General features: G+C 34.8%; 9 protein-coding genes across 20 annotated transcripts in view; 3 read left to right on the top strand and 6 right to left on the bottom strand.

The window, feature by feature from the left end:
- LOC140887018 (syntaxin-132-like) overlaps positions 1-2,193 on the bottom strand; it is a 14,036-nt gene extending 11,843 nt beyond the window's left edge. For both annotated transcript variants that reach the window (XM_073294015.1, XM_073294014.1), the window contains exons 1-3: positions 1,997-2,193; positions 503-613; positions 280-336 (exon numbers count right to left, since the gene is read on the bottom strand). In XM_073294015.1, coding sequence (XP_073150116.1) covers positions 280-336; positions 503-613; positions 1,997-2,014 — 186 coding nt within the window. In that variant the 5' untranslated portion in view covers positions 2,015-2,193. The remainder of the gene's footprint in view (positions 1-279; positions 337-502; positions 614-1,996) is intronic.
- A 10,698-nt stretch (positions 2,194-12,891) lies between these two features.
- LOC140891573 (uncharacterized) lies at positions 12,892-16,151 on the bottom strand. 5 transcript variants are annotated; one of them, XM_073300131.1, is made up of 9 exons: positions 15,987-16,151; positions 15,702-15,831; positions 15,579-15,611; positions 15,056-15,143; positions 14,834-14,963; positions 14,449-14,742; positions 14,040-14,141; positions 13,384-13,950; positions 12,892-13,308 (listed from the first exon to the last, which is right to left on the bottom strand). In XM_073300131.1, the coding sequence occupies exons 4-8, from the start codon at positions 15,124-15,126 to the stop codon at positions 13,384-13,386; spliced, it is 1,164 nt and encodes a 387-aa protein (XP_073156232.1). In that variant the 5' UTR covers positions 15,127-15,143; positions 15,579-15,611; positions 15,702-15,831; positions 15,987-16,151; the 3' UTR covers positions 12,892-13,308. The 5 variants fall into 5 exon arrangements, with proteins under 5 accessions (XP_073156232.1, XP_073156235.1, XP_073156233.1 ...); XM_073300134.1 differs by having other exon boundaries at positions 14,449-14,739; XM_073300132.1 differs by having other exon boundaries at positions 15,585-15,611.
- A 940-nt stretch (positions 16,152-17,091) lies between these two features.
- On the bottom strand, positions 17,092-20,660 carry LOC140888114 (uncharacterized). Its single transcript, XM_073295798.1, has 3 exons — positions 18,091-20,660; positions 17,894-17,999; positions 17,092-17,802 (listed from the first exon to the last, which is right to left on the bottom strand). The coding sequence occupies exons 1-3, from the start codon at positions 20,658-20,660 to the stop codon at positions 17,092-17,094; spliced, it is 3,387 nt and encodes a 1,128-aa protein (XP_073151899.1).
- A 3,280-nt stretch (positions 20,661-23,940) lies between these two features.
- On the top strand, positions 23,941-26,092 carry LOC140886903 (uncharacterized). Of its 3 annotated transcripts, none has more exons than XM_073293814.1 (2): positions 23,941-24,085; positions 24,473-26,092. In XM_073293814.1, the coding sequence occupies exon 2, from the start codon at positions 24,528-24,530 to the stop codon at positions 25,965-25,967; it is 1,440 nt and encodes a 479-aa protein (XP_073149915.1). In that variant the 5' UTR covers positions 23,941-24,085; positions 24,473-24,527; the 3' UTR covers positions 25,968-26,092. The 3 variants fall into 3 exon arrangements, with proteins under 3 accessions (XP_073149915.1, XP_073149914.1, XP_073149912.1); XM_073293813.1 differs by having other exon boundaries at positions 24,004-24,112; XM_073293811.1 differs by having other exon boundaries at positions 24,021-24,163.
- Positions 26,093-26,650: 558 nt separating this feature from the next.
- LOC140887824 (multiple C2 domain and transmembrane region protein 16) lies at positions 26,651-30,159 on the bottom strand. Its single transcript, XM_073295328.1, has one exon. The coding sequence runs from the start codon at positions 29,827-29,829 to the stop codon at positions 26,818-26,820; it is 3,012 nt and encodes a 1,003-aa protein (XP_073151429.1). The 5' UTR covers positions 29,830-30,159; the 3' UTR covers positions 26,651-26,817.
- Positions 30,160-36,109: 5,950 nt separating this feature from the next.
- Positions 36,110-43,183, bottom strand: LOC140886928 (uncharacterized). Of its 3 annotated transcripts, XM_073293855.1 has the most exons (11): positions 42,909-43,182; positions 41,697-42,018; positions 40,999-41,176; positions 40,696-40,924; positions 40,046-40,185; positions 39,501-39,790; positions 39,190-39,402; positions 38,580-39,098; positions 37,490-38,161; positions 36,643-37,158; positions 36,110-36,443 (listed from the first exon to the last, which is right to left on the bottom strand). In XM_073293855.1, exons 2-11 carry the CDS (start codon positions 41,958-41,960, stop codon positions 36,222-36,224), a joined length of 3,243 nt encoding a protein of 1,080 aa, XP_073149956.1. In that variant the 5' UTR covers positions 41,961-42,018; positions 42,909-43,182; the 3' UTR covers positions 36,110-36,221. The 3 variants fall into 3 exon arrangements, with proteins under 3 accessions (XP_073149956.1, XP_073149957.1, XP_073149958.1); XM_073293856.1 differs by lacking the exons at positions 41,697-42,018; positions 42,909-43,182 and adding an exon at positions 41,353-41,549; XM_073293857.1 differs by lacking the exon at positions 36,110-36,443 and having other exon boundaries at positions 37,058-37,225; positions 42,909-43,183.
- A 13,140-nt stretch (positions 43,184-56,323) lies between these two features.
- On the top strand, positions 56,324-58,341 carry LOC140892828 (uncharacterized). 2 transcript variants are annotated; one of them, XM_073301838.1, is made up of 4 exons: positions 56,324-56,993; positions 57,257-57,475; positions 57,580-57,669; positions 58,118-58,341. In XM_073301838.1, the coding sequence occupies exons 1-4, from the start codon at positions 56,550-56,552 to the stop codon at positions 58,220-58,222; spliced, it is 858 nt and encodes a 285-aa protein (XP_073157939.1). In that variant the 5' UTR covers positions 56,324-56,549; the 3' UTR covers positions 58,223-58,341. The 2 variants fall into 2 exon arrangements, with proteins under 2 accessions (XP_073157939.1, XP_073157938.1); XM_073301837.1 differs by having other exon boundaries at positions 58,096-58,341.
- A 384-nt stretch (positions 58,342-58,725) lies between these two features.
- On the top strand, positions 58,726-60,038 carry LOC140893349 (uncharacterized). The gene is made up of 2 exons (XM_073302406.1): positions 58,726-58,860; positions 59,394-60,038. Exons 1-2 carry the CDS (start codon positions 58,755-58,757, stop codon positions 59,879-59,881), a joined length of 594 nt encoding a protein of 197 aa, XP_073158507.1. The 5' UTR covers positions 58,726-58,754; the 3' UTR covers positions 59,882-60,038.
- A 408-nt stretch (positions 60,039-60,446) lies between these two features.
- On the bottom strand, positions 60,447-65,296 carry LOC140886168 (5-methyltetrahydropteroyltriglutamate--homocysteine methyltransferase). 2 transcript variants are annotated; one of them, XM_073292671.1, is made up of 13 exons: positions 65,159-65,254; positions 64,578-64,792; positions 63,756-64,109; positions 63,579-63,666; positions 63,260-63,387; positions 62,783-63,174; positions 62,540-62,703; positions 62,265-62,345; positions 62,014-62,180; positions 61,826-61,931; positions 61,464-61,714; positions 61,180-61,381; positions 60,447-61,096 (listed from the first exon to the last, which is right to left on the bottom strand). In XM_073292671.1, the coding sequence occupies exons 2-13, from the start codon at positions 64,637-64,639 to the stop codon at positions 60,728-60,730; spliced, it is 2,364 nt and encodes a 787-aa protein (XP_073148772.1). In that variant the 5' UTR covers positions 64,640-64,792; positions 65,159-65,254; the 3' UTR covers positions 60,447-60,727. The 2 variants fall into 2 exon arrangements, with proteins under 2 accessions (XP_073148772.1, XP_073148773.1); XM_073292672.1 differs by lacking the exon at positions 64,578-64,792 and having other exon boundaries at positions 65,159-65,296.
- Positions 65,297-70,415: the final 5,119 nt, after the last annotated feature.

Here is a 70,415-nt window from a genome sequence, read left to right as displayed (position 1 = left end):
TATAAGCTTCTTTTGTATTGATGTCCCTCATTCAATTGTCGGATCAGTATACCGGGATAATTCCAGATTAAAAGTATAGAGCTCACCTAAAAGGACAGTACAATCAGAAATCATGTCAAGTCCAAAACAGTGCAACACTGGGCAAGCCCATATTATGGCACAAGAAATTCTATAGAGTTGTTGTAGATAAGAAAGAGTTAGCTTTAGTAAGGTATTTTATCCATACTCGTAAACCTTTGGACTCAAAAAGAAGGGAGGCAGAAACGGACTACTACAAACCTGAAGCTTTCTCAATAGGGTATTGAGCTTTTCATATTGCTTTTCAATATCCTGAACCTAGAAATACAAAATCAAAGACAAATAAAGTTTTTTTTTTTTTAAAAAAAAGATAAGCAAATAATTCCATATGATTTAGGGTATTTGGAATTGGAAATAAGAAAGGAGCCGAAAAGGTCCTTTTTGGGATCACTGTGGAGCGGTAATTATTCTAAATCATAGCCACCTGCTTAAAGAAATTTTCCAAGCCTAATTCCTCTGAATTATTTGGTCTCTGCATCCCCATTTCAATATCAGAGTTTCTATTATTTTGATCCTGAGGGATCACGAAGGAGTCCTGCAAAAAGTGCACAAGAACGGAAAAGGTCATACATGAACTTGTAAACAGCACTGTTGAATAAACAACTATTGGAGGGAAAACGTGTAACTCAGATATGTTTAAAATTATCAGCGAAGAAACTAATGGCTAAGTCCACTCACTTTTACAGTTGTTAAGAGCTAAAAATGAGAATCTCATAATAGTAATACAAAATCTAAACTAGAAATAGTAGATTAAGATAAAAACTTAAAAATTGTTTCTTTTCTCAACCAAGAAGCATAAATCATACCTACAAACTGGGGCATCAAAAAAGTTACCGGTCAGAATGAAACCATAACTCAGATACTAAACATAATATTAAGTTTTCACCGTGTAGCTGAAGACAAGCATGACGCATTACACAAAATTTCTCTACCAATAAATTGGAAGTCCAGATGCAAGATGCAAAATGGAGTTCCATGATATCGTTCATATGATAAGTTTCAAGCATAGTTCCAGAAAAGTCTGTCTAGGAGTAGCTCGATACCCTCTTGGTTTTTTAGTGTAAAATATAACAAAAAGATTCCCTAACTTAATATAATCTACTTTGAATGCTTATGGAATCACAAACCCTGTTAAATTCACAAGAAATTCGTTTCAGTTAAGCCACGTGATTCTTAAATAAATGATAACATAGGTTTCGTGCAAACTATATGGTACATCAGCAAGTACAAAGCGGCAAATCGAGATGCACCCAACCAAATAAAAAGTTCAAGGACTGAAATTATATGAAAATATAAGATACTTCATGAGCATTCTATGGCATATCAACAAGTTTAACTGACAGACCAGTAAATTTCATGTGTCAAGATCAATGTGAAGGCCTAAAGTACCCAAAAACAAAAAGAAGATAATAAAATAATAACAACAATAATAAATGCAAGCGCCTTCCTCATCTTTTACCAAAAACATTCAGTTAAGGAGCTCATTCCCATAAAGAAACATGAACTCGAGTCCAATAAAGACGATCCTATCCAAAGTTTCCAACTTTGAGACATGACACACCCCTCCTCGAACAGAAAAATAGGCATCCGATCCAAAATTAACAGAATTGACAACGTTTTGAAGATCTGTTCTCTACTTCATTAATTCGACCACACTCAACTAATAGAAAGTTCATAAAAACGAGTCAAACTAAAATGAAAGCAATCTACGTCCCAATTCTTCTCACAAGCAATTTCTCCAGTCCAGATAAATAACGATCAAAATCGCCGCGTAAAGGGTTTTTATAAAACCAAAAAAAATATATTTTTTCATTCCATTCCCAGCTGATAAACGCTACATTTCCACGCTAGACTTCAAAATCAGAAAAATTATGCACCAGATCAAGATTTAATCGATCAAAATAAGGCGGAAACTCACTGACAAAAGGTCGTTCATCTTCAGTAGTCGAAGAAACGAGAGAAGAATTGTTATATCAAGGGATCTTCTTCTCCCCTGGGAAAAAGGCTCCTCTCAGTCTAGTGTTTATGCGTTTTGTGAAATAAATTTTTTTTATAAAAAATAAAAATTTAAAAACAGCTCAGAGAGAGAGAGAGAGAGGTGGGGGAGCGTGAAGGCAGGTCTTTTCTTCCCAAATCCATTCTGTCAAATAATAATTTGAAGTAAAAAAAATAAGAATAATAATTGTTTTTTTCTCAATATAAAAACAATTAATTTTCTTTCAAACAAATAATAATAATAATTAATTTTAGAAAGAAAAATAATAACTGTATTGTCAATTTACTATTTAAAACTGAGATATTAGGTATGCAAAAAATTGATTCTACCAGCCTAATTAATTGGCCTACATTGGATCAGTAGTTTGACTTGAGTATTTTTGAAATATCGATTATTTCATGAATAGGATGGATAGATTGATTTGTTTGCATAAATCTACTAGAGAATGAATTTCGAATCACACTCGTCACAAGTGCATTTGAAATCTACAACACCTATTGGTAATATTACATGACTTGATATGAAGTGAATTCGATATTCCATTCAATTGTGTTTATTCAAGCAATTCGATGCATCTGAAATCGATGCTTTGAAATATGTTTTTTTTTTTTTTTTCAATTCATTAATCCAAGCACAAATCTTAGTTTGTTATGTAATGTTGAAAAATACGGATATGTTGAAAACAACTTTCTTTACTTTAAAAAGTTTAATTCAACAAGTTTAAATGCATAAAATTATATACAGATATACAACTACCTTTTAGGCTACGTTTGAAACGGTATATTGATACGATGTATTTCAATTGTTTGAATATAAGTGGATCTCGAATCAACTATAAATTAAGATACATAATTTCAGCAATTGTGGATTTCAAATATATTGATGATGAATATCATTTCAAATTAATCCCAAAAACTAGCTCAAAGGGAGAAGGTTGTTCAAGTCTATACATGAAACTCACTGCTTACATGAACTATATCGAAATTCCAAACAATATGGAATATCTCAACACACCCTCTTACGTCTAGCTAGGAATGGATATTTAGAGCGTGAAGTAATTAACAACTGTTCCAAGTATGAGCAGTCAAACACATAACGATGGATCTGAGTCGATAGCATGTCAAAAATTATAAATTTGAATCTAACTCAACATCAAAAACTAGCTCAATAAAAATTACCCAAACTGGCAGGAACACCAACAGCCAATATGGGACATCTTTTTAATACTACGCCTCTCAAATTAAATGCATCGATCCGTACCAAAGATGTGAATTTGTTTATAAGTGAAGCCAACAAATTTAGTAGTGCGCTATAGAATTGAGGATGATTTAAGTTGGGCATTTACAAAAACAGAGTGTGGGGACATGGGTTTGGGTGCATGTGGGGTTGGCTTTTATTTATTATTATTTTCTTGTTAGTATCTTCTTCTTATTATTATTGAATTTATTGTATTTGTTAAAAATATATTATTATAATTATGTTGAATATTGAATATTGAATGTTGAATGTTGAATATTGAGTTGTAAAATGTGGAAAATTAATGTGTAATGATGTAGATGATGATGTATTAATTTTTGGACTAATCTCAAATGTGGATCTATAAATAGGTCTTCATTTGTGATGAAAAATACAATTGAGTTGAGAGAAAAATATTATAAAGTGTAGATTTGATATATTTTGAGTTTTGAAGTATTTACTTTTTACCGTAAATTTTTACTTTTTCACAACACGTTATCGGCACGATCGCTCGAAGGTTCTCTATATTTTCCGACGCTCCAAAATACAAGAAAAAGTCAAAAATATTCAACAAGTAAGAATTTTTATTTTACTGTTTATATATTTTTATTGTGTATATATTAATATATAATATCATGTTATGAAAAAAATAGTTTTTTTCAAAACTTGTTATAAATCCTGGGAGGATGTTAAGACGACATCCCACACTCCCGGTAAGGGATACGACAAGTATAAAAGCCTCTAAGGTTTTTAAACAATAACGTGATATATATTTATTATGTATATATATTAACTGTATCAATATATAATTTCATGTTATTATATAAAAGGTTGTCTATGACACTGACCTTATAATAACGTGATATGATATAAATTATTGTGTATTTATATACTAACCATATTCGTATAATCTCATGTTATTATATAAAAGGTTGTCTACGACACCGATCTTATAATAATGTGATATGATATACTATACCTGACTTTATACTAACTATATTGGTATAATTTCACAATATTATATAAAAGGTTGTCTACGACACCAATATAATAATGTGATATGATATACTTAATTATTTAATTATGATTATCATTATATGCATTGCATCATTATCACAAATTTTATTCAACACATACTCAATTTTTTCCTTACCCCCAACGGTCACAAAACGACTAGTTTTTTGCCTATAAATATGTTCACTCAAACTCATTTTCAATCACACCAAAATTCATTCTTTTTCTCAAAATATTTTCTCGATTTTTCGAAGATGAAGATGATGGCATTTATAAGGCTATTTTTCATAACGGCTATGATCATCATGCTCACGAGTCTTGTACTCACCAGCGATTTTCCACCGCACACATTTTATCTATTTTTAAACATACTTGTACTCGTCGTTTATCCATTATTTTGTATTGTCATATTAATGAAAATTAACTAATAAAATGCATTGTTATTTTTCTAGTACCATCATGTCAAATTTGGCAAAACTTAAATTCGTTGCTCTCGATATCACTAGAAAAGAACAACGAATTGTTAATAATAAATCATCAATCCCGACCCACTGGATCAACGACATTTCCTGAAGCAAATGTCGTAATGAAAAATGAAAACCAAAATCAAAGGCATAAACAAGATTTTGGTCGTGGTCGAGGAAGTGGATGTGGTCATGAACGTGGATGTAAAAATGATCGCGATCGTGGTTACGACCATGGATATGAAAATAATCGAGATAGTTACTTCAATAACTAATCTCAAAAGAACGTCACGAACCACTCAAAAGGGCAGCATGAAAATATGAGTGAAAATAAAAATCATTCAAAAAGATATGAGAGTGCTTATTATAAATGTGGCACTCCAAGAAATTGGTCATGTACCCCTGAGCACTTATGTAAGCTCTTTAAAGTATCGATAAAGGGGAAAGAAAAAGAGACCAATTTTGTTGAAATCAGTAACCATTTAAGTGGTTCAACTTATTTCAATGCTGCCGATTTTTTCAAATGATTTCGAGAACATTGATTAATATATTGGTGGGACTGAAATGTAACATGCTATATTTTTCATGCATTCTTATGAAACATGCTATATTTTGCATATATATATTATCCTTGATTTTATTTATTGCATTTTTGAAGTATGAAAAATGCTATGAGCAAAAATAAACTCATGAAAGTTTGCATACCCGATAGTGGTACAATGCACACCATTCTCCGAGATAAAATATATTTCTTGAAATTAAAACCAACAAATACAATGGTGAATACAATATCAGGTCCTGTAGACTTGATTGAAGGTTGTGGAAAAGCACATTTTTTGTTACCTAATGGTACAAATTTTTTTTATAAATGATGCTTTATATTCACCAGGATCAAAAAGAAATTTGTTGAGTTTTAATGACATATATTCTCATGGGTATGATACTGAGACGATAACTGATGAAAATCAGAAATATATGTGTCTTACCACATATAAATCAGGAAAAAAATATGTGGTTGAAAAATTATCAATGCTCCCTACTGGATTGCATTATACACATATAAGGTCAATCGAATCAAATATGGTGGTTAATATTTCTTCAATATTAACTAATTAGCATGATCGATTGGGACATCCTGGTTCAATAATGATGCGAAGAATTATTGAAAATACGCATGGTCATTCGTTGAAAGACCAGTAGATCTTTCAGAATAATAAGTTTCAATGTAAAGCATGTTCTCTTGGAAAACTTATTATAAGACCATCGCCAGCTAAAATCCAAACAAAATCACTCATATTTCTTGAACGCATTCAGGGTGATATTTGTGGGCCAATTCATCCACCATATGGACGATTTCGATATATTATGGTATTGATCGATGCTTCTAGCAGATGGTCACATGTATGTTTATTGTCAACTCGGAATGTGGCATTTGCAAGATTAATGGCTCAAATAATAAAATTACGGAATCAATTTCCCGATTATACAATCAAGAAAATAAGACTTGATAATGCTGGAGAATTTACTTCCCAAACTTTCAATGACTATTGTATGTCAATGGGAATTACTGTTGAACATCATGTTGCTCATGTTCATACACAGAATGGATTAGCTGAATCATTGATTAAACGTCTACAACTGATTGCTAGACCAATGATTATGAGAACAAAACTCCCTATTTCTATATGGGGACATGCAATTTTACATACTGCAGCATTAATTCGAATCAGACCAAGTGCATATCATAAATTCTCCCCATTGCAGCTTGCATTTGGTAAAGAACCAAATATTTCTCATTTGAGAATTTTTGGATGTACGGTGTATGTGCCTATTGCACCACCTCAACGATCAAAAATGGGTCCTCAAAGAAAAATTGGTATTTATATCGGTTATGATAGCCCATCAATCATTCGATATCTTGAGCCTCAAACAGGCGATGTGTTTACAGCACATTTTGCTGATTGTCATTTTAATGAAGAAATCTTCCCAATGTTAGGGGGAGAAAAGAAACACATCGAAAAAGAAATCACATGGTATGTACCATCATTGTTACATTTGGATCCAAGGACCAAACAATATGAGAAAGATGTACAACAAATTGTACACTTGAAAATAATTTCAAATCAAATGCCAGATGCATTTGCAGACACAAAAGGGGTAAAAAAATCATATATACACGATGTAAATGCCCCTGCTCGAATTGAAATTCCAAAGAAACAAATTGAAGACACTCATGATGTCATAAAACGCTTGAAGCGTGGAAGACCAGTCGGTTCCAAGGATAAAAATCCTCGGAAAAGAAAAGGCATAGAGAAACACGATGATCATAAAATAGAAAATGGTGTTTCAGAAGAAACACCAGATGATGAAAATGTTCTGTCAGAACCACAAACTGACGAGAATCGTGAAACCTCTATCAATTATATTAATACTGGAAAAATATGGAACCGAAAAGATATAGAAGATATTGATGAGATATTTTCTTATAATGTGGCATGTGACATCATAAATGAAAACAAGGATCATGAACCAAAATCCTTTGGTGAATGTAAAACTCGTCATGATTGGGCAAAATGGAAAGATGCCATCCAGGTTGAATTGGATTCGCTAAATAAACGCAATGTTTTTGGACCTATAGTCCTCACACCTGAAGGTGTAAAACCTGTTGGATACAAATGGATTTTTATTTGAAAGCGAAATGAGAAAAATAAAATAGTCAGATATAAAGCTAGACTTGTTGCACAAGGTTTTTCTCAAAGACCTGGAATTGATTATGAAGAAACGTATTCTCCTGTTATGGATGCAATTACGTTTCGATATTTGATTAGTTTGGCAGTCTCTGAAAATTTGGAAATGTGTCTGATGGATGTTGTTACGGCTTACTTATATGGATCACTTGATAGTGATATATATATGAAAATCCCTGAAGGATTTAAGATGCATGAAGCACAAAGTTCAAAATCCAGATAATTTTATTTTGTAAAATTGCAAAGATCATTATATGGGTTGAAGCAATCCGGCCGAATGTGGTATAATCGGCTAAGTGATCACTTGATGAAAAAGAGATATGTAAATGATCCAATATGCCCTTGTGTTTTCATCAAGAAAACAACATCCGGATGTGTAATAATTGCTGTATATGTTGATTATTTAAACATCATTGGAACGAATAAAGAAATTCAAGAAGTTATGATGTACTTGAAGGAAGAATTTGAAATGAAGGATCTTGGAAAAACCAAGTACTGTCTGGGTTTGCAAATCGAACAAAAAGAATGTGGAATTTTTGTTCATCAGGCAAATTATACAGAAAAGATCATTAAACGTTTTAATATGGATAAATCAAATCCATTAAGTACTCCAATGGTTGTAAGATCATTAAACATAGAAAAGGATCCATTCCGTCTATGTGAGGATGATGAAGTTATTCTTGGTCCAGAAGTACCATATCTAAGTGTCATTGGTGCCCTTATATATCTTGCAAATTGCACTAGACCTGATATATCTTTTGCTGTAAATTTATTGGCAAGATTCAGTTCATATCCAACAAAGAGGCACTGGAACGGAATTAAACATATATTCCGTTATCTACGAGGAACGATAGATTTGGGACTTTTGTACTCAAAAGACACCAATCAAAGTATCATTGGTTATGCTGATGCTGGGTATTTATCTGATCCACATAAGACACGTTCCCAAACCGGATATGTATTTACTCGTAGAGGCACCGCAATTTCTTGGCGTTCACAGAAACAAACACTCGTAACAACTTCATCAAATCACGCCAAGATTATTGCATTACATGAAGCAAGTCGTGAATGTGTATGGTTAAAGTCAATGACCAAACATATTCAAATATCGTGTGGATTGACAGTAGACAAGAAGCATGTGACACTATATGAAGATAATGCTGCATGTATTGCTCAAATGAAAGAAGGATACATCAAAAGTGACAGAACCAAACATATCCCCCCAAAATTTTTTGCCTACACTCAAGAGCTTGAGAAGAATAAATATATTGATATCTGTTACATTCAATCAAGTGAGAACTCATTAGATCTCTTCATAAAAGCACTTCCCATGACGATATTCAGAAAGCATATATACAACATTGGGATGCGCAATCTACGGAATATGTGAAGAATCACTCATGTTAACATGAGGGGGAGTTTATGTGGCTGCACTCTTTTTTCCTTACTATGGTTTTTATCCCACTGGGTTTTTCCTAGTAAGGTTTTTAACGAGGCAGTATAAAAACATAATGAAGAAAATCATCATATCATGATCACCATCACAAGGGGGAGTGTTAAAAATATATTATTATTATTATTATGTTGAATATTGAATATTGAATGTTGAATGTTGAATATTGAGTTGTAAAATGTAAAAAATTAGTGTGTGATGATGTAGATGATGATGTATTAATTTTTGGACTAATCTCAAATATGGATCTATAAATAGGTCTTCATTTGTGATGAAAAATACAATTGAGTTGAGAAAAAAATATTATAAAGTGTAGAATTTGATATATTTTGAGTTTTGAAGTATTTACTTTTTACCGTAAATTTTTATTTTTTCACAACAGTATTATATTTTATTGCTGTTTGAATAAATTATTAATCAACAGTGTTTCCACTCTCTGGTGGAAAGTGGAAACCATGTTGTCACGCTAGCTATCCTTGAAATTTGAATAGAGTTTTATTGTCGGATCACACTACATCGACATACCTTAATTTGTTCGAGTGATGTTTTATAATACAAGCTATGTTCCATAAATACTGTATTGAATTTGTACTGAATATTACACAACAGATGGGTCACATGGACTCATGGGATCATACTATAATACATCCATAAAATTATATTTTCAACGAGTCATTTGAGCATATCTAAATAGAATATCATCCTAATTGAAATGCATCATCAACCATTTCTTTTTATGAGATTTTGGATTGAGATGCATAAAAAATAGATTTTTGTTAAAAAAAATAAAATAAAATCTTGTTTGTGTTTTCCTGTTTGGTGTCTCCAAAAAAAATGATTGTCGATTTTTTTCACAACATTAATGATTTTGATTTTTAAGCTAGTCGAATTCGACAATGAAAACTTTTATAAGCGCGAAAATTTATATTTCTAGTCCTGATATTAAAACCTTTTCAAAATATATAGTTAAAAAATTATTATTTGTAAACTATCAAGATATCAATTGAAATATAACAGCTCCTTTTCTTATTCAAACTACTCGTTTATATGTTTAGTCTTTCTATTTTATTCGAGATTTCGCACTGTTTGCTTGGACATTTAGATATATGTTTGTCATTCTTTCCACGATCAATGAAATTTCCTTTTAAAAAAAAAGATATCAACATAAATATAGAAAAGTACCCTTTGAAAACAATAAATTTATTTTGTTTTTCTACTCAAAAGCATGGTTGTCGGCTTGTCGCCATTGGTTGATTAGCCAAGTTTTGGGGTCTTTGTGATTGGGCCAAACACATGATTGCCAGACTTTTGTTAATGTACTCAAATTGGGCCGAACCGGAGTTAATACACAACTTCGGAAAAAATCCCGGTTTAGTCCCAAATCTTTTGGGTCATTTTCGGTTTAGTCCCAAATGAATTTAATGGTCCGATTTAGTCCCAAACTTTTAGATTTTTTTCCCAATTCAGTTTTCCGTCAATTGAAGAGTTAAAATAGACGGGTAAATTTGTACGCATCTTCATATCGATATCTTTCTCCCTAATTTTCAAACTCAGTCCGCCCTAATTTTTTCTCCCCAACTCTTCTTCTTCTTCCCTGCTACCACCGAGGTCCACCGCCGGACCACCACCTACCGGCCGATCCCCTCCCAAGGTTTCTTCTTTTCTCCTTGCATTATTTTTCCCGTAAATGTTAAGAAAATATCTCTTATAGGAAGTGAATATGATGCATTGAATTTTATTTTTGACATTGTAGTGTCTTGTTTTGTTGTGCTTGCAAAGTTGTTGAGGTCGGATAGTAACTTTCTGTGTTTTTTTAAACTACTTGGACGCATCTATATTCTCTTAATTAATGGTGAGTTTTTGTTTTGTTTGGTGTAAGCTATTGTTTTTATTATTTTGTATATACGAAATAATTAGCATTGCTTGTAAATTTTTATTTAATATAGGGAAAAACATATGTTGTTTTCATTGGGCGTAAACATGGTATATATAGATCAACTTGATCAACTTGTGAAGAGACACAAGAGCAAGTGAATAATTAGTGGCACTTCCCACAGGTCATTCTATGGCAGGAACGATGCAAAAAAGGCCTTTGATGCTTATATGAAGAAACAAGTTTCAACTTAAGTTGAAAGATGCGTTATCAAATTTAGCAAACGAGAACGACAAACATGCGACGAGAGTTGAAGAGATAATGAAAGATATAAAGCAACAACTTGAAATTAGTGGTTGATGATTAAATATCCTATGTCAATATAAGATTTTATACTTTTGAAGAAGTTAATTTTATTATTGTTAAAGAGATTGAAAGATATTATTGGTCCTATTTTTTCTACTATATTATGTGGAATATACTTTGTTAAGCTAGAGTAATATATGAAGAATTTCAAGATACTTTATATTGCTGTATTATTTTTTTTTTATGAATCCCTTTAAAATATGTATGATATTTTTTTTTTCAGAATCTCAAATATGAATGTTGCTGTATTTTCTGTTCCGATTATGTATTTTATTTTTTTAGAATCTCAAATATGTATGTGGTTATATTTTCTATTTTTTTTCTCTTTTAAAAGGAATCTCGATTATGTATTTGGTCATAGAGGGTGTTCTGTTCTTTATTATTTTGTTAATCCTTCTACCAACCCCTACGTATGTATCATCCATATATAGGTGTGTGAAAAGTTTGTATATTTTATTCTTTGGAAGTGTTTAAATAATTTAGAAAAGTAAACTTTGACAATTTACAGGCCAAAATCCAAAACATGTCAACTTATATAACTAAAATCACAATTTTTACTCAAATATACACGTGATTCTTGAAGAAGTTAATTGAATTTTGAATTTAAGTACTAAATATAATAAATTTGCAATATATTTTCTATGGTGTTTACTGTTTAACTTACTTTGGTTGAGGGTAATTATGACAGATGCAAGGTTGTGGATTTTCGTGGAATTCACATGTTCCCAGCTTAAACTCATTAGACTCTCCCAAAAAACAAATCTGAGATTTTCACACATCCGAGACAAATCCTTACCATTCCATGTGGATCTAGGAACCAAAGAAAACTTATACCAAGTACACACAAATATAAAAGTAGCTTACGAAGCTCAAATTTCATATAAATCCAACCACTGGAACTACACAAAATTTTAATAGAGACCTCATATACAACTACTCCAAAATCAACAATTCTAACTCATACATCCACCAAGTGTAACCAGCCACCAAAAATTAGATATTGATAGAACTAATATCAGCATCCACCAAAATATTATATTGATAGAACACTACAAAAAATTTTTCGTTTTTGCCACGGGAAAAACCGTGGTTAAAACCGTGGCTAAAAAAATTATCCACGGTTTTAGCCACGCTTTTTCAAACCGTGTCTAAATGCGCCGTGGTTAAGATCATCCACGGTTAAAAACCGTGGTTAACTTTTAACCACGGTTTTTTTAAAAACTGTGGCTAAGTTAACCACGGTTTATTACAAATCGTGGTTAACTTTAACCACGTTTTTGTAAAAAACCGTGGTTAAATTTACCCACGTTTTTCATAAAAACCGTGGTTAAGTTTACCACGCATTTTAAAAACCGTGGCTAATTTAGCCACGGTTTTTAAAAAAACGTTGTTAAGCTTAACCACGTTTTTTATAAAACGTGGTTAAGGTTAACCACGTTTTCTATAAAAAAACGTGGTTAATTAGCCACGGTTTTTTAGTAAACCGTGGTTAAATTAGCCACGATTTTTTAAATAAACGTGGTTAAAATAGCCACGGTTTTTAAAAAAACGTGGCTAGTTTAGCCACAGGTTTTTAAATAATCATGGTAACTAGCCACATTTCCTAAAAAAATACGTGATTAAAAAACTAAAGTTTGCAATAGAACAAAATAAGATGAACCGTATACACAATACAACCGCAAAATTAACTAGATGGATAATTTACATAAAAACCAATTTCGTCATACAGATTTAGTTTACAAACCAACTATTCCGAGGCAAATACATTCAAATATCAAACAAACACTGGTAATATAACACATTCGTCGACGACTCACGATATACTACGACGCAAAATACAATGTACACCGATAATATCACAAATCCGTCGACAAACCAACTATTCCGAGGAAAATACATTCAAATATCAAACAAACACTGATAATATAACAAATTCGTCGACGACTCATGAATATACTACGACGCAAAATACGATGTACACCGATAATATCACAAATCCGTCGATGGCTCACGAATATACTACGACACAAATACGATGTTTGAACTTCAACAATCCAAGCGATAGGTACCCAACAGTCAACCTGAGAGATAAAGTACCCAAGAAAAATATTCAATGTTTGACAATTTATGTGAAAATAAGACACGAAATGACTTACCTACTCATGGTTGAGTCTCATCGTCATCGTACTCATCATTGTTTGTAGCAAGGTTTGCGTCCAACTGGAAAGATGAAGTACGTCTTTGTGATGATAATCGATGAATGGAACCCCTCTCCGTTGGTGTCCCTCTGCTTGCTGGTGAGCCCCTAAGTGCTGGTGAACCTCGACTCCCATCTCTGCTCCCTTGCGATGACCTGCGTGTATGTGTTGGGGTTCCACGACCACCATGTGATGCTCCTCGACCCTGAGGGGTATTGCCTCGCACTCCCTGGTTGCTTCGAGGGCCCTCTGGTCTGCCTCATTGGCCCTTTGCGTTGCAGCTCGTGCCTCGTCATGAAAAGCTTCGAAATTTTCTCCTCCGCCAGCAAAGCCTCTTTGACGTGGAGCCATGACCGCTGGATACATCGTATTTGCCAAGGTCGACAAGCCATACATCCTACCATTTTTCCGTCCACCGCAGATGAGCTTAAAATGTTCATTAATGTCGTTGTTTGTAGGCTCGGGATGTATAGTCCCATCCTCCAATGGAGTCATGGCCTCCAACATGTACGCTTCCATTTTTTCCTGTACAAAATAAACAAAATATGTTAGTTATTTAAAATTATATAAGTTCCTACAAAATATTTATTCAATTATAAAGTCATGACGCATACATTAAGATTTTTAGAACGCTCATCCACAAATTTCCCGTCCGACGTCCTATGCATTTGCAAAAATACCTCCCACGCATTCGGCTCGTGCTTGTTCTTCTTACGCTATAACAATACATTATATCGTATGTCATTACAATTCCAGATCAAATAAAATTGCAATGTCTATTGACTATTACATAATAAAACAAAGTTAATTATTTTCTGAAAATATTACCAGATTTGCTCTTGAAGTTTCCATACGTGATACATGTAATAGTAGATTCTCTTTGATTTTCTTCTAATAAGTATATATATTATTAAAAAACATTAGTTTACAAATGTATTGAAGTAATAATCTGTAGCGAAATGAAATAAAAAAAATACAAAGTATAAGTATCAAAGCATATTTATTACTGCAAAAGAGAAATACCATGTCGACAACATGCATTGCATAAGACTTGGATCCACCAGTATGCTTCGTTTGGCCTGTCCCAGGACCTGCAGGCTCGGAGTGCTTGTTTGCCTTGTATATTTTGGCCGTGTCCAGCCAATCTTGAGAAGCCCACACCGCTGTCCACTTGGACCACGTCTCTTCAGTGATTGTTTCAGGATGTTTCCCCTGCGAACGCCATCGGTGGATAGTCTGACGGTACAGTTCTTTAGTGTTGATGTACCAAACCCTCTTGATATCTAAGTCAATGGCTAATACCCATCTGTACCTCTTCTGATCAATAATTTAAAAAATTATTCAGTAGTTGAATGTGTAAAATATTAACAAGGCATGTTATTGTCAATTACTATGAATATATTCTTACCACGAACTCATCCCAATACCATTGTCGTTGGTCCTCTGTCACGAACTTCCAAGAGTATCCTTCCTCGCAAGTTTGTGTGTAGAATAAAGAAGTTATGTACGAAGAGACTTTATGATTTTCTGGGGCAAACCTTAAACGAGAAATATAAAATATAAACATACATTTGATATCAATCATATTTATTATGCACTGATGATTACATGATAAACATTTGAAACTTACTTATCATATTCCAACCATATGAACTCTCGTGGATCTTGGTCACTCTCGTCCTCGGAAAATGGTTTCGCCATGTGTTAATATATAATATCTACAAAGAGGCCAAATATTACTTGTAACAATAAGATATTGGATGGTTCACAAAAACATACTAACTATGAAATACAGTAGTGAAAACAAACGTTGTACCTTTAAAAATATAGTAGTGAAATACAAAAACACATCGAGTGGCACAAATATGAATATTATATAAGTAATATTTCAGAAAATAGCTTTAAAATAGCTTTAAACACCCATCAAAGTAATACAAAAACATATCGAGTGGCACAAATATGAATATTATTAAGTAATATTTCAGAAAATAGCTTTAAAATAGCTTTAAACACCCATCAAAGTAATACAAAAACACATCGAGTGGCACATATATAAAATTTCAGAAAATAGCTTTAAACACCCATCAAAGTCGAACAACCCAACTTAATAAAATCTGGAATTTCAAATTTTCAAATAATTTTTGAAAACTAACCGATACCAGCTTTAATCTGCTTCAATATAGTTCCTACAACCATGAGTAAATCAAATGTGAATCATTGGAATTAAATTTACACGAAATGTCTTAATTTTCGAAACCCTAAGTTTGAAATTATACCTCAAAAGCTTGGAAAAATTTTCCAAACGACATAAAAACCTTCCCATAGAATCGAAAGCTGTCGGAGCCGGCGAAAGGGCGGCGATACGCTGGGCTGCCAAAAACTGGTTCGAACCGGTTTAGAGGAAACCTTGCAAAATGGGTATCACATTACATAGATATATTCCACCAAAATTCCAAAACTATGCTCGTATTTGAAGATTGATCACTAGCCGAAAAATTTCGGCGATTTGAATTAACGGGAAATTTTTGAAGAAGTAAGAAAAAAGAAGATCGGGAATGCACCTGGCCGAGAATCAAAGATGACGATGAGGAATTAACTGAGGCGGATCTTTGGAGGCTGCCAAGTTGCTTTCCGCTGGATTAGGACGGCGAATCCATGGGAGCTGCTAGGTTAAAGGAGGGGAACGACGCGTGAATGGATTGGAAAGGATAGAGAAGGTCGTGGGAATGATAGAGATTAGGGCCATTAGACACGTATATGCATCTCTGTTTGTATTTATGTATTAAAAAATTATTATTAGTATTATTTTTTTGAAACAACAAAATATGTTATTATAATATCCTTATAATATCTATAATAACATATTTAATAATATATGTACTTAAAATTAATAATCGACATAATTATAAGATATTAATAATTTTTTTTTGCACATGAATTATTAATTTATTTTATATCCAACAATAAACATATTTAATAATATATTTATTTTAAATATTCACGTCGTTGAGTGCAAAAACAAACAATAACAACAATTATATTTGTTAAAATATAATTGATAATTCTTGAATTTTATTTAAAATATATATGGAACCGGTGAAGACCCCTCAGTTATATGGACAAACACAAATAAGTCTAATTAAAAAATTGAGTACACCTATTTAAGATTAATCAAAATTAAATAAACTTGTTTAATTATCTTTTATTTTAATAATGATCATTTCATCATTTTATAAATTATTCACGTCGTTCAGTGCAAGAACAAACATTAACAACAAATATATTTTTTAGAATATAATTGATAATTCATGAATTTGATTTAAAAAATATATATCCATTAACAATATTTGTTCTAGTTACATAATTATGAATATGCATTAATTAAATTATTAATTTAATAATAACTTTTGTCACCCCTAATAATTAATTTTGGTGATTTCGAGCATTTTTGTCCAACTTAATTATAATAATAATAACTTTGAGAATAATTATATAAATTAAGTACTCGACAACAATAAATAATAATAATACTAATGGTTAGATGTTAATTAATACGATAATGATTTTTTTTATGAACGACTTATTTATGAAAATAAAAAATAATAATAGTAATGGATAGATAGTAATACCACATAAACATTCACAGATTTATAAATACAACATTACTTAATCATTTTCAACGTCGAAGTTTTCTTCGCTACTTTCTTGTACATCTTCGGTTCCACTGTCTGTGCTTAACGCGTCAATTTCATCGTCGAAGTTAACAGTGGCATCGACAAGGTTTTCTGAATTCAAAAGAAATTGTGTTTCGACTTCATGAACTTGACTTTCATTATTTTGAAACGCACTTGTCGCATCGGTCTGTACATTATTTTCAGTTACAATGTCTGCAACATAAGCCCTCTGTCTCAAACCGCTTACATAAAGCCAAGCAGAAGGGGTCTTACCTGAAGTTGGGTATTGCAAGAACACGACCTGTGAAGCTTGTGTAGCGAAGACGAAGGGTTCGTTTGTGGGAAGATGTCTGGTCCGGTTCACCTCAAAAATTTTGTACTTACGGTGAACGCGCGTACCTAATCTAGGATGTGGATTGTACCAACAACATTTAAATATTACGGTTTGCTTCAACGGGAGACCAGGGTATTCCAACTCGATTATCTCTTCGATGAAGTCGTAATATTCGGTTTGAACACCATCACTTGAATGACCACGAACTTGAACACCTAAATTATCTGTAGCTTTAAACGTTGTGTCGTGAACAGTGTAGAATTTAAAACCGTTAATACAATAACCTATGTAAGTATTAACTTTTCGCATTGGAACAAGCGCTACTTGTTTAATCAGTTCTGAGACGAACTCTCCTTGTTGCTCTATAGCCTACGATGAGCATAAAATATTGTCAATATCACCTCGAAGGTGCTGAGAGTAATAAATGTTAAATATTAAATTAATTACAATTTAATCTTACTCTTATGTAAGATTTGAACCAACCGAAGTAGTTAGCCTGTATGTTGGAGTCTAAATCTTGATTACTTATCTCAGGAATCTCGGCACGTATTTGGTTCTCGTAAATGCTGTGCAGATATGAAAAGGTTGTTAGAATGAAATACTATGAATATGTATACATATCGGTAATATTGAAAATGCAAACATAACATTGCATACCTCACGTAGGACTTCAGTTCAACACAGTTCAACAAAACATATGTTGCCACAACATGATATTCCTCGTTTGACAGCAATCTAGGTCTTTTACTACCGATATGTCTACCACGTACCATAAATATTGCAAAAAGCTCTGACCCAATCTCGTTCACTATGTTTTGTTGTTGGCATCTAGTCTTTCGCTGTCTTGTTTGTATCGAGTCACCAAAGTAATGCTCGCAAAAAATGGAAGCCTCACTGACCAAATAAGCATTGCATATGGATCCCTCCACGCATGCTTTATTACGAACCGTGCTCTTCAACCTTCGTAAAAATCTTTCGAAAGGATACATCCACCTAAATTGTACTGGACCAGCAATGCGAGCTTCGTGGGGCAGATGGACGCAAAGGTGTTCCATACAATCGAAGAAACTTGGTGGAAATATCTTCTCCAACTTACAAAGAATTATCGGTATCTGCTCATGCAAGCGCATCATGTCACTCTGTTTAATATTACGAGCAGTTAGGTCTGCGAAAAATAGACTTAACTCGGTCAATGCCTCCCAAACCTCTCTGGGTAATAACTCCTTGAATGCAACGGGTATTAGTCGTTGCATGAATACGTGGCAATCATGACTCTTCATACCAAACATCCGCAATTTGTTCATGTTAACGCACCTAGACATGTTCGAGGCATAACCGTCCGAGAAACGGACATCCTTAAGCCATCTGCAAAGAACCTCCCTCGCACTACGCTCCAAAGTGTAACTAGCCTTGGGATGTCTACCTGTAGACACGTCTGGATGTAACTCAGTTCTGATACGCATTTCAACCAGATCTGCCCTTGATTTTGCATTGTCTTTCGTACGTCCGGGGACATTCATGATTGTGTTGAAAACATTGTCAAAAACATTCTTCTCGATGTGCATCACATCCAAATTATGTCTGATCAGATTAGTACGCCAATACGGTAACTCCCATAAAATACTGCGTCTTCTCCAACCACATCTTGCCAAATGACATATCTCTCTGTTTCGAATCTCTGAGTCGACATCGTATGAAGGTATAAAACCATAAGCATCTATATCATTTAGCAGCTCGGTTCCTGTTCTGATGGCGGGAGCAGGATGCAAAACAATTCTTCCTCGTACAAACATGTTTTTCTTGCGCCGTAGTCGATGATCATCGGGCAAAAACTTCCTGTGGTTGTCGAACCATGATGTCTTACCACTGTGCGCTAGTGTGAACGCTTCCGAATCAGACATGCAATAAGGGCATGCTTGTTTTCCAGCTGTGCTCCAACCGGAAAGCATCGCATACGCTGGGAAATCACTTATGGTCCACATCAATGCTGCTCTCATCGTGAAGTTAGTCTGCGAGTGTATGTCGTATGTGGCAGCACCATCGTACCAAAGTTCTTGAAGCTCGGCAATCAATGGTTGCAAGAAAACATCGAGCTTATCCTTCGGGTTACTCGGTCCAGGTGCGATCACAGAGAGGAACATGACCTCATCTTTCATACACATCCAAGGTGGCAAATTGTACGGGGTTAAAATGACGGGCCATGATGAGTATTGTTGTCCCGTTTGGCCAAATGGTTGGAACCCATCTGTTGAAAGTCCTAACCTGACATTTCGGATTTCTGCAGCGAACCACGGGTGTGTTTCATCAAAATGACGCCATGCCGGAGAATCAGATGGGTGTGTCATTGTCTCCATGTCAAAATGGTGGTCGTGATGCCATCGCATATGAGAAGCAGTCGCGGTGGATGCATATAACCGCTGGAGACGAGGAGTGATGGGAAAATAATACATCCTCTTATACGGCGTTTGTTTCTTATTATTTTGGATTCCACGCCGACGAGACAGTTTGTAACGAGGAAGACCTAGATCTTTGATAAGCTTCTTTGTCGAATAAAAACTGTCAGGCATGTGGTTATCAGCTGGACATAACTCTGACATTAACTGGACCATGTCGTTGAAGTTTCTTTCTGACATGTTGTGCTCATGTTTCATCTTCAATAACCTCGCAATGACAGACAACAAAGAGTGACCGTGTGGATTTCCATCCCAGATTTCTTTCTCTGCAGATTTTATGAGCTCGTATAATCCTTTGATGTAATTGTTGGGGCTTTCTACGTGATCGATATTGGGGTCTACATATTGCGACGGACCTTCTTCCTGATAATCTCCAGGTATTTCGTGACCAAGATTTTGATTTGTAAGGAAATACTCTTGATCATGACTATGAAAACTGTGATCTGCATGTATGTTTTCGGATTCCCAACGCCTGTTCTGAGACCGTGAAGACGACGGCACATCTGGATTGGTATTTGGAAAATTTGGACGAATATACTCTTCTCCGTGAAGATGCCAATTGTAATAGTTCGGTACAAAACCAGATCGACCTAAGTGCTCCTTCACTGTGTTTTCATCTAAGAATACTTTGTTCTGACACTTTTTGTGATTACAAGGACAACGTACTTTACCCGCTGATAAACATTCAACATGACTAAGAGCAAAGATCATGAAATCCTCTACACCATTAATATACTCGTCAGAAATATAGCCATTTTGCAATCTACGATACATTCATCCTCTATCAGTGTGATTCATATTTTCCTACAGTAAACAGAAGCAAAAATACGTAACATATTAATTAGCTTACAATTATATTTTTATAATTAATTAAATGCATCTGTCTCATACAATAATTATTACAAAAGAAATAATTATCATGATAGTCTACTACATATCTGTATTTTCACAAATAGTCTTGTTTAACAAATTATACGATATAGCTTTGATAAAATATAATATATCATGCCAAACAATATATGTTTTACAAATATAAATATAATCATATTTTTTGTTACCATAATACCAATTGAAAATCTGCCCAACTAAAATGTCATGTTCATAAGAATAATTAAATTAATTAACATAACAATAAAATAAATTAATTTTACGTCACATTTAAAACATAAATTAATTTGAAATAAAGTTTTATTACAAATATTATAACCGTCAAAATAAAATATAAAAAATTAATAATGATAACTAAAACGTAGATCGTATATTGTATAATTATCTGAACAATATTTTAAAAATGTATTTGAATATCCTTAATCAACATTAATAAAGCAATGTAAATAATAAATCTATCGATCAAGAGACAAGCCATATTCATCAAGAAAGAAATATAAAAAATATAAGATGCAAAGTTGTACTTACTTCAGCGAATTAAGAAGCCGAAAATAATTTTGTAAGTGAAGGAAAGCTAACACGGCGACGAACGATGGCTGTAGGAATTGGGTTCTACGGAATAAATTCTAAAATAAGAGAAATTGGTACTAAAAGAAAGGCCCAAACAAGAGGATTTCGGAACAACTCTCCGATCTAAACTTCGATCATCGACGGATTTTTTATTGACGGTCAAAACTGTTTTTTAGCGGTCAGAATAGGTAAAAAAAAGAAAGAATAGCGATCGGGAGAGATGAAGTGGGTGTATAAATGGTTATTTAGCCACGCTTTTTAAAACTGTGGCTACTTTAGCCACGTTTTATTAACACCGTGGCTATTTTAGCCACGCTTTATTAAAAACCGTGGCTAATTCAACCACGCTTTTTAAAACTGTGGCTATTTCAGCCACGCTTTGCCAAAAACCGTGTCTATTCTTAGCCACGCTTTTTTAAACCGTGGCTAACTTTAACCACGGTCAGAATAAAACGTGGTTAATTTTAGCCACGGTTTTAAAAAACGTGGCTATTTTGGCCACGCTTTTCAAAACCGTGGCTAAATTAGCCACGCTTTTTACAAACCGTGGTTAAATAACCACGGTTTTATAAAGTGTGGCTAAATTTAACCACGTTTTTTAAAAAACCGTGGCCCTTTAACCACGGTTTATAGAAATGCGTGGCTAAAATAGCCACGTTTTAAAAAAGCGTGGTTATTTTTGCTACGGTTTTTAAAAAAGCGTGGCTAAATGTAACAACGATTTATTTAAACCGTGGCTAAATCAAGGCTTTTTTTGTAGTGGAACAAGAATCTCAAAAGAAGATAATTCATCTACCATGCCTAACCAAAAGACGTAAATAGTTATCCTGATCATTTCATTAAAGTTCAGCAGCTGATGTTGCATCTCTAGATTCAACAGCTGATTTTTTTTATCCCTCTCAAAATCAATTCTTCATGACAGATCGTTTGGAAGAAGTAGACTGTTGTGAAGCTGATTGTTCATCTCTAGGTTGAACACCCATGGAAGATCTCAGTCGCGATACTGTTTTGAAGTTGACGCCACCTTTCACAAAAGCTGGTTTGGCAGGGACCTATATCAATACATAAAATTTTACAAAATACTTTGTGTTAAATCAATAAATAAGTTTTTCATAGCTTACATTAGTTGTCGATCGTTATGTCTTTATGCCTCTAATAATTATATCATTGGTTTCTTTTTGAAGCAGGCACATGAGACAAACATCGACATTTAACAAGAGAGGTATTTATAAACATAATTTGCGAGTCTCAATGTTTTCATCAAGAATTAATAATTATGGACTTCACTGATACATTAATATGAATTGTGCAAATAAACTTTTTACTCTTAAATTAAATTCTTCACAATTGCTGATGAAATCGAAATACTCGTACAAAAGTTCTATATCATATCAACTCTAATATACTCTTTCTTAGTTATTTGAAAAAGAAAAAAAAACAAATGACTAATCATATATAATCTGAAAGACAAAAATACTCCGTACAACATCTCGATTATATTTAATCCTATTTTGTATCAATCTATTGTTTACCATATTTCGTAAAAAAATACAAAATCTCTAATTATTTTAGCACATGATCCGGAAATGTAAGAAATGTTTTTTTTAACTGAACTAAATTTTACGGGAAAAATAATGCAACGAGAAAAGAAGAAACCTTGGGAGATCGTCCGGTAGGTGGTGGTCCGGCGATGGACCTCGGCGGTAGCAGGGAAGAAGAAGAGTTGGGGAAAAAAAAATTAGGGCGGACTGAGTTTGAAAATTGGGGAGAGAAATATCGATATGAAGATGCGTACAAATTTACCGTCTATTTTAACTCTTCAATTGACGAAAAACTGAATTGGGAAAAAAATCTAAACGTTTGGGACTAAATCGGCCCATTAAATATATTTGGGACTAAACCGAGTAGGACCCAAAAGATTTGGGACTAAACCGGGATTTTTCCCCACAACTTCATTTGATTTTTTTTTTTATATATTATTTTATTAGTATTTTCTGTAGAGAGTTGTAATCAGGCCAAAATGGATATAAATTGGGAAAATGTTGGATTTGAGTAATTCAAATGACCGGTATACATGATAATTATTATTGACATCGAATAACATAATATGAAACACATTTAAAATTAATCCAAGCAAGTAAAAAAATTGAAAATCACTGGATCTGAAAATCAATATTCTCAGATTTACCAATCAAACATAACTTTATATTTGTATGCTATTATTTATAACTAAGAAAAATTAAACCAATTCGTTTATGAGCAAAACATATAATAACTTCAATCAACATACTATTTATACCAAAAAAAACAAAACGTAACAAAACAAAAACAAAATAATACTCAATAGTCAATACAATATGGTTGCTTAGTTAAGAAGTACAGAATTCATTTCCACTGCCCCCGAATGCGATTTACTACCAGAACAATAAGTTTCAATCCATTTTACAAAAATAAAAATAAAAAAATACATAAATTATATATTAATTTCTTACCGAAGAAGTTTGAGAGCATTTAATGAAGATGAAGAAAAAGGTGGGAGGTAGAGAGATAAACTTCATTTTCCATTTGATTCACCGACATAGCGAAGGCTTAGACACGGGGCCCACGCATTACACCATGCCGCGTCCCTACGTGTGGGTTTGTTTCTCTCACACGGATACATAATCCCAGCCCAAACGCTATAAAATGCCACCCAAATCCCATGGATTTCTCGTATCGATTCATCTGTGTTGCTTCGAGGGGTGCGAGATTCTTTTGTTTTCATCTGAGTATGCTGGTTTATGGTGTTTTCTTTTCTCTTTCGGCTTGTTTGAATATGGGTTGGCTTCAAATCCGTGCCTTTGTTTTCAGTTTTTTTTTTGTTTTTTTAGGATTGTTTGATTTATGTTACGTGGTGTTCTTGGGCATTCAGGCATCGTATAATTGGGTGGCTCTGGTGGGGATTTTTGTTTTCTCTGTGGGTTTAATTGAGACATTATTTGATTTTGGTGATTGATGCTTGAGCTGGTTTATCTTGATTAATGTTCTTGCACATATATATGGTCGATAGTTTTTTTTTTTTTTTTGTTTTGAAAAAATATATATAATTGGATTTGATTTTGATCGTGGAGTTATTCCCTATTTCTTAGGTAATTGGAATACAACGTTAGCGGCAAACATTAGTTGCTGGACAGAAGGATTGCGATGGATCATAAATCCGATGAATTTATTGTCAAAGAAGAGACGGAGAAGGAAAAGCTTCATCTGAAAATGGAGAGCAAGGTTGAAACGCGGGATGGAGCCGAGGAAAAGACTAAGATGACACTTGAGCTGGAAACCAGATCAAAGACCAAAGATGAGCGGAAAAACGAGAAGGAAAATGTAGAAAAACATGAGATGGGTGACGAGAAATTGACTTGTCACAAGGAAGGTGAAAATGATGAGGATTCTTGCAGGAAGAAGGGTGATGGAAATGAGGAAGAGGTCGAGGTACAACTCGATGAAAAGAAGAGTAAGGGGAAAGAGGAGAAGTCGGAAGAGGAATATGATGAAAGGAAAGAAAAGAAGAAGAAGAAGAAGAACAAGGATAAACTCGAAGAAGAATCTGATGAAGGGAAAGAAAAGAAGAATAAGGAGAAGAAGAAGAAGAAGAAAGATGAGAAGGATGGAAAGAAAAAAAAGAAGGAAGACGAGGACAAAGAGAAAAGGAAAGAAGGTCAGGAGGTGGAGAGTGGAGAGGAGGAAGTGAGTGAAAATAAATATGGAAGGAAAGACAAGAGCATTGAGGAAGAGGGAAAAAAGGAGATAAAGGAAGAAACAGAGGAAGAAGAGAACGAGAAAAGTAAGAAAGACGAGAAGAAGAAAAAGAAAAAGAAGAGTGATCAAAAGTCCGACGAGAAAGGAGGTAAGGAGGAGGAAATATCCAAGGACGAAAAGAAAGAACATGAAAAGACAGATAAAAAGGATTTGGAAATCAATACTGCAGGGAAAAAAGAGTCGGAAGGGGAACCCAATGAGGGATATGAGTGTGAGAAGGAGAAGGAGAAGGAGAAGGGCAAAAGCGAAGAGAAGGAACATAAAGACAAGATAGCGAAGAAAGTTAATATAAAAAAGGGTATACATGAGGACTCAGGAGGAGAGACTCTCAAAGAAGTTGACGACGAAAAAGAGGAGAAAAAAGAAAAGAAGAAGAAGGAGCAGGAGAAGGACAAGGACAAGGAAGATAAGAAAAAGAAGAAGAAGAAGAGCTCCAAAGGAAAAGGAGATGACAATTCTGAAGAGGAAAATGATAAATGTGAAAATAGAGTTAAACAGGATGGGAAAACCAGGGAGATTGAGATAGATGGTAATGGAACAGCATCGGCCAATGAAACAGATAATGAAAAGGAAAAGAAAGCAGAGGTGTGTGAGGATGATGAAAAAGATGGTGAGAAAAAGAATACCAGGGATGAGAAGAAGCAGAAACTCAAAGAGAAGTACAATGCCAAAAATCTTGACAAGCTGAAATACAAGTTAGAGAAGATTGATAAGAAAATCAAGAGTCTTGTTGAGAAAAAAGATGACATTTTGAAGTTGATAAAGGAAGCAGAGGATAAAAATGATGGTGGTGTTGAAGGCTATAAACAACGAAACTGCGAAGCCTAAGTAGCTTCATTAACATTTGTATGATAAGCTTGTTACCAGACCGCTTGGCGATTTGTTTTCTTTTGTTTTTTGCGGTTGTATGTGTACTTTTTATGTTTACAGATATGCACTTTCATTTGATTCAATTGACCATGTTTTTTTTTTTTTTTTTGTTGAGGTCTTGAGTTTAGATTCTTCCTGAAAAACTATAAATGATTGGTATTTGCTCATAATTGATTCTAAGTATAGAGATTCTATGGGATGAATGCTCTGTATAACAAATTCAAATTCTTCATGAACATCAGATCATTTTGCTCCCGAAAGCCATGCATCCATAATCCATCACTTTGTGCCATATATGATTGTCATGAAGCAACAAACAAGCGACGTCTCTAAATATGGTGGTTCTTTGAATACGGCCAACTGTAAACACGGACAAGATGTGGATTTTTTGTTTTTCTTTTTGAAAGGAGAAATCTTTATTTTAACAATACGATTATGGGTATTTATTTGAAAATGTTGTAGTTTCAGGGTCAACATTACCTCTTGCTGCAGAATTCTTATTAGCTTTTGTGATTTAATCACTACATTATGTCATTTACATGGTAGATTTTTTGCATGCTAACTCACAGAAAATGCAATTGCGCAAAACAGGAAGATAACTACAAAATGGTAATTAAAAAGCTTTTTTAGGACTTTGACCATCGAAGGTATAAATTTGCATGTTTACTTATTTCGTTTTCTATCAAACTTAAAAAGTACCATAAAAACTCCGAACACTTCAAATTTTAACCATCTACTCATTAAAGTTTCTCATACATTGGCTTTGCTTCATCAATCCACCAATGCTTCATCAATCCATTCTATCAAACTACAGCATTCGATCCACAAGTGAAGGTAGCCGTCGGAAGAAATTGAGGGCCGGCGAAGGCTTCCGGTCCCTGAATATTGGATGCCTGAGATAGTAGAATCCAAATGCCATAGCCGCCATTTTTGAAGGAACCAAATACAAGATAAACGCCACAACAAAGCATAATCCCACAAAGATCCCCGTAGCACGTGGATCCCGCCATGTCACCAAAGCTTGCACGCGCTCTCCTTGCGTGGCAAGATCTCCCAACACTGTTTGGACACGGGCGCCAAACATTCTCAACTTGTCATATCTAGCACGCACCATTTCTTCAGGCCTCATGCAAGGCAATCCATCGAACTCTTCATCAAGTTCATCGCGATCTATCGACTCTGTTAGTGAAATCTTTGTGTCAAAGTGAGGCAATGTAGCTTTTGAATGGAACCTGTAGTTCCACGCACCAATCACAAAGACATAGAATGCAAGAGTGGGAACGATTAGATCAGGAAACCACACAAGCAACACAAACAATGCATGTAGTAGTAACGTCCCCATCGAGTTCTTCCAAGAACGTGTGTCGTCTATCCATCTGAACAAGTCGATCACTCCTGCGATCACATTGATGATCCTCAACCAATTCGCACGCACCTTTCTCATACTGAACATGTGCGAGTCAGCATCTAGCATGTACGTGACAACCTCGTGTCTCAGTGGTGGCTCTGACCGCAACAAGTGGGCGGAAACTATCTTGACTGCGTTATTCCTCAGCACATCTTGCTGAACCATGTCAATCGGCTTCAAGTGGTGCATCATTGGCAACAAGGGTTGCGAATACACGTGCAAGAAATCAAGAGTCGGAGTCACACGTGCAAATCGAACGGCTAGTTCTATTTCTCCCATCTTCTTTAAACCGAACCGTGACAACAAAAACAGCGGGAAAACACTCCTATACACCTTCCCAATCGCCAAGGTAGATACTCGAATACGAGCCTTTCCGATACGTGAATCGGGACGGGCGGGCTCGTCGGACCCATTAGGTCCAAACACTTCCCAGCCATCAAATACTCCTAATGTCAACACCGTTGACGGATCATAGACTCTCCAAGTGTACTGTTCGTTCCATTTCGGATCCAAACTATCCGTAATCGTACGAGTTCGAATCCATTTGTTGCCATATTTAGCCACAGCATAAGCATCGGTAGACCCTTTACCATTAATTGTTTTCATTGGTAACAAATTCTTGCATCCAATAATCCCAAGCTCAAGTGTTCCAATTGGAGGCTTCCAAAGCTGCCTCGCAGTTGGGCGATAATCGCTGCAAAAGTGGGCACCTTCATCCATCACGTGATATCCACCATCGAAACATAGCCGTAAGTGGATCCGACCTTTATAGACCCTCTTCTCCGCCGTCGGATCTTCTAAAGTAAACCATCTGGACACCACGTTTCGATCGTCCACCCGTCTTTCTATAGATGCTAGCGGAACAGTGGCGGCTCCGACGATCACGTGCGATTTCGATTGTCGGTTTTCTATCAAGAGAAATGTCAGATTGTTTTCTGTGAATGGTTCCGCTGCAATAAAGATCAAATCTTCATTCCATGTAGACGTGCCATTACTACTGAACATTGATTTAGTTTTTTGGACTTGAAATCCCAATTGAACTTTGATTTGAAATGATGATTCTTTCAAAGGGATGATCGTCCCGATATCTTGTGCTTCGATTACAGTCGACCTGAGATACCACAGCTTAGGCGATTGGTACACTTTCGATTTCGAACTTGGATTGCCGGCGGTGTCAGTCTTCCAAGCATCCGGGAACGACTCGTCGGCCTGAGTTCCGATCCAGGTGGCGAGCATGAGGTCTCCTCTGTGGGCCCCGCCTCCCTCGAGGCGGTACCACTGCGGGGCCAACGAGCTATCCGGTGGGTCCCGCAAAGGGATTTCTCCCACGTCGAAGCAGATGCCACCCAAGAAATCGTGCCCCGCCATGTCGTAGGATGACGTGGCATTCAGCGGGTCCCAGACGGAAATCTCGAGTATGGCGGAGGAATCTGGTGCGTCTCGGTTGAAAGCAAATGTTTGATCCCAATCAAAGAAAGTGGTTTTCCGGGCGGGGTTGGAGATGACGTGGCAACCGGATGCGGCGATCTTCACCACCGGTCTTCCGGCGGTTGGCAGCGACCGGGCCTTGACAACTCTGACGAAAAGGTAATGCATTTTCTCGACCAAGTCGAATGAGGACCTCTCGAGTTGGGGTGTGTCCGATCGATCGGACGTGAAGCTGCTGACGGATGATGCTCTAGTGATTGGCTTCGGAGAGATGATGCTGTTGACTCTGACCAGAGGAACGAATCCTGGTGCTGCTGATGCCATCATCTGATCTGGACGTTGATCGACGGGTGGAGATGGATCCGCTGAATTGATGTCTTCTTGTGAAGCATGTGTTTCAGATTGTGGAATGGGATTTTCCGGAGACTCTGGTACTTTACTTTCTGTTGGCGGCGGAGGTGGTGGCTCCAATGGCGGCGCAGTGGTTTCCGCTTCTGAAGCTGGTGGTGATTTCTCGTCAGACATAGCCGAAGGTTGATCAGGCGCCTTAACCTCCTCAGGTGGAGGGGGAGGAGGAGGAGGAGGAATCTCGTCAACAAAATATATCCTCAATCCAATTTCCCCCTGAATCCAAGTGAACCAATTCTTCTTCTCCAGGGGATAATAAATCAAGGCCTCCTCACCTTTCTTCACAAACTGCCTGGAACTCAGCTTCACCCTGCCCAGAAAATTATTCCTCCCCAAATTCCGATCATGAAAAACATCGCACTCCAGCATATCACCAAACACCTCGGAGGCTTGAACAACATTGAACTCGAGGGTGTCGTTCCACACCGGATTCAGGTCCCGAATCACCGTCCTGGTCTTCCTCCGCTGCCCATGAAAATCAAGAACCACGTAGGGACTCGAAGCTCCATGCCCATCTTTCGGAAGAAGGTTTCTTGCATCCACAACTTCAACCACAAGCTTATGAACAGCAGCCATTTATCAATTATCAATCAGCCCGAAAGCATATGAAGAATGCATGGAGAAAATTGGGAGAAAGAGAATTGATGATAAAGGCTTTCTTTGGTTCAGATGAAAACAGAGAAGAATTTATGATAAAGGCTTTCTCTGGTTCAGATTCTTGTCTACTTTTTCACTGGTGATGAGTCAAAAATCAAATACATGTATGTAACAAAGTAAAATAAACAGTGAGTGGCATGCATTGCTTTTGACGGGGAAGAGCATCCTTTTTCCACCGACCCATGCGCCATTTGCTTTTAATTTCCATCTTTTTTCGTTGTTTGGTTTCTTACCAATCTTTACAATATTATTCATCCTAATATTGAAGTAATTTACAATTGGTCGAATATATATATATTAAACTCATTTATTTATTTTGAAATAAAAAATGCAGAAAGGTTATTATTTATTAACTCAATTGTAAAATTGAAGTATATGTAAGGTGGTTGCTTTTGTTTTTGTTTTTGTTTTTGTTTTTTTTGTATTTTCTATCTTATTTTATCATATTGTTAGTATTGCATTGTACACGTGATCAATTTTCTAGTGTCATATCAATATATTTGAATATTAAGACGTAATTTGACAACTTTCGAAACTAGAAAACAAGATGAACTTATATGATGGATTCGACGATTTTCACAAATAAACCTTGTCGGGAGAACCGTTTTTTATTTAATTTTGCAAGGGTAAAAACTGATAAAAAAAAATCAATTGATTATTGTAGTATTTCTTAAATGAGCATGTATTTTTTAAGTTTCAATTTCCAAGTTTTTTCTATCTAGTCAGAATCAATAATGAGGCCCATCCGAAAAATCAATGGCCGATCATATATATAAAGCTTGATCCATTGGCAAAAAAAAAATAAAAAAATAAAAAAAATATTCATGTAATTATGTAATGGTTCTTTTTTCCCTTTCACATTTGGCCGAGTTATCCAAATTCAACACACTTAATTGCATATAAATCTTTTTATAAAAGTAATTCATAACAGAGTCATGCCAGATGATATTAGGCACGACGATACAAATATTGCGACGAATATAATATATATGGTCAAACAATATTTTTCATAAAAATTTGTAATTTAATCATTTTTAATAATGATAAATTGATATTAATGTAAATTATTTTATCAAATGATAATATTGATCCAATAATAAGACGAATAATTTAATTCGTAGCAACATGGTGTAAAAATTCAATGTTAATTCGATTAGCGTATGTGTTATTTGTTGGAAATTGGAATCACTTTGATACTCACTTTAGTTACTTGATTTTTTTAAAAAAGAAAGTAAAATTTCCGGATTTGTCAAACCATAGACGATTCGATCTTAAATATAAAATTAACTGACCCCTTAGCTTGCGCATTTTTATTTTTTTTCCCCTTTTTTTTGGGGAAAAAAAACTCCGAATCTCGTTTCCAATGAGATTATGGTTAGTATTGCCAAAGGATTTTCTTTTTTATTTTGGGTATTTATGTTCATATTTCTGCAAATTCTGTTGTCAAAATTAATTTTTAGCAACTTTTGTCCTTAGTTTTGCAACTTAGCTCTATTTTGGGACATGCTTATATGAGACTATACATGTAGGCATCATGTCATCATACATCAGGTAAAAAATAACTAAAATTACCAAATATATATAATATAAATTATTGGATTAAAACTTAAATTTCACAATTAAATTTTAATTTAATTTCCCCATCATCGACGTATTGATCGAGTATTTGAATATATCTAAATTCGCTTTTATACACATGATATAAACAAATTATGCTAATAAATCTAAAAAATGTATATATTGAACAAAACGAATCACAACCCGATCGATCCAATGCCAAAACAAAAGATGGACTAGTCGCAAGTGTAATTTAAACAGTAAAAATTGGATTTGCATTGATGAATTTGGATTAGTGGGAGGATTTCAAATCAAAGCATTAGAAAATAACTAGGTTCAAGAATAACAAGCGAGTTTGAAAGTGAAACATATACTGGATTTCAGATTCTTCATCCTAATTTTGAACCAAATGGATACAATTAATAGATTAGAGGTGTGGACTTACAATCAAATCCACTTGAATCCGTCCGTCCAAACTCAACTAAATCGACGAAGTATTTACGAGGTGCATGAAATATATATATATATATATATATATATATATATATATATATATATATATATCACTTAATTGGAGAGCAATCTAATATTAAGATATATTGGCAGTTGATAAATATATTTTACGTGTAAATTCATATATCATGAGCTAGGAAAGAAAAGTATATATGATACTAAGACTTTGATATAATATATATTCAATTTCTTTAAATCAATTGAGATGATTGAATATTATTATATTAATTATTCATGCAGCTCATTGCTCAGTACCCATAATTTCAAGTCGAATCCAAGAAACTAAAGCCTCTTCACTTCCCTATAAAGGGTGACCTCTTTTCCCTTTCTTGGGTTTCATGCTAATTAATAAGATTGAAATGTTTCTAATCCATTGGCTTCCAATCATACATAAATATATGCCAAAGGATTAGATTCCAACATGTAAGAGGTTTTGGGTTAGAACCACTTTCTCAGGATCCAAGAGGATCATGCATGGGTTAGAATCTCACTTGTGTGGGTTGTTAGTAAAATAAATCTCGAACCTCCGGCCGTTGTATAAAGAACACAACGACATGTCCCTAAGGGGTGTCCAAATTGGTGGAGTAGGTGAACTCTTGGTCATAGGTCAGGAGTTCAATTCCCCCTGACTAGCTTAGTTTGCAGGCTATTGCGTTAGTTCGGGGATTTACCCAGAGCGCACCCAAAGATAGCGACTGCGGGTTCCCACGTCACAAAAAAAAAAAAAAAAAAAAGAACACAACGACATGATCATCACTCAAAAAAACAGAAAAAAAAAACGTTAGAAAAAAAAACGTTAGATACAATCCAAAGCTACTCAGACATGCACAATTTAATAATAAGATCACTTCAGAGTTAATTTCCAAAAGAAACTATATACATAAAATTTAAACATTTTCTTGATTGAGGCGAATGTTAATATATATCTTATAGGTCTATATATGTTAAATCCATGGAGTTCAATTCAAGTTGCATATTCTGTGTGTAGGCGCATATATTGGCAAGACAAAATAAACACAGAAAAAAGTAAATCAAACATCCTTAAATTAATTCAGAGCTAGGCAAACTAGCTAGCTAGCTACAAGATACATAGAAATATTGACAAGAATATTCGGGCCGGGGAATGCAACATATATAATATAGTATAATCTATACGACCACTACATAATTAATTATAACCCCAGAAAAGCCACAAATATCAAAACCCTTAAAACATAACTCCAAAACCAGAAAAGGGAAGTATATTTCACCTGTCCTAAGATGAAGATAATATACATGAGAATTGAGATAAGGCGTGTTTGGGGCGTGGAAATTGGAGTGTAAGGAATGAAGCCTGGTCCGAGATCATTCAGTGCAGTACTCCATGAAGAAGTACTAAAGATCTTGGAGCAGTCTCCATTCCAAACACACCCTTTCCTTATAATTCCTCTCCCCTTGTGCATGATTGAGCAATCAATGGATCCAAAAAGCTGTGAAGAAAACCCTGCACACAATTCAACTCCACAGCAGCAGTCTTTCAACTACTAGCCAGCAAGCTAGAATATATAATACATATGGCATTATTAATTATAATATGCATTTAAAATAATTTCATAGTGAGAGTGGGGGAGATGAGGGAGCTAGGAACAAATGAAAAATAATAAAGTAGTACAAAGAAAATGAAGCAAGAATCATATAATATATATAAATAAAATAGAAAAGGAAAATGGGTGGGATGTTGAAGCACATGACAAGACAGGACATTTGATGCTTAGAATATTGAAAGGCTGATGGGGTTTTGGAGTTTTGGTCTTTGCCTTATTCTCTCGCTTTATATGGGCTCTTTGTTTGTTTCTGCTTTTTTACATGCTAATATATGTATATATATATATACTCCAGTTACGCATGCATGTTTGTTTTGTGGGTGGGATATATCGTGCTAAATTTTAATTTATTTTATCAGTCTTACACATATATCTAACCGTTGATTCGCAGAATTAATCTGGTTCGAATATATATATATATATATATAAAGGACTTTTCAGCTGTTCAACTATGTTACCTCACTTTATCCGCGACCACACCGGGTTTTTGTGGTTTTTGTTTTTTGTTTTTACATCATTAAAATCCGGTACCGGGTTTTAGTGGTCGCGGACGAAGTGAAAAAACATGATCGGACATCTGAAAATTTCTATATGTGTGTGTGTGTGTGTGTGATGCATTAATTTGATGAAAAATGTGGACTCATGTTGATACATCAATAAAAAGAATCAAGTGATCGAAGCAATATTTATAGCTTTGATATATATATATAAATAATATCAAATATGATGTGTGAGCTTCTTCAATTAATTTCCATGTGTGGTCCTAGAACATTTCTAATTCTCTTTTTGGACTTCCATTGTTGTTTTTATAAGTTGCTCAAATCAAATCACATACACACAAACGTGATGATATCTCTATCTATCTTTAATTGGGCAGAGGAAAAGAGAAGTAATTAACATGATTTTGACCAGTCATGTCTCCTACCTTTTGCCATGGGATCACTACTGAACGTGTTCTTTCTCATGTATGTATGTGTATGCATATCATATCGATTTTATCAAGACAATACATCGTAGAAAAAACAAGAAGTTGCCATGGTACTATGGAATTACGTAAGAAAATGAGCGAAAAAAATATTTATCGAAATCCATATTTTTTTTAAAGTGGATCTTATTAATATAAGTGAAATCCATATTATTTTTTTTTTGTAGATGTAGATATCCATAAACCATAATATAACTCGGGTAAGTTCGAAAACCCTTTTGGGAACCGGATTCAATCTGACCGAGTTTAGTCACTAGGCCGAATAGGCCGAATAGTCACGCTCAGAACATTAATTAACTGTAATTGATATAGACAAGTGTGTATTTTTACATACATCATGGAAAACTAAATTTTAGAAATCAATTTTTCATTTTACTTTTATTTAATAAAATTTTAATAAAATAAAATAATTGTATAAGCAGTTAATGGTATTAATTTAATAAAAATAAATTGGTAAAAGAATATAAGATATAACATTAAATATGGAACCTAGACTATATATTTAAGTCGAATGAAAAAAAAAAAAAAACTTAAATGAGTGGAATGGAAAGATTAATTTTATTACCATCAATAAACAAGAGAGAAAATCCAAACAAACAAACGAGAAAAGGTCTCATTATTCTTAGTTAAAATGATTATATTTGATCACTATAAATTATTCAGCGGTATTAGTATCCCTGTATTCATCATTCGTGAAAATTATCAAAAATCCTAATTTACGAAAAATAAAAATAAAATCCACGTATCTCGCAGTTTTGCTTTTAAAATTATCAAAGTTTTTAAAATATTTTTTTATCTACATTTATTACGATTAGCAAACGTAGATTAGTTCGGTTTTCATAAAAAAACCTAAACGGGCAACCCTACTGATTTTTCGAAATAAAAAACAAAACCAAATCATTAATCATTAATTATAACAAACAAATCAAACCAAATCTAGATTTTCAATCTGATTTACCTTTTTTTAAAGTGAAGTATTTTGATTATCTTTAAACATGATTAAAAATATTTTTCCTGAACAAAGATATTAGAAATAAACAAATACCATTTTAAGTGCAAACTTCAATTTGTCAAAAAAAAAGTGCAAACTTCAAAATATTTAATATCGCAATATATAAAACATTAATATTATTATTATATATAAATAATAAATAAAAATATAAAACCTCGAAATGATTAGGCGATTAGCCAGTGAAGAAAAAAGACAAACCAATTAAAATACAAATAAAATCAAATTATAAAAATCTAAAGTTACTATAATTTTTTAACAAAATATATCATATGATTTTTATACTTACAATATCGATTTGGTTCAATATGATTTTCATATTTACAAGGATCAATTTGGTTCGGCTTTATTGATACAAACTTCAAACTAAAACAGTTCTTTTATTTGATTGACTTTAAACCCAATAAAAAATATAATTGACTAAATTATTTTTGGCTTTTTAGAACACCGCCTAGAAAAAAATAACATTTCTAACATTTTAAATTTTCTAACTTTTGGAACCATGACTCATGCAAGAAATGCATATCATAATACCATAAATTATGATCATGGTGAAGATTATTTTAAAATAAGAAATTAGAAATGATCTGTACAAGTAAATTTACAGAAGAATGATATACCTAAACAAGGGGAGAAAAGAAGGAAATGAAGTTACCCTGGCCGCCTATGACTGATTCTTTACGATCTTAACACTACTGTAAAATCGCTTGAGATCTTTCATAGCCTTTTCTTCAATCTGAATCGAACGAATGGTAGAGGGTGTCTCAGTTTCTGGCTTGAACCAGCGGTTCACGCCACTATTCTCCGATGGCGATCCCTGACCTGTCATTACAGAGAAACCAGTGGTTCTAGTCTTTGGACTATGAGAAATGTTTTGTTTTTTTTCCTGCAAAAATTAAAAAAAAAAGGTAGAGAAACTTCTGTTAGTTGGCATATAAAAATGGTTAGGAAGAATCTCGACAAAGGTTTCAGCAATCTTTGACAAGTTCGGGATTCAAGTTGGCCCGCAAGAAAATCATTCAACCACCACTCAGCCATGCAAAGTAAGTACTAACAGAGAAGTGGAAGACAGAGAAGAAGCATACCTGCTGCAACTGGATGTTTCTGAGAGAGGGACGGGAAAGAGAAGGTGGAGTACCAGATGCAGCCCAAGGAGGTGTATCTTTTTCGGAATTAGACACCTGTGTTTTCTGAGGAGGGACCATAGGTATCGGAGAGGAAGGCACGAATGAACTAAATTGAAGTTTCCCTTTAGTAATGTTATCAGAAAGATCTTCTCTCTGTTTGGAACACTTGATCTCATTAGTTTTGATCTGCTCATCCTGTATCTCACGAAGGGATGCTAGCCCCTTCGAGATTTTAGCGCCACCCCATGCTGGCCCTTCACTTTTGGCAATCACAGGAGGAGGGGTGCTTTTTGGTGTGTCGTCAAGGGCACCACTCAAAAACATAGAGAGCCCGCCTCGTCGGCTTTTCTTCTTGGATGATGCAGATGTAGCAATCTTATCCTTGGCATGGTCTCTAATTACTTTCTTATTACTGGAAAGAATTTCCTTGAAGTCTTGGCTTAGCATGACACTTTCAGAATCTAAATCTTTCTCCTATAGGTTGAAAACATATATTGAGTATGATAAAGTAACAGTGACCTCATGAGACCGTTTCAACACTCTACACAAAAAAATAAAGTACATTATATTGGCAATGAGCTCAACATTAATGAAATCTTGTGATAACGAGCAGTTCTGAAAGTTGGAAGTTCTAAAATTGAGTTGCCCCGAAGTCCTTTTAGTCCATTTCACCACATCTAAATCTTAACCCAAGCGATTTCAAAACTACCAGAAAAAGCAAGAACCAAAAGATTGTGAATAAATGCACCCATTAGCGCTATTGACGCCAAATGATGATGAAGCTTTTAAAGATATTCGTACGCACCTCATCGGCATCTTGTGAAAGCTCAACATCCAAGAAACCTATTTCAAGGCCTGATTTGGGATTATGTACAACGTCGCTGGCCTCTTCTTCCTTTTGTGATGTTTTATGCTTGTTTTTTCTTCTTTGCTTTCTAGATACCTCCCCTCTCTTACTCCCTTTTTCATCAATAGAAACAGTTGAACAATCTTTCGACTGCACTGTTTTAATTGGTTCACCAAGCTCCGCAAGGGAACTTTCCAAAGCTGACCTCTTCTGAAGTTTTGCAATCTGCTGGTCATCGAGAAGATGACCCTTGGATTGCTTTTCTTCTAGCAGCTCAACCTGCTGCAGTTTTTTCCTCAAAGCTCTTATTTGTTTGGGGATGCCGTCTTTTGCATCATCATAAGCATGTAGAAAGCCTTCTAATCTTTGAGCTTCATCTTTCTTGAACGACAGCAGCCGCTTTGTACCATCATCACGTGTACGAAAAAGTTCGCTCTCACAATCCTCTTCTTCACAGTCTAAAATGGCCGGAAATGTAGCCGTTGGGGTAGGAAGCCGGCGATAACTCCAAGGTTCTGAGGACTTAATATCTAAGAGTTTCTCAAGATCTACTAAAACATCCAATGAAGTGCTTACAAAAGATTGTGCAGACAAGGCAAGAATGTAATCAAGGTTGCGAATTGCAATTTCCTGCAGTAAGTTTTGCACGCTCAAGTAAATAATAAGAATTTAAGAATCCTTATCCAACCAAAACAAATTTCTACAGCAGACAGATACGATAGGCAATTCCGTGAATAATCAGTCATATGATGCTTTTTTATTGGGAAGACAGTCAAGGCATTATCTAGAGGTGTTGCATGCATTCATCATTTGATACTCTATTATATTAGTAAGCCTAACAGTAATATAAAAACTATTCTAAAGACAAAACTGAGAATGCAGCCATAGACAACTACAAGAAAAAGTAAAGCCTGTGGTTCCAAGGAAAGTAAGACGTTTAAAAAAAATTAAAAAAAGAAAAGTTTACTAGTTTTACTTTTTTAATTAAAAAAAAAAATTTAGCATTTTATGTAGGGTCGTGAACAGTAAATAAGGTTTGAAAACATGCCTGACAATATTTCCGAAGATCGTCTGCTTCAAGTGAATCTGCAATTTCTAGAAGTTGCATAGCATTTCGAGGCTCCACCAAATGTTCTGCTGCCATTTTCTCACAAAGACTTTTTAATGTAGGTACCCCTCTTTTCTCAGAGAAGTTTCTATGATCTGTCAGGCCTGTGCTAACAGAATCCTTCTGCACTTGGGAGAATTTGTCCTCGAACTCTGAATAATCAAACATGAAATTTTCACACAATTCATGAGATTCATCCTTGACCCTCAGCTCCTCTGCACTGTCAGCAGTACTAGGAGGATAGCCTGGATGGTAGAGTGAGCTAACTAACAATAAATGTGTCTCTCCAACTGAAACAGAAGTTGCCTTTTTCATCCCATGCATTCGAGTTGGAGCGGGTGGGTCATCTTTTGCCTTCTTACTATCCCACATATATACATCACCAGTAATTGTAACAGCAGCAGTCCAGTACTTCCCAGAAGAAACACTGACAGTACTTTTCCCACATAGCGAATGAAGCTACATGATAAAAATAAAATAGAATATAAAGTACCTCATTTATACGAGAACATCCAATAACACAAACACACGGACATATATAAAGAAAAACCTGCTGGCAACGAAGGTCGGGATCAGATGATTTCCAATAAAACAAAGCACCATCATCTGTTAGAGCTACACTGTGCGTCACTCCAGCAGAGATGGCAACCACATTCAGGCGTTCCTTGCGATGGAATTTAAGTATAGTATTTCCAACCTTTTTTATACTTCTAGCAATGACTACACGTCTTGGAGTGACAAGCCGATGTCCCCAAGTGAATACCTGGCAACCATCAAAGATAAGCCAAACTTGAAACCTCTCCCTCTAAGAAAAATTCATATTCCCCAAAGACTTGGTGAAGTGGTTAATCACATCCATACCTCACCATCAGATCCTAAGGCAATAGAATGATATTTGGCTGCAGCAACACGACTAAAAGATTTTCCTTTCAAGTACTCAACTACCCTGGGAGTGTAATTTGATGCTGAGTTAGAGGTGCCATAACCAAGCTGGCCCTCTTTATTGCCACCCCACGTATAAATTTCACCAGCTTCCGAAACTACGACAGTGTGTTTGTTAGCAGCTGCAACAGCAACTGTTCGTGCCTTCAAAGAACTTACCCTTCGAGGTGTGGGCTGGGTATCAACAGAAGTATAGCCAAGTTGTCCCTCTGAAAATTTTCAAAGGAACAAGTCAAATCTGTTTTAAACAAAATGAATGGTGATGATTATAATAAGTGCAATGTAATCAATCATGCTATTCCCCAAATCCAAGAAACTCTACTCTCTAGTAAATTAAATTTAAAATTCACCGTAATGTGGTTACAACTAGCCTATATTTCAAATCCAGCCTCTCCTAAAGGAAAAAAACATGTATTTTGATGTACAACATATGAGGGTGATCACGACATCCATGGATTAATTACCTCTATTAGAACCCCAAGTAAATACTTCGCCACCCTCCGTAGCAACAACAGTATGATGCTTAGCTGCAGCAATAGCCTTGACCCGACGTGCACCCAAACCTGAAGTCACTTGACGAGGAGTGATAACTGCAGCTTGCCCACTGCAAAAATACATACAGTTCATCATCTCATACGACTTTAATCAAACAAGAACTATCCTAATCCTAATGAAAAAAGAAGAGAATTTCCAAATTTCAAGAAAAATCCTAATGAAAAAAGACGAGAAATTCCAAATTTCAAGAAAAATTCAGTTCGATCCTCCCAACAGTTCAGTTAAACCAAGAGAAGGAAAAAAAAACTCAGGTGTATGTTAGGATCATGAAAAGTCAACTTCACAGACGTAATGCCAAAATTCTTTTCCAATATAAGAAATGACGAAATTCACCAATAAATATAGAAATGAAAGAAACACTAAACCCCACAGTTTTTTTATGACAAGAAGTTCAAATATTGACATAACGGAAGCAAAATCCAATCCAATAGGATAAATATGAGTCATCATACAAAATATTTTCAGATATCTCAGCAGCACAAAAGGGTTTACCAGACTTTTCATGAAAATTCAAATTTTCAGTAGAACAGCAGCAAATGCCACACTGATTTCCACCCACCTGTGTATGTCAAACTCAGGATGGCCAAGTCGGCCACCCCTTCCAAATCCCCAGGTGTAGACTTCCCCACTGGAGCTAACTGCTACGCTGTGAAATTTTGCTGCAGAAATCAATTTGATGAATGAATCATGAAGTGAATCAACTTTGCACGGTAATTTCTGGATGTGTGCATTTCCAGTTCCAAGTTGATAATTAACACCACTGCCCCAGCTGAAGACCTCAGTAGCAACTGAAAAAGTAGAATATGTCATCTTAAATGATGATCAAAACAATAAGAATTTCATTTTTTCTGTCAAGACATACTTGAATTGTTATCACTCCCAACAGCCTGCGTAACAGGCCCAGATAGGAGATCAACAGGTATTCGGGATTTTGAGTCCTCCAATGTAAAAGAGGCACCAAATTGAAGGAGAACACATGCAACTGCTAGATGGCCAAAATGCAAAGCTCTGTGAAGGCTACTCCACCCTGATTCCCCATCCTGAGGAGGCACCACTCTCATTTTAGATAACAGTAACAATTCAACTCCACAAGTAAATGATCATCGAAAGACATGCAGTACCCATTTATCGAATTATAACGATCTCCTACTGCTGACAAGCTAATGGATGCAAGGACGCAAATTATTTTAAGAAAACAGTAAATTCTTGACCTGACCTGACCTGACCTGACCTTCCTCATATTGATTGTTATAAAGCTCTTTAATTTTAGCAACACGGAACTACAATCTCATTCTCCTTGCTCCAATCTATAGTCTATATAGACGTGTCTTCATAATTAAATATATCCTGATTATCCAGTGCCTCAACTCAAGGCGATTATGGAATGAAAAAGAAAATCAAATTAATACTTCAAAGATTAGGAAAAAAAGGACCTGCTCATGTTGACTGAGATCAAGAAATCCACAACTCCATATGACGCATCTAAGAATAACTTGGTATGCACCGGACTTTAAAGTGGGTAGAATAGAAAATAATAAAATATTGGAGTGAAAAATGTACCCTAGCATTAGGGTCTGCACCAGCTTCAAGCAGCCTTCTAACTATAGGTATGTGATTCCTCCAAGTTGCAATATGAAGAGGTGTGAGACCAAACGAGTTCCTTGCATTGACATTTCCACCATTTTTCTTCAGCAAGGACAAAGCCAAATCTAACTCAGAGACAGACCCTTCTAGAGCAACAAGCCAAAGATCCTTATAAGATGAATTTCTTCGAGAAGTATGTGCGGTCTGCTTCTGGAATGGAGACACAACTAAATCCTCCATGCAAATATATTACTAAATAAGGATTTGAAATTTGATCAACAGCCGATAGTTGTCACCCCTTAAAACAAAAATGAAATGATAAACCACTGTTAATAAGATGTCTTCCAAGTTTTGTAGGAATTAGGGAAACTAAATCAAATCGGACATTGACAAAGAAATATAATGCATCGTGCAAAGCCCATCCAGAAGACACGATTGCCCATTACAACCTCGAATACCAACCAGCCATAATAGATATTTTTCATGAACCACCAAAGTGACTGCTAATTCCAGCAAGACTTCAGTCAGAAACTTAAGCTTATTTAATTAATTATACAGAAGTAGCAATGACAAGCATTTGAAACATCGATAAAATAATTTTTTACCCTTAGTGTGTCTGTACAACAAGAAATCCGTCTTTGTTACTACAAAAACAAAATATTTTGGTTTTATCTTTTACTGTTTAAACAACAGAAACCGAGTGAGGCCTAAAACACAAACAAGAAAAATCAACCGGGATCAGATCACAGAGTCCGACACTTGAACAATGAGAACATCAGACAGACATCCAAAAGGAAGGGCTACCCTTGAATACAACAGTTCAAAAAATACACCTTGGCTACCATTGTCCATGTTTTTTGGGTTAAAAATCATAATCCGATACAAATGACCCCAATTATTCCTAGTAAAACGACGAAATCTTGTAACCCAATTGACTAATCTCTGCATTTAAAACGATTTAAACATCAAAACTCCATGCGCTAATCAAAATTTCAAAAATCAAAACCAAAAACTCCACTCAATTTCAACTAATTGAAACTGCCACATATGTCCCCACATCCCCAAACCATCATCATAGAACGATAGCTTGTGAATTACACACACATACACACACAAATCTTTACATCCCAACAAAACAAGCATGCAAAAAAAAAAACCCACAATTGAATGGCAATGTAAAGGATTCACCTTGGATTACGGGACAAATGAATCACCAAAAAAGAACTAATCCATTTGCAGAAGACACAGAAATGGCTTCAAAATCCAGCGAACTCCGAATAAGTAAACACATGTACACAAATCACAGAAGACGTAAGATGCACATCTGTGATCAGTCACTTCATGATCTTTTATACTGCCCAAAACAAAAAACCAAAAAATTGGGAAGAGAGAATATACCCCAAAAAACCCAAAAAGATGCAAAATGGGAAGGATTGGGAAGTTGGAGAAAAACGAGTGCGTGGAGTTGAAGGACAGCTCGGTCAAATCTCGTGATTTTTCGGGAGACCAAAATGCCCTTGGATTTTGTCCCGCGACAGCCGGGTCGGGTCGGACCGCCCACGGTTTCTCTCTTCTGTTTTCAGTGTCACTCGCGTCGATCGACAGCTGTGGTGCCCTGGTTTATCGACACGTGAAATATTATTCAATTAATTAATTAACTATGTCTTTTATTTTTCTAACATTTTGCAACAGACTAGTTTGAGACGGAATCGATCGCGTCTATATTTGTAATATATAAATATATATATATATTGGCATAAAAGCATAGTTTGTATCGGGTTTGGTTAAAAATTTATCAATCAAAATTTCCCTCTGAGACGATCTCAGTCTCACTTGAATTTTATTGTCATATTATTATATGAGTTCCTTTTTTTTCTTTTTTTTTAATATTACGTTTTCCTTTTATTTTCTTTTTGTTGAACGTGTAATGTGTTAATCTATAGATTCTATATATTTATACAATTTATACAATATAATAATGCATAAACTCCTTAAAATCATCATTTTAGTCAAATTAATAGATAGACAAAAATGTCATTTATTACTTATAACTACTCACTTTCAACTTATTTTATCAATTTAAAAATATAAAAAATGCTTATTATTTTTAGATGTGGCATAATAAACTAATTATGCACGCAAATTTTTACATGCGTGGATTACTAATGTATTAATAATGTCTCCTGATTTTATTTTCGTTTCTATGGTAACCTCAATTTTTTAAAATTATAAAACACAACAAAAAAGTGAAAAGAAAAATGGCATGTTCATTATGGTAATGCTTGTAAATATGTACGATGAAATTATCCCAACAACTCTAGTACCGCTGTTCAAACTTCAAATTATTGAAATTATACTAGTTAGTTAATCGAGACACATGTATTACGTATATATAATATTTTAGGTAATATATATACCCAAATATTTTATGTAAAAATTAAAGCATTTTTTAAAAGACTTTTTTTTAGTGAAAAAAACTTGTGACTTTTGGTAGTTCTATAAATTTTTACGCCTTATAATGCATTATTTTTATTATTAATATTGTTACTTTCGAAGCAGTTCTCTGTCTGATTATTTTTTCTTAAATAAAGTTTGCATCAAACTAATTGTAAATCATCTAAAAATAATTTATAGTAATAGATATTCGAGAGATGTATTGAGTTTATTAGACTGTGCAAATATCATAAAGAATAAAATGACATCGAAATTGGATTGAAATAATTTAAAATATGTTCGATATTCACTAGAATTAAAGAATCTATAAAATTCTTTACTTGAGGCATCAACTAGGCATTATAATCGGCACCATTTAATTCACTTTTTGGAACCATATACCCTTGCACTCCCACCTTCGATTTATTCTAAAATCAGACATCAGTGGCATTTTTATTATGGGCTCGTAAAACAAATGACGTTAACTTCATGATATTATTAAAAAAAAATGCAATAACAGAATATTTGATTGGTAATATACTTAAAAATATGATTTATCATAAACAATGTGAAACATGATTTATGACAAAACTAACAAAATAATTAGTTTAATGCGTTGCATCATGCATGTAGGAAGTGAGTGAACAACAAAAGCAACGTAATGCTTGACCAACTAGCCTATTACTACAAATATAATGTTTTGTTTTATTTATTTATTATATAGACATATTTCTTTTCAACGCACAGATTAAAAAAAATAATTAGAGAAACAAATTTACGTACACATTTTCTACTTTATCCCTATTTAATTCATTCAAAATTACATATTTGTTATGGAAGTTACATGATTTTTAAGACTCAGTTAATATAAATATATTGGTGAAAGAGTAGAAAAACATTGCTAAAAAATAAAAAATATATAAAAACTTATATATATTTTTTAGAAAAACATGAACTATATTGTGGGGGCTAATTAAACAAAAAAAAAAACCAACATTGTGGGTAGGGGCTGCTGTTTCTATATTAATTTTGAAATTTAAAAGTGCAAACCTTGAATATGACATAACTCCTATCAACCACATGGTGGTACCGACATTTTTTTGGAACATGTAAATTTTTCTCTGTCGATATATATCTATCTCATAATCGAATTATAAATAAAAATCATATATATTGGAAATTATATATTAAAATTAGATTGAAAATTATTGTGATGGTGATGTGATGATATTTTAATTTTTGATTATGTAATGGATGACATATTTATTTTTGAACATTTTTCAATTGAGGATCTATAAATAGACCTCAACATTTGTGAAGAAATAACACAAATTTAGAGAGAAGATTTTATAAGTGTTTGGTTTGATATATATTTTGAGTTTTAGAGTTTTTAATTTTTTCCATAAATTTTTACTTTTCACAACAATATAAACATACTGCCTCGTTCCTTTGATTTTTTTATTTCTTAATTTTTTTGGTTTTTATTTAGTTTTTTTTTTAATATTGTGGTGGAGGCTGTGAAATTAGTACGTAGTATTCAGAATATCATATATATCAACGCAGAAGTGTGGTGGCCATCACTTTGGGAATTTAGTTGGCCTCTAATTTAAAATTTGACATTTTTCGTGAAAACGATGCAATGACAAAATTAGGTAGGTACTAGTGAATGGATGTTATAAAAGCGGGGAAAAACCTCATTATATATGCAAGCAATCCATGCACGCCGAAAATTAACGTGCATAAATAATTTATATTACATCTCAAAATAATAAACATTTTTTATATTTTTAAATTCAAAATTATAATTGAAAGATGATACGTAGTTATAAATACTTAGAGACATTTTTGTCTATCTATTAATTTGACCGATGTATTTATTTTAAGGAGTTCATGCATTAATATATTGTATAGATATATACAAATTACAAAGATTGTCAAACTTATATATACAAAAAAAAAAAAAAAAAAAAAAGAGAGAGAGAGAATAATAATATAAATTATTCATGCGTGGAAAGATATATGCTATTGAAAGTATTTGTAGTTAATTAAGATGACTAATTTTATTGCATAAATCTATTATAATTTTTATTACATCTATTTGTCTTACATACTTTGCTTTGTTCAAGTAAATCATATTTGACAAACCCTATAATATTACAAGCATCAGATAAAGTGTTGATAGAAGAGTCGAATTCTCAAATATTTGTTAAGTAGTCACCTACTCAACAATTTGGAACGACAAAGAAGAAATTCACAATTTATATATGTAGTCTACATACTACAACATGCGCTCTCAACCACAGCGGATTGCAGTAGTTTTGCAATCTACTGTGGCATGCATTATTTTTGAATTTGTTTTATTTTTTTAAATTTAAATTAAAAAAACCCCAAAAATCAAAGATAGGTGCATATCCGGTATCCCTCCCAAAAAACAAAAACAAAAAAAAAAAAAAAAAAAGAGAGAGAGAGAGAGAAAGAAGGGGTAATTATTTTAAAATCCCTAAACCTAAACATAAATTTCTCCTAACTCCCTACATTCAAATTTTTTAGTTTGCACTCCCTAGTGGTCCCCAATTTTGATTAAACAAGTATTTAACTAATCTTTTGTACTTTGACATTGTTTTACCTATCGAACCAGTTCATGTCGTGAAGAACTATTGGTTGCTCAAGGTTTTCAGCCTATATACTTTAGATTAGGGTCCAACATGCTTCCGTAAAGTAAATCAAATTTAAAAACCTCTTTGACCATAATGTCGTCGGGTCATACCTGCCGAGTTTTACGAAGTGCTCCTCACACTCCAACCACGCAGTCGCAACAGATGGTTTCTGCACAAGCTCCTTCAACGACACCCAGCACAGCCTTAATTCATTTTCTACCTTAAGGCGTATGGTATATAAATTTAATTATAAAATATGAACATGAAAGAACAAGAGACTTTAGAAAAATTATTCAGACATAATATTATTACATAAATCAACTCCTTTGAAGAGGAGAAGACAACTTGTTTAGCTACTCATAGTAGCCTCGTTCTTGAAATACATAAACGAAAACTTATTACAATAGAAAGAGAAATATTACAACAATTTTATTCGTAAGAAAACCGAAGGGAATGATCGATGTCTTCAGCTTCCTCAAATGCCTGTATTTATAGCTGTAGTTCCACTCGTTTCACCGAGAAACTTCAGGGAATCTTACAGCTGTCTTGTATTTCTTTATGCCATTATTGATGACATCTTTTACTAGTGGAGGAGGTAGCTGTCTTGAATTTTTTATGCCATTATTGATGGCATCTTTTACTAGTGGAGGAATCACATGCCTGCCACTTTCTTTTGGCTTTATTCTCCTCACATGCCTGCTTTATTGTTGTCGGGGCATCTTTTGCTTTTGAAGTAGACCCCTGTGAAAATGCATCTTTGGTGGTCCTTGTCCACCTTTGCTTGTCTCGGAAAAATCCTTTCGATCCGTTCGGGGTCTAAAGGTTTTTCCAAATTCTGGCTTCTTCTGATTTGGGCATTCTGGGCAGATATTCTCTGACCATCGTCCAATATGAGCCATGTTACAAAATTTTCGGCGAGTTTCTTTACTTCCCGGCAGCTTGTTGTTCCACAAAAGATTTCTCTTCTTTTCGAAGAGTTCTTCCGCAAATGCTGTAGTTTTTCCTGTCATTGTGTTCAACATGAACGATCCGTTCACAGAATTCTGATAAAATTTGAATGAAAACTTGACTTTGTCCATCTCAGTAAGACAGACCCAAATACCCCATGCCCTTCTGGTTGAGATCTCATTTTCCCCGAAAGTGGACACCAAGGGTATTTCTTCAGTTTTAGGATCCTTGATAAATTTATGACTGTTTATATCAGGTCTCCTCAGCTTGATAAAATGAAAGGGTTCGTGTGATCCTTTCACTGTTGGTTCTGGAGCTGCACTGAAAAAATATAACTCAAGCACATCTCCTCTGGACAAATGATCATTATTTGCCCATGTTTCTTGGACTGCTTCCTGAATCCATTTTGGTAACTGTGATATCTCCAGAAAGCTTGGTGACGTTGTATAAACTGAGGCCAAAGCCCCAAATTCATACCAGAGTTTTACATCTTTAGGATTGACATTGTTTTTTAGCCAAATCCTTGGATATATTCCTGCAACATCAACCCTGCAAGTGTTCGGGTTGATTTCATTTCTTGTATTCAATTTCTCCCACTTTTGTTGATAAACCTGGAATGGAGAAATAATAGATGGATTAATATCAATCTTAGATTTGCCCTTGTCAGTGTTGGGCCTAAGATTGATCTCTTCCTCTTTTACCCCAGAGGCGGAGGGTTGACTTGATGAGTTATCCTCATCAATTGTTGCTTCATCCAGATCATCAAAGGCTGATGATAGATTAGCTCTTGTTTCTTGAGTTTTAGATTCCTCAACATCTTGTTTCACAACCGGTGGTTGTATTTCTTGTTCTTGTAAAACCAATGGTTTTAGTATATCTTGTTTATGAGAAACCAATGGTTTCTCTATAGCCTTCACAATTGGCCCTTGAATAGCAGCCCATAGTTGTGTTTGAGCTTGCATACATCCTGTAATTCGATTAGATACTTTGATCTGATCAGCTTGTTGTAACCTGCCGGCCATTTCAGCATTAATGGCTAACTGGTTGAACTCGTTTTGAAGCAACCCAAGGTGTTCCCTGAGATGCCTCTGCATTTTCAGGATGAAATCCACGTCACTGCCTTCCATCTCTTATTAAAAAATCGTCAAGAATATTTTCATGAGATTTAATAATAACAATATCAAAAATATAATTTTGACATAATGCTTGCCATCTTAATAACCTAGCTTTCTCAGGTTTAGATTCAATCTTATTCTTTAGGAAAGCTTTTACCTGGGTGTTATCAACCTTCAGAGTGAATTTTTTTAGCAAGTAAAAATAATGGCCATTTTTCAAAAGCCCTTTTAACCGCATAAAATTCCTTCTCGTTGATATGTCATCTAATGGCCTCAGATTCTGAAAAAAGACCGCTACAGTATCTGCATGGTATTTCCCCATCTGGAGTGATTTTGGTAAGGACTGCCGCCCACCAATCGTCGCTGGCATCCGTAAATAATACCAGATCATCTTCATCTACGGGTATAGCCATTTTTGGGAGATTTTTACATATCTCTTTTAATTGGTTTACCCCTTTAATATGGTCATCGGTCCATATAAACCTAGCATCCTTTTTTAACAAAGGACTGAACACCTTTCTGTACATTGCTAGATTGTTAATGAACATCCCTGCAAAATTAACTACTCCAAGAAAACTCTGGAGTTGTTTTACATCTTTGAGTTTATCTGGAAAATTCTTTACCTTTTCCACAATATGGGGTTGTAGAATTATTCCAGTTTCATCAATCTCAATACCGAGGAATTCAATTTTCCTTGTTGCTATGACTGCTTTCTTTTCAGATAACACCAGTCCTTCTTGTTTACAAATTTTAGAGAAAATCTCTAAGTGTTTAACGTGTTCGTCTATATTTTTTGATGTTATAAGAATATCATCAATATAAACAAACATAAAGTTGAAATAATCTTTAAAAAGGTTATCCATCTTTCTTTGAAATATCTGGGGTGCATTAGCCAATCCCATAGGCATAACTTCCCAAATATAGTGTCCTTGTGGAGTAGAGAAGGCTGTGAATTTCTTACTGCCTTCTTCCATTCTTATCTGGTAGAATCCAGACTTACAATCAAATTTTAAGAACACTCTAGCATTTCGTACACAGCTAATTAGATGTTCTCTACTAGGTATGAAGCACCCGTCAAACTCCAGGATTTTATTAATACCTTGGTAGTTAATAACTAACCTGGGTTTTCCTCTTTTTATTTCACCATGATTTCTGACCAGAAAACCTGGGCTACTATATGGTGAAACTCCTTCTTTGATTAGACCAAGGTCCAAATGTTCCTTGATAATCATTCTCATATCCCTTTGATCTGTTATGTTCATCGGGATAGGCTTATATCTGACGAATTCATACTCTTTGCCTTCCTTTAGAGTAAGACTGGCTTTGAGTTGATTTTTATCCCACCATGCCAAAGGATGCTCATTATAACTTTCTTTGAGCCTCTTTTTGACATCTTCAAGGGATACCTTATTTTCTAACTCTATATCTCTATGATTTAGAGTTACCTTGAGAAGCTCCATATCCTCTGTTTGGAGTTCTTGTTCTGTTGTTATTTTCAACATGGTTTCTCCAAACCTTCTAGGATCTTTCATTTTTGGGTGAAAAAGTTGTCCCTTATCACCACGCTGGCTACGAAATATTATCGAAAATTGTCGATAAAAAGCAACTTTTAGTCTTTGAACGATAATTTTATGATCACAAATTGTAGTGAACATAAGTCTTCTTGACTCATTGTCTTGTGTGTACTTCTTAAACATTTGTAAGAAATTATTTCCTAACAGGATATCAGCTCCTGTATCATGGAAATAGATTGGTGGTGTCTTTACCTTGTACCAAGGTGTCTGACCTGCTCCTCCTATAAGGATCTCTGCTTGTTTTATTCCTTTGCAAATAATTAAAATTCTTCGAGAGAAATCTCGTCCAGCAATTTTTGGCAAATCTTCTTCACATTTTTCAGGGAAGACTCCTTTTTTTGCTGTACAAATTCCTGCTCCCGAATCAATATAAGCTGCAAAGTATTCAGCCTTATATTGTTCATACAACATCCCTATCGGAATGTATATGGAGAAAGGACTTGTTGTCATTTTTTAAAGGGATTACTAAATGGCCCTGCCATTTTTAACAGACTGTGTTGTAACTCAGTAATCCGATTAAGACTATTCACCTTTAGTCTTCCTAAGGCTTCAGAAGGTAGAGTATAGTTACTCCTTTCTACCTCTTCAATGCGATCTAGTAAATCATGTTCATGACTTACTAATTTCAACAGCTGCTTCTTCCTCTGTTTGTAAACAGAGTTCTTGAATCTGATTAAGGGATTGTCCCTTATCCAATTCTCTTGGTTTTCCATTTCGTAGAATTCTTATTGAATCCTCCAAGTCTTTTCTTTTGCCATGAACTCTATTCCTTTTTCAAGGCGTTTCCATGGTTTATGGTCCTCCAGAAACTCTAGGCCAAGAATGAGTTGATCCACTTCTTTTCCTGGAATTTCACATATTTGAACTTCCAATTCTTCAATATTTATCAATCCTTGGTAAGTTCCTTTTTCATGTTGTTCCAAATAGTAAATCGAGTTACAAGGAAACTGGTTCCGATGACTTGTAATATCGAATATTATTTTCACTTCTTTCCATCCTTCTGGAGATCTAAGTTTTCCTATTATAGAAAACTCTTTTTCTTCTGGTGGAATTTCTTGAATAGGAGATTTGTCCCATCTCCTACTTATCATTCGGTTTCCTTGAAAAGATAACCTTCGAGGTTCTATTTTAAGGTCTCTGTATAGAACCGGTCTGTCTTGGATTTGAATGTCTGTTTCCTGAATTAAAGGAAACTCGATTCTTTCTGGGTATATTGCATGAGCAACTTTCCCAAAGATCTCTGGAATTTCAATGAACTCATTTCTAATAAATAATTCAGAATGATGAGTATTAGAAAGAGCATATGAAATTTGATATCTAATAGAATATGGTCTATTACCTTCCTTCATTAGTCTCTTTTCCTTGAAGTTTTGATGCAATGTCAAGGCTCGACTAAAGTCCCTGTCAGCTAAATTGTAGGCTATTCTTGGATAAATAACTCCTACAATTTTTCCTGCACAAAGATTTCCTGAGATAGTACCCAGGACAGCATCTTGAATATTCCCATTCTTTTATCGCATACTACGATATCTATGGGTGAATCTATTCCTTCTTTAAAAGTTGCCTTGATCATTATTTGGATTGCTCCAATATGAATCCAAGACATCGTCCTTGATACCTCACCTTTCAACTTTTGCAATTCCTTTCTTATTTCTTCAAAAGGAATTAACTGCATCTCTATTTGATTACTTGTTAACTCCATGGAGATTGCCATTTCCCTTCTGGATACTTTGTAAATCAAATTATGTCTTCTTTGTCTAAGCCCTAGGTTGCCTAAGACTCTTTCTACTTGTCCTGCCGAAAATCCCTGGTACTTTTGTAACGTTGAATTTTCTCTCATAATCCTTTGGACCATATTATGAGATATCGTGGTTTGGCTAAAGAATCCAGCCAAACTTTCATGTGTTTCATGCCGAAACACTTCTTCTTTATTCTGATTCTGATTCTGATCCATCCTCAGAATCTTCTTGACTAAACAATATCTCTTCTTCGTATATGCTTTCATCTGAGGGGATATCCTCAAATTGATATACTTGGACTAGATCTTGAAAGAAGACCGCATCATCCATATCTGGTGTTGCTTCAAAGAGTTTAACTCCTTTTTTTCTCGTTTTCTGAACAATTTGTAGATATATGTCCTCTTGCTCCACATGTCCAGCAGTTGCAATCCTTGAAACTTTCACTTGCTCTTGTATGAGTTCTTCTGAAAGTTCTTCTTGATGGTGTTCTTCCCCTGCTTTGTGATGAGCTTGTTACTGGGGATGTTCTTGTAGGTCCACTTCTTCTTCCTGACCTATAAGATCGGGCCTTTTGTTTGGACCAAAATGTTCTTGGTTTTCAAGAACTTCTCATTCTTTTATTGTAGGGATTACTTCTGGATTTCTTCCTTTTAAATCCCTGTGATCTGTTTCCAATGATCATTGGAAGATCATTATCTCTACAACATAAAGGTGTACGTTTATTTATACCCCTTATTTTCTTGTAGTTCTTCTGTAATGCTGCCATATGGCACCATTCTGCCAATTTTCCTTTCAAAAAGGACGCGCGTCTTGCCAAAGTGTCAAGATGACCTGGAACGTATTCTTTAATCAGCATTTCTCTTCAGGGACTTGACATTTTTGCGAAAAATAGCTGAATAGCTACATTTTCCTCGACTCCTGAATTCCATCTGTATTTAGTGAATAACATAATGTATTCATCAACTAAACAGATATCATGTAACTCGAGGCTATACAGAGCTTGAGTATATCTTCTCTTTTTCTCTGTATTTTGATTGTTGAAATAGTCTACCCCTATGAATTGTGCTTTAAATAGGGTGACCATTCTTTCTCCAATTTCGCTGAGGGATTCTCCTGCTAAGATTGATTCCTTCGTATCTGGCATAGTCATCTCCCAAGAAATCTTGACAGATCCCATTAAACTCATTTCTAGAAGTTTAATGAATCTTTCTTTATTGAGATCTAATGTCCTTGCTGCAATTTTCATAGCTGACGTCCAATCATCTATAAGATCTTCTCTATTTTTGAAGTCCAAAACATCAAGGTTTAACATAACCCCGTAAGGATGTATTGGATCTAAAACAGTTTTTTCGTAAGGAGTTTGATGGAGTGGGATTTTACTCCTTCTTGATCTGGTTCCTGCTGAATGTGAATTTTCTCCAACCTGAAACTCACTATGTGGTTCTTCTGTTTTAATCGCATATCTTGGGGGATTCCCTATGGGTTGTTCACCCTCAGGGGAGTTCATTTTTAGATCTACTACTTTGAGATTCGCAAAAAAATCCGCGAGATCTTGTAGATCCTCGAGATTTAATCTCTCTAAAGTAGTCATCAGATAGTGTTTTTCTCTGATACTGCTTTTATAAGATTAATCATCCTTTCATCATCAGTTAAAAGTTTTTGAACCATTTTGGTTTTACCTTTATGATGTAACAACGGTTCGGTACCAAACGAGAGTGGTAACCTTCCTCCTGTATTTCCTTTTCTAGAACCTGAAGTTTGTTCTAGATTTGTGATTTTAGTTTGAAGATCCTTTAGGGTTACAAGAATTTTTTCTTGTTTCTTAAGGATTCCTTCAATCTGCCGAGGTATTTCATACAGCTGATTGCTATAATATTGTACCATTTTTTGAATTTCTCTAAGATCTTCGGAGAGTTTAGAGGAATCTGGGGTAATTTCTAAAAACTGAGAGTTAGAAATCATCTTTCTGTCGTAAGTAATCTATTATGAACAGATTAACTTGTTTATAGGATTTCATATAAATAAAATCCTCTTGATTCAAACCTTCGTTTGAAGTCATCTTTTGTAAAAATCTTCTCCTCAACAAAGAAAAGTATGAGTTAACGAATAATATTAAGTCTGAATATTTAACCTAAAGCTCTGATACCATTTTTGCACATAATTCTTTGTACCAAAATAAGCATTAAAACATGAGATATAAGCACAGAGATCTTTAGATATAAGTATAAAACCTTCAGATCTAAGCACAAAACAACCTATATTGAGTACAAGAATTAAATATTAAAATAATCAAGTTTTGTGGTCCTTAGGGAGTGCAAAGAAAAAATCTTTAAGGGAGGGAGTTGGGAGAAAGAAAGGTTTGGGTTTGGGGATTTATTCATAATTGACTCGAGAAAGAAACAGGTGTTTATCATTTTATCTCTGAAAACCCTTGTCTCGGGCCTTGAGAGAGGATAAAAATTAATCAAATAAAACAAATAACTTATATGTATCAAATAAAAATTTCTTATTTTAAATGAAAATAAATTATATATATCGCTGATTTTTTTTTTAAAAAATAAATAAATAAACCATATATTCTACTAACTTGGCAAAACATCAATGTGTACAATATCCTGCGTGATCCACAAGCATTATACATTATAATTGATCTTTAGGTATTTTTATAAAAAAAATTCTGAATTATTTTTTTAAAATATTTTAATTTTTTTCATAGTTTCTTTCCATCATTTCCCATAATTATTTTTAATCAATAGTAAGCTTTATTTTATAAATTCTGTAAATAATGTATCAATTTCTACAAAAAATTTATTTCAAAAAAAATCTAAAAAAATAAAATAATAATAATAATAATAATAACAACAACAACAATAACAAAACTTGGCTTGCGTGATTCAATTGCTCGTGTTAATGAAACGTGGGTAAGTGACCAAGTGGGCTGGAAGATTATTTAAGTCCAGTCTCGTTTTCTGTTGGACTTGTCCTAACCTCGTCAATCGAGCCAATAATTAACATTATTAAAAAAAATTAATAAAAAAGCTCTATTTTCTTTTCTTTCTTTTTTTTTTTGGAAAAAAATACAAAGTTGTAGATATTTTAAAACCTTGATCACGTTTTCTTCTCATTAGTCTCCAAAGCAGCTACCAGCATACATATAAACTCGAGAATGAAACTTCTTACCTATTTAATAAATTAGATTAGATAAGCATGGTGAATGATGATCTTTCTTTCAAAGTTATATGTTATTTACAAAGATTCATAATTTTCTTATTGTTTGAACAATTCTTAGTTTATGAAACACTTACAATTTGATCCATATATTTGTTTTTTCGCGATTTTGATAATTTATATTATTTTTGATAATTTATATTTTATTGTTAAATTTCATTTAAGTTTTTTTTTTCCCTTCAATTTTATTTATTTCCATGACTTTATAATATAGTGCAGGTACAACTCCACATCAACCAAAAAAAACCCTAAAATCATATTACAAAATTTTGATACATACAAATACGAAGATTAAGATAGTGCTTGGGAAAATTTCTAGAAAACACTTCTATAAAACACTTTTCAGCTTCTTTTCCACAAAATTTTGATATTTTGTGAAATTTTATTTTAGAAAAACTGAAAAGTACCGTTTCTCTCACACAATATCTAGAGCCTAATATCGAATTTGACATCCTATCTTACCAAAACAATATAACCGTTCATTGTTCAAGAATCAAAGCATGAATCTAATACATATATATATTTTTTTTATAAAAATTATAATTTATTGAAATTGAATGAAACAAGGACAAAAGATATTAGGTGCAGAAAGTTTTCCACAAGCAACATAGTGGGAACAGAAGGAGACAGAGCACAAAAGTAGGGAAGAGGACTCATTGTCGACTTGGAAACCATCAACCCCTCTCCTGCATTAATTCAATTACTAACTTTTCGGGTCACTTTATATGTCATTTTCTGTGCCTCTCTTTCTTTTCTTGGATGTCTTTTTATTAATACGTTACATCGAGAGTAAAAATATTCTGTTCTTGTTGCATTTGTATAAAATGTTATCGCGACATCTTAGTGAAACATAAACTCACACCAGTTGAAGTATTTTGTAAGTCAATTTGTAATAATACTGATGGCATTTTGGGGGTGTTATTTGTCACCTCAAATAAAGTATTAATCAATTGGAACATGAAATCAGCAGCAAGTTGGATTGATTGAGGTTGGCACTTTCTCCTTTATGTTCCATTACACATTCATCCTCACCACTCATGAATCCCTTCAAATAGCCACAAAATCAGTGCTTTGATTTCTTCTTCCAATATCATCCCATTCTTGCTCTTCAGTCCATGTTCTTGAAAATTTGAAAATGGGCACCATAACAACAACCACCATTCCAGCAACGAGTGACGAGATCAATTTCGACAACATTTGCCAAGAAATTCACGAGTCTTCGGACAAACCCAATGTTCTTGTTCGAATTCTCACGGGTTTAAGCCAGCTGGAGTGCAGGAAAATCAGTGAGGACTACAAGAGAATTTACGGGGAAGATCTTGTCCGAATATGCCAGAATATGGAGGCGGAGGTCTCGTTTCTGTCGAATTTGATGCTTTATCCATCCGAGCGTGACGCGAAATTTGCAAGAGGGGCACTTGAAAGGAGTGAATCCGTCGATTACAAGGCCTTGATCGAAATTTTTACGTGCCGGAAATCGAGCCATGTCATGCTCATGTTGGAAGCTTATCGATTCAAGTATAGGAGGCACTTGGACTTGGACATTGCTGCTATTGAACCATCCCATCCATACCAAAAGGTTTGTGAGCTTCAACTTTAATGTTCTTTGTTCCAACAGTACTTGGCGCGAGTTCGAATCCACGTTAAAAAAAAAAAAAAAACCGTCTTGATTTCTTAAAATTTAGTAATAGAGAGCTTACGTTACCACACACACAACATTATTATAACTTTGTGGAATATATGACTCGTTTTCAAGAATGATCGATACGTTAAATGCTAGATATTTTCTAGTTTCTTCTTGATCGAGTCGAAAATTTAGGCGGGGTTTCGCATATTCAACAGATTTTGATGGCATTATCTGCATCACACAAGGCACACAATGCTGAAATCAGCCAACACATAGCGAAATGTGATGCAAGAAGACTGTACCAAACAGGGGAGGGGAATGCAGGAGCAATTGATGAAGCTGTTGTGTTGGAGATTCTAAGTAAAAGAAGCATTCCACAGATCAAGCTAACACTTTTCACCTATAGCCATATTTATGGCCACAGTTACACAGCTGTAAGAAACGATTTTGCGACGCGTTCGGATACTCGTCTGGTATATTGTCATTAGCATGGCTAATGTCTCTTTGCTTAAAAGGTTGTAATGCATTAACTTTGCAGTTCCTTAAAAGTAGGGAATTTGGAGATTTTGAAGATGCAGTGAGAGTTGTTGCAGCATGCATTCGCAGTCCATCCAAATATTATGCTAAGGTAGTTTGATGTATTCACATTTTATTTTAGTTTACTCTTTATGTCTCATGTCTGAAATCACAGTTATCACTGAAGATACATGCATCTGTTGCATTGATATCAATATCGTCGACCACTAATATATCGCTTAAAGATGTATACATTGAATAGTGATAAACATCTGGTTTTTATGTGCTAGAGTAGTGACACGGGGAAGGACAATAGGGATTAATCGTCTCTTCGATTTCCAACTTTCCTAGGCATACTATGTTTATGTAGAGGGAAACTTTGATATCACTTACTGGTACAGATTAGAGAATAAGGGTCATATATAGAAACTGTGCATCAGACTTGGTAAGGATTTAATGGCTCACCTTAAGAGTCTAGCTCTCAAATTACACTCTTTTTTCTTGAAAAAAATTGATGTGGATATTGTATGGTTGGTAGACTTTGCACGAATGCCTTACAGGGACGACAACAAGCGGCGCGTTGGTGCGAATTCTGGTTAGCAGGGCAGAGGTGGACATGGATGAAATTAGAAGAATTTTCAAGGATAAGTATGGTAAAGAACTGAAAAATGTTATTTGTGAAAGTGTCCAGGAGGAAAATTACAGGGGATTTCTTGCTGCGTTGTGTAATAAGGCCTCCACCTGTTAATTTATGTGGCTTACAGTAATGAAGAAAATGAAGGAAAATTTGTTCATCCTTCATTTGTTCACTGAGAGCTCGTATAATTTTATATTTTTGAGAATTTTACTTAAGATTTATTTATTTTTCTATAAAAATTAAGAAACCGTATGTTTCCGGTAATAATTTTAACCAAGAAAAGCTAGAAGGCGATTTCGATTGCCTAGACAAAGAAGAAATCAAAAGACACGAAATTATTATGGGATTTCTCAGGCATAAAGCAAACACTATCTTCATAAAATCAGCAAGAATTGATTCTCTTTCTCAATGGGAAATCCAAAAGAAACCACTTAGGTTATCCATCACATTATGTTTCCACAATTATTCTTAAGCATTACAATATGTATATAAATGAATTCAAGACAAAAAAAAAAATACCTCAACTCACTATACAACACATTCTCAACAAATAACAACAAATGGAAGGAAAATCAGGTGATCAAGCGCTTGAAATTCACGAATTCGAACCATTTTGTAAATGGCAACGCAAGGAAGATCGTGACATTCTTGAATTACATCTCCAAGGTGATTTTTATGCAACGAGACAATGACGTTCCCATTGTTTTTGCTTTTTTTTTGGCAATAAATTCGTTTTTTTCGTTTTTCCTTACGTGGTTTATTCATGGCGAAAAAATGTTTCATTTGATCATAAATAACATAGAAGGGGACGAACAATAACCTAGTCACCACAAATAGTATTTATCATTTCCTTCAGTCCTAATTGAACGTCACATTGCTATGATCAATAGGTGAACTTGATCAATGTTAAAACCATGGTTTTGAACAATTTGTTCGATTAGTTTTAATCAACGTTAGATTATATATCGAGTCATAAGATTTGAAAAACTTATAAATCAATAGATTTTATATAAAATTTAAAGAATTTGATGGTCTATTGTGGCAAACATGGTATTCAAAGAGAGACACAATAAGTATATTCGGATACGATTTCTAGTGACAAAGAGGGTACTTTTTAGTTTAGCATTTATATGTCTACTAAGTTTCATGTGAGAAATCTTGGCCATAACTCTTTTCAAATGCCTTGAATTTATTTCAAGATTTCAAAAGGGAACAGCTAAGAGTGCAAATCAGCAATCAAGGAACACTAAAGATTTCAGGGGAACGCTCAATAAATCCATCGAGAAAAAGTAAATTCTACAAGGAACTACAAATATCAAACATCTATGATTCCTCAACAACTAGTGCAAAATTTGTAAATGGTTGGCTCCATATTACAATGCCCAAAATTAAAAACACGGTTACCAGAAACGATGACAAAAAAAGTGTCATTGGACCCAAGAATGATCAAAGGCCTAAAATAGATTCCACCAAAGATGAAGCCATTCCACTGCCTTCGAATGAAGTAGGAAATGCAAATGCAAAGATGGAAGATGAGTTCCGGGGGCGGAAACGGGCGGCTTCAGCTTCGAAAGCGGCCAAGACAGCCGTGACCGTGGCAGCAGTGGGTGTGGCTGTTGCGGCGTTGGTGGCTTATGTTATTTATATGTACAAATCTACCGTTGCAGAGGTTGATGATTGTAATTAATTATGATTATCAAATTGATAATTGGTCAGAATGTGTGATCGTAATGTACCAATCAAGTTCAGTGATGTACATGATGCTTTGTGACCAAAGGAAAAAAAAATCATATTTGTTCGGGTTCGAGCATTGCATGTTTTATTAAAAAATAAGTGAATTTAAATTAATTGGAATGTGTTTATAATTGAATTTAGGCATTATATTATATTCATCGATTCATAAATTTAATAATATTTTATGTATTTATTCAAGGCTAAATTTGTGCGAGAATTATATCTTCAATTTGAGTCTTACTTGATTGAAACATTATTTATAATCTCAAACCAAATCAGTCAACTTCAAGTTGAAACTTTTATTCGAACCTACTCAATTTAAGCCCAAAATAATTCATGTTCTAAGTTGCTTATCTAAGTTTTTTACTGAGAAATTCGTGAAATCTTTAATTCAATTCATTCACATTTTTTCACGCCTTGAAACTACATATAAGATAAATGTATTTTTTAAAAAAATTAATAAATAAATTACTGCGAGAGCTACTAGTTCTGAACATAGAAGTTCAATTTCTCTTGACTTAAAAAAAAAAAAAGTTCAATTTCTCTTGAGCAAGATACACTAATTGAAACAATGATGCTCAAAATATAAAATACAAAATACAAAATACAATACCACTTCAGAAGTTTGAAAGACAAAAACACCAAAACCAAAAATAAAGGGCCATTTGGCAACCTACAACCGCTGAATGATTTTTCATGACAAACAACAAATTATTCAATAATGAGAAACCATTTCTTGGAACTCGAGAAACAACTAATTATAGAAACTAGTATGCGTGTGTGGCACCTTTAAATTTGCTCATTTAGCACTTGCGAGCTGAGTGCGAAGTTGCTTTGCAGCAGAAACCATGTTTTCGAGTGCAGGCTTCACTTCACCGTACTTGCGCGTTTTCAGACCACAATCGGGATTTACCCACAAGATGTTGGTTTCAAGAACAGCAAGCATCTTATTGATTCTGTCCGCAATTTCTTCGGTAGATGGTATTCTTGGGGAGTGGATATCGTATACTCCGGGGCCAATTCCAGCTCCATATTTCACGCCTTCGCGGAACACAGATAGCAGCTTCTCATCAGACCGGGAGTTCTCAATTGTGATCACATCAGCATCCATGTCGATGATGGAGTGGATGATGTCGTTGAAGTTGGAGTAGCACATGTGGGTGTGGATCTGTAGTGTTAAAAGGAAAAAGATTAGACAAGGGGTATTATGGCAAAAAATCAGTTAGTAACAGATGGCCAAATGGGACAAACCTGGGTTGTGTCCTCGACACCAGAGTTGGTGATTCGGAATGAGTGGACGGCCCAGTCAAGGTAGAAAGCATGTTCAGCCTTCCTCAGAGGCAATCCTTCTCTCAGTGCAGCTTCATCGATTTGGATCACTGTGATTCCTGCCTTCTCAAGATCCTCAACTTCGTCCTTAATGGCCAAAGCGATCTGATAGCAGGTTTCGAATCTGCAAACCAGAAATGTGAGTCAGAATTTGTTTATATAGTGAGAAACAAGAAATGCCATATCTTTCCAGGAAAGATACAGACCTGGGTTGGTCGTTTCGGACGAAGGACCAGTTGAGAATGGTAACTGGGCCTGTAAGCATTCCCTTCATTGGGCGCTTGGTCATGCTCTGGGCAGCAGTGGACCAGAAGACGGTCATTGGCTTGGGGCGACTCACATCACCATAAATAATTGGTGGCTTCACACAGCGAGATCCATAAGATTGCACCCACCCATTGGCAGTGAAGGCAAAGCCAGACAATTGCTCGCCAAAGTACTCAACCATATCGTTCCTCTGGAATTAAAAATGTTCAAAGGATATAGACATAATCACAATGGCTGTATAGTAGCTTCGATTTGCCAGAACATTGCAAAGAGCTTATTTATGATCATTTCATTGGCTTACCTCTGGCTCTCCGTGAACAAGAACATCAATGTCAAGCTCCTCCTGAAGCTTGACAACTTTGTTAATCTCCTCTTTGATAGAGGAGATATATTCCTCCTCAGAGATCCTACAAAACGAAATGTAGCTTTAAATACATAATCTCGAGTTTGTGCCGATTACAAACTGCAGGGAAAGGGAGAATTACTCACTTTTTGGCTTTGTATTCACGGCGGACTCTTCTGAGTTCTATGGTCTGAGGGAAGGAACCAATGGTGGTTGTTGGTAGGATTGGAAGGTTGAGCTTCTTTTGTTGAGCATCAAGTCTAGCACTAACATTGGTAGCACGGCGATGGTCAGAGCCCTTCAAAGCAGCAGCCTTGTTTGCAAAAAGTAGAGTAGATTGGTAAGCACAAGACAGAATGTATCAATCAAATGGTACATATGCAAATTAACTACTTACAGCCTTTTGGACAGCTTCATTATTCACCCTTGGAGATGATTTCCTGGAAGCCTGAGCAGCAGAATTAGCAGAGAAGAATGCCTGACATGCACAAAAACAACCAAACACTATTAGTTTATTCATCCTCGTGTTCCAGAGAAAACTATAAAGAAATTGTGGAAAGACATGTGAACGGTATAATAATAATAATATAAAAAAAAATTAGGAAGAAAAGTCCAAATGGAAGTAATGTCGTCAGTTCATCAGACATCTCTTGCGAGTTGCGAATTATATACCTCGTCCTTCTTTCCAGCCAGTGATTTTGCCAGAGCATTAACTTCAACAATTTTTTGAGCAGCAAATGCGAGCCAGGATTTAATTTCTTGGTCCAGCTTAGGCTCATTCACAAGATCCACAGCAGTGTGGAGAAGGGAGCAGGAGGTGGACACAACAAGCTTATCTGCACAAAAATTGAAGCAAATGACTCCCCCATAAAAAGCAAATTGACACCTAGTAAATTCAGAAGTTAGTCAATATACCCTTTCCCACAATGCCTTCAAGAGACTGCAAAGTGATGAGAGATGCATCCAGATCATTAGCCCAGATGTTCCTGCCATCAACCACTCCAGCGAAAAGGATTTTTCCAGAAGGGAATTCACTCTTGATCAAATCAAGGGTCTTGCCACCACGGACCAAATCAAAACCGAACCCCGCAACTCCGGCAAGAGAGGTAAGGGTTTTGAATGCTGCCGCAGGGACATCAGCAAAGTAAGTCTCAACAAGAACGTTAAGCCCAGATAAGCTCGATGCTAATTCGGCATATGCCTTGGTAAATGCATCCAATTGGTGAGAGTCGAGATCCAAAACAAGGGTGGGCTCATCAAACTGGATCCATGAAGCACCCGCTGCCTTCAATTCAGCAATAACTTCCCTGCAGGTAGACAACCATTTAAATACTTCAACAATGATAAGTGAGACAGTTAACTGACTAAGAATAATGTAAAATGTTTTATTACTTGTAGACTGGAAGAATTTTGTCAAGAAGAGAGAGAAGAGGGAAAGTCTTCTCAACACCCTTGGCTGGTTTAGAAAGCAGCAAGTATGTAACAGGGCCGACAAGTACAGGAACGGTATTAACACCAAGCTGCGTGAAGGTAAACCGCATCAGGTGGCAGTAACAAATCAAACTTTTATAAACAACGAAAATCCATTATACAACGGCACTTAAAACACATAGAGGCGAGGACAGTGGCTGCTACAATCTTTTAGAAAAACACCTATGTTCTGTTTACTGAAAAAATTGGAAATATGGAAGAGGATTTACAGAGTTCATACCGCCTTAGCCTCTTTGTATTCATTCACGGCCTTGTGGGAAGCATATGAAAATTTCACATCTGGTCCCAATTCTGGTACAATAAAGTGGCTGCAATGGCAAAATAATGCATACATTTAAAAAACATTACCAACATAAATATGAACTCTCTGAGGCTATGATTTTTTCGCATCACTTACTAGTTGGTGTCAAACCACTTGGTCATTTCCATAGCAGGAACTGAGGCATTTCCTCTTGCCATGGAAAAGTAGGTTGAGAAACCAATCTCAGTGCCGCTCCAATTGTATCTCGAGGGGACAGCACCAAGCATCGCCGTTGTGTCGAGTACCTGATCATAGTAAGAGAATGTGTTGCTAGGAATATACTTGATCCCGGCATCAGACATCTGCTTCCAGATGGATGCCCTGAGGTCAGCAGACACCTTTTCCAAATCCTCCGCACTGCTCTTGCCATCCCAGAAAGATTCCAGAGCAAACTTCAGCTCTCTCTTAGGGCCCACACGTGGGTATCCAACGATGTGAGATGCCATTTTTCTGGTTCATCAATTTCATTCAATCAGATCGCGACTTAAAAATACAACACAAATATCACATAGGTGATACATATAATCAGCACGTTGATCAAGTGAGATACCGGAAACCAAAAAAAGTTCTTCACTTTATTGATCAAATGAATTACATGCAGCCCGTATGTCCATCATTTTTCGCAATCACAACTCATCAAATGGCCGAACAGGGGAAATGACTAAAACAGATCTTACACGGATCGCCTAGAGATTAGCTCATAATACTGAGAGATTTAACTGAACTAAACGTAATCAGATCATAGGAATATTATGGCTTTCACAAATAATAAATACTATTAGAAAATTCTGAAATCCATGCGTCATGATGATTCCACTGCATGGTGGTGTTAAATCAATCACTCTAAGTTCTAAGATCCAAAAACTTATTGCCAAAATACGAAAGAAAATCCCAGATCCAAAGACAGGAACCCATTACATGCTCGAAACCCGAACCAGGGGCACAATGCCGACAAATTTAATCGAACTACACACTCTCATTATCCAGTTCAAGCCAGATCTATTCAGATCAAAATCCGAAACCCAGATCCACAAATTCCACCCGGAAAACTAACTACGTATAGCCTATCCTCACAAATTCCATCCCCGCCACCCAATCACAACTCCTCACTAAAGCCACGTCAGCTCATTAACCTGCATCGAGATTCCAGAACACACAAAACCGACATCAAAACAAATCGAATTCAATCATCACGCATAACACAGCAAGTAAAAGGAAATCACAGCATCGAAAAAACACATGAAAAGCAATAAAAAAATGGCTCTCACCGATAGATCTAAGCGAAAGGAAGCAAAAAACCTTCAAAAACGCAAATAAAAAACCACAAATCTACAAATAAATAAACCCAAAAATCGCGAGTCCAATTCTAATACCAAAAAAAATAAAATAAAAAGAACTCAACAAAACGAACGAACGAACGAACAAAGACGTTCAGCAAAAAAATATAAATACACAAAACGAAGGGCGCGAGACAGTAGAGAAGGACAGGGAATCCATACTTTCCGGGGAAATGGAGATGGGGAGCGGTTGGATTGAGGCGAGGGAGACGGAGAGAAGTGGGAGACGCGAGTTTTAGGAGCAGGCTGATGATTTTATTTATAGAGAAATTATTCAATCAATTCACTGAACAAATATACTGTACTCGTAGAAATTGTTACCTACTGTGGTGTAGTGTGGTAGATCTAGGATAGTGAAATCTTTCTATTTTTTTTATTTTTGTTTTATGTGTGGAATTCAGTGAAAAATTTTGACAGGGAGGGGGTAACTGGCCAACTGGGTGACGCGCGATTATTGGGGCGCGTGCTGTAAGGATGTACGTATTGTTACTTGACGTCTCCGAAATTAGTTCGATAAACGTTAAAAAAAATAAAAAATTAGTTCGATAGTTTAACATTGCAAAGATATTTTCAATGGCGAGCAACATTTCTCTGTTGGTTTTATTTGATGATAAGGGAACGAGTGTGCTCATTATATAATATAAATATCTTGTTCATATGCTAGTCACATGATTTGAAGCGAACCTTCGACTTTTATTTACTATTGTTTGAATCAGTTATGTAATGACCTTGATCATTATTTCTAATACTAATATTCCACCCGTGCGATGCACGATATGTTATTTTATGTAATTAATGATATATATATATATAATAAGTATGGATTTTTGAATAAATAATTGAAACACAAATAAATTGATCATAATCAGTAGAATTAGCAAAAAATTATTTCAAAATCTTGAAAAACTTTATTGTTACAACATTTATATATCGTTGATTTTTTAATTATTATTTTTATTATGTATCAAAATTTGAAGATCCCTAATATTCATATTTATTAGATTCTTCTGATTTGTAAATCAAGATACAACAGTCCATTACATCTATTATTTTAACTCAATTATTATTTTAATTTATTATTTTAACTCAATAATGTATTATTTTCTTCTATCATTAATTGCTTTTTATCTTTAATTTCTGCATCTTATGTTCTAAAATCTCACAACATTTTGATCATATTTTATTTTATTTATTTGTTTCTTAAAAATATTAGGTGTTTTTTCCAGTATTTTACTCTTTCCACTTATTTTTATTCAAAATGTGCACTATTTAATCACCAAATTTTTGTCCATAATTTTAATATCCTAAATCATGATCAGTTGTTTCAATCAATAAAATAAACTAATATTATTTATACAAATTTTGTATCATTGAAAGGTGACATGCATTTAATTTAAATTTTCTTTTGGCTTTTGTCAAGAAACTTAAATTTATAACACGTACTGCGGCTTCATTATTTTATATTGTCTCTAACTTTCATAATTTTTCATGGGAAAATAATTTTATGCAATAGTATTATTTCAATTTTATCTTGAGAAAAATGAATAAAAAATATTCCACAATCAAAAACCAAAATTATTCTTACTTCTAATGTTATTTTATACGTTTTTTGCTAATTTTTTTTTTTTACATTAATTTCCATGTAATAGTTTAAATTTGAAAAAAAAATTCAAAATTGTAAATTTGTTAAATATGTTTATGATATACCTTCATAATGAAAGAGTGGGTGCCCGGTGAGCCAACTTGTGGCTAAGGGTTTTGATGACTCTTTGTATAAACAATCTTTTGTTTAATATAATTTACACTTTTATTAATGGCAATGACTTTATCTTTCTTCATATTGTTATATTGTGATATACTATTGTTGTTTTGATAAAGACCTTGAATATACTATAATGTATGTAAGATTTGGTAGAACATGAGGATGTCTATCATGAAACACATCTTATAGTCACTGTATATTCTAAACTGTTCCTAGTCGATTGAGCCGTCCGATAATAAGGATAAGGATCGCTCGAGTTTGAGACTAGCATTTGCGATGCAGAGTACCACGTTTCATTGGTAAGGAACATAGAGATGTTCGAAGCATGCAAATGGATATTCATACGATGAATGATCGAACTACCCTATCCGGACTTTCCAAGTGGTTATCACTTATCGAGTGGATAAAGTCCGCGGTTTTGGTTGTACACCATTAGTCCTTACTACTTGAAACATCATTGAGACTCTATATGCTAGTACTGTGCTTTGACTCGTTTACCGACTCTATTGGGGTCATCAGGTATCGGGATTGGGTACAGTTACAACACATATAAGAGTCGATGCTTTGTTGTCAAGGATTCACCACATACTTGCGAGTGTGGATATCCTATGCGATCTGAGGAGATATTAGTGTGACGAATCTCTGGCCAGAGTACATGATGTGTTTTAAGAAATGGTTTCTTAGTAACACATGCGATGTCACTATTTGATCTTCAAGATGTATTGCATAGTTATCGAATCTCGAACGACTCTCGATTTACCAATGGTTGTTGATTCGATCGGGATATATGGATGAAGGGACCGTACTGTACGCTAACCAAAATCTATTGGTTCTTGCAGACACTATCAGTGATACCTAGGGAATCATGGGGCGATGTTGCTAGGCGCTCTTACCATGATTCGATGGGCAAGTCGGAAATTGTTTTTCCGAGTCACAAGGAGTTGTGAGCCCACGACTAGCTGTATCCCTGAACCATTGAGGGTCACACAGAGTAATGGATTTTTAATCCCCGTTGAGATACTTAAATTTAAAGAGTTAAATTTAATGAACAAAGAAGTTGGACTTCTTATTTAAGAGTAGAGGAGTAAGATTTCCTAAAATGACATAGGGATGGGCATTTTTGGAAATCACTGAATTCGGATTCAGAAAAATTTATCTTGACTTTAAAAGGTGCAGAAATGGTTTCTGTACACATTGGTGAAATCGGTTTATCAATCGGAGTCATGATGAATTTTATATTAATTTCTGAACATGCGGGCTTTGCTTGTCGGGCTTGAACTTATGACTAATGGTCCCTAAGCTGTTAGCGGCCTACATTATAAATAAGTTATTGCAGTACAGAAATTATACACAACAGGTCACAAAATTTTCGAAAAACCCTAGTATTTTTCTTCTGAAGTGGCCGCCCCCTTTTCCCCTCTGCTCAGAAAAATCCAGTCTGTGAATTTTGAATTACAGTCTGGTTTAACGGATCAAATTTGTTAATCTCTTCGTAGAAACTTCTGATAGATTTTCTAGTGAAATCTATCAGAGGGATTAATTATCCGTTCGTGGACCTGATTGAAGAACAGTTCGTCCATCAGTTCCAGGGATATACAACAAGAGCAGAGCAATCTGTTGGTGTCCATAATCTCGCTTCGAGATTGGAGGTAAAAATTTATAATCGTTATTTAATTTTTACACACACACAATTTAATCGTAAAGTTTTTATACCCATTATGGAATCGTTCCATATAAAATTTTTAAACTTCCGCTGCACCGGATATCAATTCTGATTGATCTGATCGTCGCGTTCTCCAACAGTGGTATCAAAGCCAGGTTGCTCAGATCAAGCGATTAAATTAATCGATTGTACAAAAATTTTTATGCCTCGGTTTTTGAAACAAAATAAATATTTTAAAAATTAAATTTTTTTTTTATCGGGCAAAACCCGGGCAGCGATGGTCGCTGCCCCGTGCGCTGCCCAGGGCAGCGCACGTCGCTGCCCTAGGGGCAGCCGGGCTGCCCGGCCCGAGCCCTATGGGGCGCGGGCAGGCGCTGCGCAGGGCGGCGCACGGCGCTGCCCAGGGCAGCGATCGTCGCTGCCCTAGGGGCAGCCGGGCTGCCCGGCCCGAGCCCTATGGGGCGCGGGCGGCCCGCGGAAAAATTAATTTTTTAATTTTTAAATTAAATTTTAATATGTTAAAATTCTATTTTTGGTCCGATCGAAAATTGTTTTTGATTGGTCTACGAGGCGTCGGATCGAATTGTTCGAGTCCGAAAATTTTAAAATTGATTTTTGGATAAATTTGAATTTTTTGAAAATTTAAATATTTTATCCGTTAAATTGAATTTTGAAATTAATTATTTTTGGTACAATTGATGATAAGATATGATCTTATGGATATATTGAGTAAAATATGATTTTATGTATAAAATTGGATTTTATAGATAAAATATGATTTTATTTGATAAAAAGATAAAATATGATTTTGTATGTAAAATAAGATTTTACATATGAAATATGATTTTATCCTTTTAAATTTAAATTGCCATTGCATGTTATCCAATAAATTAATTTTGAATTAAATGTTATTGGATAAGGATGATCGATTGCCATGACCAATTTTGTAGGTATATGTTAGGAATTTACATTTGTTTTTATTGTTGTTGGATTTATTAATGGGCCTGGTTTATGGCCCAATATGAATTGTCATATGTAATAAAAGTGGGCTTGGTTTATGGCCCGTTCCCACCCCTTAAAAATGTATCCCCTACTTGTCATTGTTATTTATTGTAAATACATTAGATTTAGTGGGAGATGAAGATTTGAAGATGGAGGTGGGCCCAGCAGACAATAAAGACAGAAGAAATGTAAATTGGAAGCACAATGTAATAGGATTGCATTGCATACTGCATATTACCTAGGATTGGACTAAGACTCGTGATTGGCAACCACGGGTCGATTAGAAATGGAATCGATCATCCTATATAATATGTGATATTATTGTTGTATGCATGTTTTAGACAAAATTGTGTGAATCCGGCAAGCATACAAAATTTTAAAAATGATGAGACAAAATTTTCATAATTAAAATCCCTCATTTTAAATATGATTTAAAATTGATATCAAGATAAATAAAGGAAATTTAAATTTGTTTAAATGTTCCTACCTTCCATCAACGATCAATGTATGAGATGCTACCCGCGGATACGGTCCGGCTCATATTATTGGGGGGGCCCGTTCGTCGGAAAGCTGTACATTGGATCGACACATGTTGTAAGTTGGGTGGAACTCCCATGGGATCGGCTCATATTATTGGGAGATCCACATGGCGACCGTCCATCACAACTTAATATTGATGGGTCATCTTGACATGTCACAATAAACGGCGTCATATTATTGGGCCCTTATTGGACATGAGGTAAAAACGTGGAGGTTGCTTTGGAAGCAATTGGGCTCTACCTTTTGAAAATTATGGTTGGCTGATATTATTCGGGACCATAGTTTGTCAATTGGACTCCATGTTCTCACTAAGGAAAACAGTTTCCCGTTTTCACTAGAGGGTAGTGAAATCGTTAAAATAGTGGGAGTGAGATTCATAAAATAAATTTCGCCTATTTTATGTCTTAGTAAATTGCTTAAACAATCACTGATATTTGTCTGTTTCTTTTCAG

The sequence above is a fragment of the Henckelia pumila genome, chromosome 3 (assembly GCF_033568475.1).
Source record: "Henckelia pumila isolate YLH828 chromosome 3, ASM3356847v2, whole genome shotgun sequence".
NCBI lineage: Eukaryota > Viridiplantae > Streptophyta > Magnoliopsida > Lamiales > Gesneriaceae > Henckelia > Henckelia pumila.
Note: the sequence above shows the minus strand (reverse complement) of the source record. Positions and strands in the feature narration are given on the sequence as shown.

Coding starts and splice junctions, on each gene's coding strand:
- LOC140891573 (XM_073300131.1), bottom strand. CDS start 15,126: ATGGCGAAACCATTTTCCGAGGACGAGAGTGACCAAGATCCACGAGAG. Junction 14,142..14,448: donor CAATGCATGTTGTCGACATG/GTATTTCTCTTT, acceptor GTATTGTTATAG/CGTAAGAAGAACAAGCACGA. Junction 13,951..14,039: donor AGCGTTCTAAAAATCTTAAT/GTATGCGTCATG, acceptor TATTTTGTACAG/GAAAAAATGGAAGCGTACAT.
- LOC140888114 (XM_073295798.1), bottom strand. CDS start 20,660: ATGTATCGTAGATTGCAAAATGGCTATATTTCTGACGAGTATATTAAT. Junction 18,000..18,090: donor GAACTGAAGTCCTACGTGAG/GTATGCAATGTT, acceptor ATATCTGCACAG/CATTTACGAGAACCAAATAC. Junction 17,803..17,893: donor GGTTCAAATCTTACATAAGA/GTAAGATTAAAT, acceptor TGCTCATCGTAG/GCTATAGAGCAACAAGGAGA.
- LOC140886903 (XM_073293814.1), top strand. CDS start 24,528: ATGGATCATAAATCCGATGAATTTATTGTCAAAGAAGAGACGGAGAAG.
- LOC140887824 (XM_073295328.1), bottom strand. CDS start 29,829: ATGGCTGCTGTTCATAAGCTTGTGGTTGAAGTTGTGGATGCAAGAAAC.
- LOC140886928 (XM_073293855.1), bottom strand. CDS start 41,960: ATGGAGGATTTAGTTGTGTCTCCATTCCAGAAGCAGACCGCACATACT. Junction 39,791..40,045: donor TACTTGGGGTTCTAATAGAG/GTAATTAATCCA, acceptor GAAAATTTTCAG/AGGGACAACTTGGCTATACT. Junction 36,444..36,642: donor GAAACATCCAGTTGCAGCAG/GTATGCTTCTTC, acceptor TAATTTTTGCAG/GAAAAAAAACAAAACATTTC.
- LOC140892828 (XM_073301837.1), top strand. CDS start 56,550: ATGGGCACCATAACAACAACCACCATTCCAGCAACGAGTGACGAGATC. Junction 56,994..57,256: donor CATCCCATCCATACCAAAAG/GTTTGTGAGCTT, acceptor CATATTCAACAG/ATTTTGATGGCATTATCTGC. Junction 57,670..58,095: donor CATCCAAATATTATGCTAAG/GTAGTTTGATGT, acceptor TATGGTTGGTAG/ACTTTGCACGAATGCCTTAC.
- LOC140893349 (XM_073302406.1), top strand. CDS start 58,755: ATGGAAGGAAAATCAGGTGATCAAGCGCTTGAAATTCACGAATTCGAA. Junction 58,861..59,393: donor TCTTGAATTACATCTCCAAG/GTGATTTTTATG, acceptor ATTTATTTCAAG/ATTTCAAAAGGGAACAGCTA.
- LOC140886168 (XM_073292671.1), bottom strand. CDS start 64,639: ATGAGAGTGTGTAGTTCGATTAAATTTGTCGGCATTGTGCCCCTGGTT. Junction 63,175..63,259: donor AAAATTCTTCCAGTCTACAA/GTAATAAAACAT, acceptor GTCTACCTGCAG/GGAAGTTATTGCTGAATTGA. Junction 61,715..61,825: donor TTGTTCACGGAGAGCCAGAG/GTAAGCCAATGA, acceptor TTTTAATTCCAG/AGGAACGATATGGTTGAGTA.